This window comes from Amblyomma mixtum, chromosome 6 (assembly GCF_055824585.1).
Source record: "Amblyomma mixtum isolate Tamu chromosome 6, ASM5582458v1, whole genome shotgun sequence".
Lineage (NCBI taxonomy): Eukaryota > Metazoa > Arthropoda > Arachnida > Ixodida > Ixodidae > Amblyomma > Amblyomma mixtum.
In genome coordinates, this window is record NC_143017.1 from 80,668,386 (window position 1) to 80,740,474 (window position 72,089).

Consider the following 72,089-nt stretch of genomic DNA (forward strand, 5'->3'; position numbering starts at 1 on the left):
CTGCACGGGCTAGCTCAAATAAATTCAGGGAATAGTTTCTTTTTTGTTTTGAGCCAGCCCGTGCAGGATTCCATCGCTGTATTGTTTTGACGTGTGTCAACCAGCGCAGAATAACAAAGTTTTCAATTAAAATGCTTGAATATGCCCCGCGCTAAAGTAGGAAACGCAACTATGCCACGTGCTCGTTCTAGCTATGCATTTAATCATTTCATTTCTGTGGCATTTTTTGGCAGCTGCTGTCCTAAACGGAGCCGCGGCTTTTCTTCCTCAACTTGTTGGTCGGAGCTTTCTTATCGGCGCCCGTGAGGAGAGAATTGAAGACAGCCACCAATGATTGAAATCCTGCTGACGGCGCCAGAAGTATGCCTTGATGGAAAGTGGGAAGCCACGGCCATTGACAGAAACGTGAAAATAAAGTGGACAGGTCAAGACTCCATATCCATTTCGTGCTTACTTTACCAAATGACATGCAGATCCCTACAGCAATTACGATTTTCACTTCAATGTGGGATTTTGGGATCAGTTAACTTCTGGCAATCATAAATATAAATCCCGCACCTATCGGCTCCTGCCCAAAACGAAGGCTGTGCTCTCGAACTAGACTCTTCACTGCCCGAATTCTGAAGATCGAGCCCGGCCTTAGCTCGAGATTCAAAGCTTAGGCCCACCCAAATTTGTCCCGCGTGTTCAAGCCCCTCTACTCAGCCTGGGCCCGAATCGCTTAGCTCTACGAGAGGTCCAGCCGGGCGCGGTCCCGGGTCCCACAGCAGCTCAAGAGGTAAATTGCTTACTGGCTCAAAGTGGTCGCCCGTAAAACCACAACACTTAATATAACTTTTTTGGTGAACACAGAAGGAAGGTGATACGACGCGGGCTAACCCCGTCTGCTTTTGAAACAGTGATCTTCTCTCTCAGAAGCTCGGTTTCGGGAAACATAGGAGTACAGTTGCAGTCTTGAGCATTAAACTTTTTGTGACCTCTGGGTTTCGAATGTACATTTTTACTGAGTATTTCGTTTCATAAAGCACATCGTGTAGGGAGTTCAATTCCTGACCACACACGCGCCAGTCTTTGTTTTATGCTGTGTGTCCGCAATTTCGAAGTGCTATAAATATTATGCTCTTTTTTATTAGCAATTCTTATTGCTCAGAATTGCCTTTTCGGGAATCGAAGGCAGACAGTTATGAATTGGCTTGGAACGGACGGCTGCCCTTCGACCAATATAATGAAGCTCTTTCTCTCGAGGTTCTTGTCACCCTTCAAAAGCCCAGTAGTGAGCAGTAACCAGTAACGCAAAACAGGATGTGCAGAGCGGTTTTTCTTAGATCTGACCACTTGTTCTCGTTGATGGCTGAAAATGCCGAAGCATTCGGCGAAGTGTGCTTTAGTAGGCGATCGAACTCGTGCAAACCAACCATGTGTGAGGTGTTACAAATCGTCACTTCGAACGTCGGGTTCGAGCAGCCGTTGCGGAATTTTTGGCTTTTAGACATGATGTTCTGCTACTTTAGGTACTACTCTCAGCTTCTCCTGGTTTTGGGCACTAGACCTTGAAGCTGTACCAAGGTCAAACAAGCACACCCCCGAGACTAACAATGTGCGACTATATACGTCTTGCTGCGCATAGTAATGGTACGCCTATATGGTATAGTCTTAGCTAATGACAGCAACCACGTGACTTATCACCACTTGTTATTTGGCCCTTGACCTTCACCTTTCTCCTGTAAAATTTAACCTTGACTTTTGAGCGTGACCTCTAGAGCTTTGATTCCCATTGCCTGAGGTGAGGTCAAGCAATGACGTAGCATTCTTCGCTATAAGTACGCAGGCTTTGTATTCGCTCGTCTGCTAGGTTCAACCGGGTTGGATATCGGCGATTTTTTTCAGTTCAGTGAACTTCTTGCCTCGCTTATCGCTGCGAGGCGTGAGCGTCCCTTGCTCATTCATAGCACTGTGACTGACGATGCCGCTGCCTAAACTAAGTCTACAACTGTGCTTTCCCTGATTCCGCGTCAAAGAATTAGTACTAATGATTTATTAATAATGTAAAGAAAATATTTTAGTGCCGGCAGTTCTTTATTTTCAAGACGTTCAAGGCAGCAGTCCAAGAAAAGATCATTGTCTGTATTTTTCGCGGGTGAGGAAAATGTGAGTATAGTAGACCGCAATAAAAAAATGGACACTCGTACAGACAATGTGATACGAACAGCCCGCGCAAGCAGTTATAATTTTCCCTTAGTGGTTTGCGGTGCAAGCATTTTCAAATGATGCCTCTCGTTTCCACTGACGTCGAATACGTAGCTTGGCTTGCCGACCTCGCATTACTTCTATCCATATTTACACTTCTGTATTTTGTAAGCTTCCTAACCCGCACAATATCTCCCTGTCGACCGTAAATGAAATAAACTGTATTAACTAGTATCTAATCTCAGTGTCGTCGACATTTGCAAACTTATCCACTCACCAAATTGCACGCGCGCCAGAGATGCATTTACAATACAACGATTATGTAGGTTAAACACTTTGGAAACAATATGTTGGTGAAATTAAGAGGAGATCTGGAAGTAACACGATCCTTAACGTGCTATTAAGGGGCAACTTTCGGGGAGTGCAAGGCATGTTTCTGGGAAAAGCCAACTGGAAGTGCGCCTCTTCGATCCCGGCTCTCAGTTCTCGCCACCCGGGCCCAGCCAAAGGATTCTAGCCGATGCAGTAATCCGACGTCGGAAAGCCAAGCTACGCATTCAACGCCAGTTGCAACGTGAATTCTCGTTTAAAAGTGCTTTAATCACAAAGCACTCAGGCAAAGGTATAATTGCTCGTGCAAGCTGTTCGCATCACAGTGTGTGATCGAGTGCCCATTGTTTAATTGCGCTCTACGATACGCACATTTTCCTCACTCGTCGAAAATAAAATTATTTTTTTTTACTGCAGCCTGGAACTTCTCAAATAAAAAGAACTACGGCCGCTAACATTTTTTCAGTGCAATATTTACAAAAAATTAGTACTACTACTTCTTTTACGTTGAATTGTGAAAGCCCAATTGTAGACCTTAGTAGACAGCTCTCGAGTCGTGGTTTTCCTGACCAGGTTCTCATCAGGTTATTATTGACTACAACTGGGCAAGTAAGCCATGTTAGGCTTAACGCGCATATGGCAAGCTGGCCTTGCGCATTTGAACTGATATCATCATTCTAGAGCCACAGTGCCAGGAAAGAGAGCTTCTCGTAAGAGGAACTCCCGTAAGCATCCAAAATTATCAGATTGCGCCACTAACTCAAAGCATGTCACATCCTGCGGCATAGCCCAGAAAGGTTAGTAAAGGTTTTATTGTCCTTCAAAACACTTTCACGATTGTTTTCAGTGAAGCTGACGTGCTCTTTCCTGGGCAACGTTTTCTTCCTGTAGTGCGCGTAGTGGACTACTCTATCTCGAGATACTCCTTTAACAGAGTGTAAGCAGACGTCCTACCATGGAGACACTTGGGCATTTATGGCTGCTTTTACTATCCTGCCATTCAGACTCATACAACAAACAGAAAAATTCTTTCCCAGAAGTAAAGAACTCTATGAATAGAACTCCAAGAATTCCTTTTACTGGAATTGCTGTGGGATCCGTAGCAGTCCTTAGCTTGTATGAGTTGAAGGCAAGTGTTCCTTTCACATCTAGAAAATTTTAGCACCGGACAAGCCAATATAGTCACACTCAATAATCCACACCGAAACCCCCTTGGCTGTTTACTTTTGACAACTGCTGCACATTAGGCATAACAAGGCCTGTTACTCGAGCTGCGAAACACCAACAGAGAGCCTGGTTTTCCATCCTTGTGTTAAAAGCACATTGGGGGCAACTGCATGCAATTCCTGTGCTTAGTTAAAGTTCCTGTTCTTAGTTAAAATTATTCACTGGCTTTTTGTGACTATGTGTACTTCGACCTTGAAAAAATAAACGCAATAATCTGGAAAAAAGGTAGACTTCAAAATACTCTCGCCATTCGATTCAACCACTCGATGTCATTAACGGGATGAACGAGATGCATTCATTTTCTAGTGAATGTCGATAAAGCGTAGCGAATCATACCGAATCCAAAAAATTGGCATCGAAGTATCCATTAAACTTGCGCAATCGACATCTGCCGGTCATTTTTTGTACATTCCTAGCTTAAAAAAGGCTGCCATTTCTGTTAAAAAGGTCTGTTTGAGCAAAGAAGCGCCTTTTTGTCGACGTAGGCAAACCTCAATTCGTCCTCAGCGTCAGTTTAATAGAATTCATAAGGTGGTTTTTTTTCTGACTCGGTTCGGTGCAATACAATTCTGAATTTAACTTATACGCTGCTTCTCGCATGTATAAGCGAGCATATATAGAGAGCCTCGAAGCTGATTTTTTTCTCCGTGCAATATTGTGTCAGTTGACAGAAATCTTAGAATCTGCAATACTAAGAAATACTTTAATCAAGCCGTTCGCTGGATGTTTTCTTTATTCAAGGTAAATATTTGCAGTTCTGCATTTCGTAATCTTCGTAACCCGCACAATATCTCCCCGTGTAAAGAAAATGAAATAAAGCAAGTAAGTTGTACACAATCTCAGTGTCGCCCATATTTGCAAACTTTGGCGATGATCTACGAGTCCTTGCTTACCGCGTTCCAGGCTATTAGCTCCCGCCACACGGGCCGAGCAAGAGGATCCTAGCCACAATCGATGTGGGTCACGAGTGAAGACAAACGCTCGCAGTTGCATACTCGTCGCGCCGGATTGCAAAGACCGAGGCGACGACGTCATCTGGCTCGCCAGAGAAGAGGGCCAGCGACAGATGATGCAGTAATGCGAGGTCGGCAAGCCAAGCTACGTATTCGACGTCAGTGGAAACGAGAGGCATCATTTGAAAATGTTTGCACCGCAAACCACTAAGGGAAAATTAGAACTGCTCGCGCAGGCTGTTCGCATCACATTGTCTGTACGAGTGTCCATTTTTTTATTGCGGTCTACTATACTCACATTTTCCTCACCCGCGAAAAATACAGACAATGATCTTTTTTTGGACGGCTGCCTTGAACGACTTGAAAATAAAGAACTGCCGGCGCTAAAATATTTTCTTTACATTATTAATAAATCATCAGTACTACTTCTTTGACGCGGAATCAGGGAAAGAACAGTTGTAGACTTAGTTTAGGCAGCGGCATCGTCAGTCACAGTGCTATGAATGAGCAAGGGACGCTCACGCCTCGCAGCGATAAGCGAGGCAAGAAGTTCACTCAACTGAAAAAAATCGCCGATATCCAACCCGGTTGAACCTAGCAGACGAGCGAATACAAAGCCAGCGTACTTATAGCGAAGAATGCTACGTCATTGCTTGACCTCACCTCAGGCAATGGGAATCAAAGCTCTAGAGGTCACGCTCAAAAGTCAAGGTTAAATTTTACAAGAGAAAGGTGAAGGTCAAGGGCCAAATAACAAGTGGTGATAAGTCACGTGGTTGCTGGTCATTAGCTAGGACTATACTATATAGGCGTACCATTACTATGCGCAGCAAGACGTATATAGTCGCACATTGTTAGTCTCGGGGGTGTTCTTGTTTGACCTTGGTACGGCTTCAAGGTCTAGTGCCCAAAACCAGGAGAAGCTGAGAGTAGTACCTAAAGTAGCAGAACATCATGTCTAAAAGCCAAAAATTCCGCGACGGCTGCTCGAACCCGCCGTTCGAAGTGACGATTTGTAACGCCTCACACATGGTTGGTTTGCACGAGTTCGATCGCCTACTAAAGCACACTTCGCCGCATGCTTCGGCATTTTAAGCCATCAACGAGAACACGTGGTCAGATCTAAGAAAAACCGCTCTGCACATCCTGTTTTGCGTTACTGGTTACTGCTCACTACTGGGCGTTTGAAGGTTGACATGAACCTAGAGAGAAAGAGCTTCATTATATTGGTCGAAGGGCAGCCGTCCGTTCCAAGCCAATTCATCACTGTCTGCCTTCGATTCCCGAAAAGACAATTCTGAGCAATGAGAATTGCCAAAAAAAAAGAGCATAATATTTATAGCACTTCGAAATTGCGGACACACAGCATAAAACAAAGACTGGCGCGTGTGTGGTCAGGATTTGAACTCCCTACACGATGTGCTTTAGGAAACGAAATACTCAGTAAAAATGTACATTAGAAACCCAGAGGTAACACAAAGTTTAATGCGCAAGAATGCAACTGTACTCCTGTGTTTTCTGAAACTGAGCTTCCGAGAGAGAAGATCACTGTTTCGGAAGCAGACGGGGTTAGCCCGCGTCGTATCACCTTCCTTCTGTGTTCACCAAACCAGTTATATTAAGTGTTCTGGTTTTACTGCCTTTGCAGGGCACTACCTTATTGTGTAACGGGCGACCACTTAGAGTCAATAAGCAATTTACGTCTTGAGCTGCTGTGGGATCCGGGACCGAGCCCGGCTGGACCTCTCGTAGAGCTAAGCGATTCGGGCCCAGGCTGAGTAGAGGGGCTTGAACACGCGGGACAAAGTTGGGTGGGCCTAAGCTTTGAATCTCGAGCTGAGGCAGGGCTCGATCTTCAGAATTCGAGGAGTGAAGAGTCTAGTTCGAGAGCACAGCCTTCGTTTGGGCCGTAGCCGATAGGTGCGGGATTTAAATTTATGATTGCCAGAAGTTAACTGATCCCAAACTCCCACATTGAAGTGAAAATCGTAGTTGCTGTAGGGATGTGCATGTCATTTGGTAAAGTAGGCACGAAATGGATATGGAGTCTTGACCTGTCCACTTTATTTTCTCGTTTCTGCCAATTGCCGTGGCGTCTCACTTTCCATCAAAGGGAACTTCTGGCGCGATCAGCAGGATTTCAATCATTGGTGGCTGTCTTCAAATCTCTCCTCACGGGCGCCGCTAAGAATGTCCCGACCAACAAGTCTGTAGTCTATACCCGCAGCTCCGCTTAGGACAGCAGCTGCCAAAAAATGCCACAGAAATGAAATGATTAAATTCATAGCTAGAACGAGCACGTGGCATAATTGCGTTTCCTACTTTAGTGTGGGGCTAAATCAAGCATTTTAATTGAAAACTTTGTTATTCTGCGCTGGCTGACACACGTCAAAACAATACAGCGATGGAATCCTGCACGGGCTTGCTCAAAAAAAAACAACAACTATTCCCTGAGTTTATTCGAGCTAGCCCGTGCAGGATTCCATCGCTGTATTGTTTTGACGTGTATCAACCAGCGCAGAATAACAAAGTTTTCAATTAAAATGCTTGATTTAGCCAACGCTAAAGTAGAAAACGCAATTATGTTGAAACACTTTTTTAAAACAGCTAGCAAAGGGAATTTTCAAGCGGCGGAACCAATATAAATCCTGTCACAACGCTTCAAACATGCATGACCAGATGCTAAAGAGGCAGACGATTTGTCTTTATCATCAAAATTTGTTGACGCTTGAAACCTCAAGGATTTTTTTTCATTGTTTTTCTTTGGCTGATTCGTACTTTCGCCTTCAGCGAGAAGCGTATAAAAAGCGGCGCTTCACATGCAAGTTCACATCCTCCCGGACCGCCCTGCAGTCGCCTTAGCTTCTGTGCAACGGTACGTATTCCACTTCGTCGTAAATGTAGAGTCTGCATTTAATATGGTATGCTTCCGCTGGATTAAACTTCTCGCTGCAAGCCTTGTTAAATCTTTCATGTTCCCGAGAAGCTAAAGGGGTTTGTTATATTCGACTAAGATGACCCCCGTTCATTGCCGTATCAAAGCGCCATTGGAAGCTACTTTTTCGTTGTCCTGACGGTCTGCCGGATTTTATCTTTTCGTATCGGGATAAATAATTAGCATGCTATTAACGGATTACCTAAAATGCACATCTCCTGGACAACCCATCAAATCTAAGTAACGCGTTGAACATTAGACGCGAGGCTAAAAAGCCATGCTGCTTTTAGCTTCTATCCTCAAATATGAAGCTGTTAGGATTAAGGGCAGCAATCATGAGAAGATTGATTTCCATTGTCTGCCTCCTTTAGCTAGTTTTTACGCGTTTTCTAGTTTTTCTGTTAGTGGTCAGATATGATAACGACGAGTGCGTAAAGATAGCCGACAAACATGACCTGTTAGAGGGGGTTTTAAGGTACGCCATAACGAGAGTCGGGTGAGTTCACATCTCCTGGCGGCATTTTTGTTACGAGTGTTCCACGCACCGCTTTCTGGCGTTTAAGTTTATACAAAAGGTGTATCTTGGTCGTCATTTGGTGTTTATTCGCTTTGCCCTTATTATATATATTTCTCCACTTACCAGTGGCCGCGTACAGCTATCACTTCGTGAGTCATGCAGGGATCAAGTCAACGAAAAAATATACATTCAGTTTTGAATGTGACGAGTGGATTATGCCACAGTAGCTTCTTCTATGAATAATGCATTTATTTGGTTTCTTTATTCTCTCAGCCTTATTTCATCTCTTTTAGCATTGAAGCCTGTTGATGACTATTCCATGCTTAGAGAAATTCAAACACTTCTCGGCTACTCAAGAGAAAATTGCGGCTTAAATTTTTCGCTCTGCCTTCTTCTGCAGACGGCGCTATTTGAACGACATTTTTGTTCAAAACAGAGCACAAAGTACTCAAATGTTTAATGTTGGCTTCTTACAGCTCTCGAGAAACATGGCAAACCTGTCAACTCTCATCGTCTTCGGGGCTGCTTTTATAGGTACGACCTTTTAGTTGCGAGCAGAAACGCACACACACTGTTTTAAATAATCACATGATCATACAAAATTTTGCCATAGAAGGAAGAATTTTCTCCATGAGGCAGAACTCGGGCAGAGATAGCCTACGACGGATACCAGAATATTAAAGCTGTGCATAAGCGGACGCAGCTAAGATAGCGTCGTCCCTCCGCAGCCAGAAAGCCTTCTTTGCCGATCTGTTGGTTCTTAAGTCCGGATTACCTCCAATTTTGGTTAAGTCTTTATGAAAAAATCGTTTTCTTTTGCGCGGTAGACCGAACAGGACGAACCGCTGCACATCAGGTTCCTGCAAAAAGGCAGGAGATGCTGAAATTCAAATGTGGCCAGTGATATTTTCTGGGAAGTTTTTAGTTGCTACGCGGGCTTTAAATTAGTCCTAATACGAGTTATTTTTCAAGGAATGAAGTAACCCCATCAGCATATAAGATCTACAAACAGAGCGGAAGATTTGTGAGCCAGTTGCAAAGAAAGAGTATTCTCATCAGGTAATCCAACAAAAATTCAGGAAGATGGTTCTCATCATGCTAGAGAAATATGAAGTTGACGTCAGCCATTACTGCGCACTGCTCGTCCCAAAAATAAACAGCGCAACTTGAATACTTCTTGTTTTACAAAAGTGCATTTACCACGAGTTGTGTATCGTTTTCTCGACCAAAGTGTCGTATATTACCACATGAACGTTCCAGTGGTGAATTAAATCTTTTCATTTCTGTGGCATTTTTTTTCGCAGCTGCTGTCCTCAGCGGAGCCGCAGCTTTTCCCCCTGGAATTGTTGGTCGGAGCATTCTTACCGGCGCCCGTGAAGAGAGAATTGAAGACAACCATGAATGAGGGAAATCCTGCTGACGGCGCCAGAAGTTTCCTTTGATGGAAAGTGAGACGCCACGGCAATTGGCAGAAACGAGAAAATAAAGTGAAACATAGTTTCGTGAAACATAGGAGTACAGTTGCATTCTTACGCATTAAACTTTGTGTTACGTCTGGTTTTTAATGGACATTTTTACTGAGTATTTCGTTTCTTAATGCACATCGTGTAGTGGGTTCAATTCCTGGCTACACAGGCACCAGTCTTACAAAGAAGAAAAGTAAAATTGTGCCCTTGTTTCATGCTGTGTGTCCAAAATTTCGGAGTGCTATAAAAACTATGCTTCCCTTTATTGGCGATTCTCGTCGCTCAGAAATGTCTTTTCGGGAATCGAAGGCAGACAGTTATGAATTGGCTTGGAACGGACTGCTGCCCTTCGTCCAATATAAGAAGGGTCTTTCTCTCGATGTTCTCGTCTAATTGAAACGCCCAGTCGTGGGCGCTAATACAGGACAGGAGGTGCAGAGCGGTTTTCTTAGATCTGACCACGTGTTCTCGTCGATGGCTGAAATCGCCGAAGCATGCCGTGCAGTGTGCTTTAGAAGGCGGACGGACTCGTGGAAACCTGCCATGTGGGAGGCGTTACAACGCGTCACTTCGAACGCCGTGTTAGAGCAGTCATTGCGGAATTTTTCGCTTCTAGAGATGAAGCTCTCCTACTCTAGGTACTGCTCTCAGCTTCTCCTGGATTTGCGCACTAGATATTGAAGCCGTACCAAGGTCAAACCAAGCACACCCACTTGACTAACAATGTGCGAATATATACGTCTTGCTGCGCATAGTAATTGTATGCCTTTATGGTATAGTCATAGCTAATGAACAGCAACCACGTGACCTATCACCAGTTGCTACATGGGCCTTCACCTTCACCTTTCCGCTATAAAACTTAACCTTGTCTTTTGAGCGTGAGCTCTAGAGCTGTGATTGTCATTGCCTGAGGAGAAGTCGTGCAGTGACATAGCATTCTTCACTATATTTATGTTGGCTTTGTATTCTGTCGTCTGCTAGGTTAAGCCGGGTTGGAGCTCGGCGATTTTTTTATGTTCAGTGAACTTCTTACCTTTCATTGCTTATCGCAGCGAGGCGTGAGCGTCCCTTGCTGACTCAATGCACTGTGACTGACGATGCCGCTGCCTAAACTGGGGCTACAACTGTGCTTTCCCTGACTCCGCGTCAAAGAAGAAGTAGTAGTAATCATTCATTAATAATGCAAAGAAAATATTTTTGCGCCGGCAGTTCTTTATTTTCAAGACGTTCTAGACAGCAGTCTAAAAAAAGATCATTGCCGGTATTTTCCGCGGGTGAGGAAAATGTGACTACAGTAGACCGCTGTAAAACAATGGACCCTCGATCAGACAGTGTGATGCCAACTGCATGCGCGAGCCGTTATTATTTTCCCTTAGTGTTTAGCGATGCAAGCATTTTCAAATGATACTTCTCGTTGCCACTGGCACCGAATACGTAGTTTGGCTTGCCGACATCGCATTACTGCATCAACTCTCGCTAGCCTTCTCCTCTGGCGAGCCAGAAGACGTCGTCGCCTCTGTCTTTGCAGTCCGGCGCGACGAGGGGTCGACTGCGAGCTTTTGTCTTCAAACGTGGCCCACATCGTTTGTGGCCCGGGGTGCGGGACCTAACAGCCGAGAACGCGGTGAACAAGGACTCGTAGATAATCGGCAAAGTTTGCAAATGTCGGTGGCACTGAGATTGTGTACAACTTACTTGTTTTATTTCATTTTCATTTGACAGAGATATTGTGCGGATTAGGAAGATTACGTTATGCACAAGTGCAAATATTTACCTTGAATAAAGAAAACATCCAGCTAACCCATTGATTAAAGTATTTCTGTTTAGAGGAGATTGCAGTATTTCTCTTAGCTGACACAATATCGCGCTGAAAAAAAAATAGCTTCGAAGTTCTCTATATATGCTAGCTTATACACGCGAAAAGCAGCCTATCAGTTAAATTCAGAATTTTATTCCACCGATGCAAGTCAGAAAAAGAACCTGCGTATGCATTCTATTAAACTGACGCTGAGGACGAATTGAGGTTTGTCTACGTCGACAAGGAGGCGCTTCTTTGCTCAAACAGACCTTTTTAACAGAAATGGCAGCCTTTTTTAAGCTAGGAAAGAACAAAAAATCACAGGCAGGTGTCGATTTCGCAAGTTTACTGGATACTTCGAAGCCGATTCTTTGGCTTCGAAATGAGTCGCTACGCTTCATCGACAATCACTAGAAAATGAATGTATCCCGTTCATCCCGTTAATGGCGTCGAGCGCTTTTATCAAATAGTGGGAGTATTTTGAACTGTAGCTTTCTTCCTCTTCCCTTCGGAATGTGCTCTACCCTTCGGAACACTGGGCTCCTTACTGAGCGAAGCTCTGCGGGTCAGGCCTTTCGCGGGATTGCCCGCTGAAGCCACACGCTCTCGATTTGTGGCTTTCCTGACCAGGTTCTCATCAGGTTACTATTTTCTACAACTTGGCAAGTAAGCCATGTTAGGCTTAACGCCCATATGGCAAGCTGGCCTCGCGCATTTTAACTGATATCATCATTCTAGAGCCACAGTGCCAGCAAAGAGAGCTCCTCGCAAGAGGAACTCCAGTAAGCATCCAAAATTATGCGATTGTGCCACTAGCTCAAGCATGTCACAGACTGCGGCAGAGCCCAGAAAGGTCAGTAAAGATTTCATTGTGCTCCAAAATACTTTCACGAATGTTTTCAGTGAAGCTAACTTGCTCTTTAATGGGCAACATTTTCTGCGTGTAGTGCTTGTAGTGGACTACTCTGTCTCGAAATACTCCTTTAACAGAGTGTAAGCTGACGCCCTACCATGGAGACACTTGGGACTTTATGGCTACTTTTACTCTCGTGCCATTCAGACTCATACAGCAAACACAAGAATTCTTTCCCAGAAGTAAAGAACTTTATGAATAGAACTCCATGAATTCCTTTTACTGGAATTGCTGTGGGATCCGTAGCAGTCCTTAGCTTGTAAGAGTTGAAGGTAAGTGTTCCTCTCACACCCAGAAAATTTTTAGCAAAGGGCAAGCGTATATAGCAGCACTCAATTACCTACACCGAAACCCTCTTGGCTGTTTACTTTTGACAACTGCTGGACATCACACTATAAGAGGCATGTTACTCGTGTTGCGAAACACCAACAGAGAGCCTGGTTTTCCATCCTTGTGTTAAAGGCACATTGAGGACAACTCTATGTAATTACTGTTCTTAGTTTAAGTTATTCACTGGCTGTTTGTGGCTATGCTATAATGAAATAGATGGCTTACTGACGCATAACCTTGTTTTTTTCCTCATATGATATGCTTCCATAATCTCACGTGTTAATCGGGACGGGTGTTTTTAGAGGATATCACAGTAAGGCAATGAAGGAAAACAAGATTGGCAGTCTCGAACATGGTCAACTAGATCATTAGATTTGTTAGCTTCCAGATTATTTGCATGCTCTTTCAAACGTGTATTGATGCAACGCCCCGTCTGCCCGATATATATTTGTCCGCATGACATTGGGATTTTGTATACTACCTCTTCTGCGCATGGCACATACATTGTTTCGTGCTTAACCGCACAAGTTGTTTCAGATTTTTTTGGTTGCTCAGCCTTTTTTTCCAAAACAGCACAAACCCTTTTAAGTTTCTTGGGTGCGGAAAAAACCACCCCTACGCCATACCGTTTTGCCACATTTTTAAGATTATGTGACAGGCGATGTACATAAGGGAGAATGGCAAACTTTTTTCTTTCCTTCTCTTTGCCCGGACTAGGCACCAAATATGGATTCTTAAGCTTTCTGGCTACCTCTCTGGATATCCGGATGGTGTTATGTTATTGGGCTGTAACAAGGTAGCCAGAAAGCTTAACAATCCATATTGGGTGCCTAGTCCGGGAAAAGAGAAGGAAAGAAAAAGTTTGCCATTCTCCCTTATGTACATCGCCTGTCACATAATCTTAAAAATGTGGCAAAACGGTATGGCGTAGGGATGGTTTTTTCCGCACCCAAGAAACTTAAAAGGGTTTGTGCTGTTTTGGAAAAAAAGGCAGAGCAACGAAAAAAATCTGAAACAACTTGTGGGGTTAAGCACAAAACAATGTATGTGTCATGCGCAGAAGGGGTAGTATACAAAATCCCAATGTCATGCGGAAAAATATATATCGGGCAGACGGGGCGTTGCATCAATACACGTATGAAAGAGCATGCAAATAATCTGGAAGCTAACAAAGCTAAATAATCTAGTTGACCATGTTCGAGACTGCCAATCTTGTTTTTCTTCATTACCTTACTGTGATATCCTCTACAAACACCCGTCCCGATTAACACGTGAGATTATGGAAGCATATCATATGAGGAAAAAACAAGGTTATGCGTCAGTAAGCAATCTATTTCATTATATGAAAGTGAGGTTGCATACCTCGATGCCACGTAGAAACATGGGTTGTGTTTACTAGCTGATAAGTTGGCCACTTTTTCTATAAAATGTACTACTTTCCTTGAATAAAATTTCAGTTGCGAAACAGCGCTTGTCCTTTGTTTTCTTCTACTTTGTCTGCGTCGTTTGCGCTGTTGGCATTCAATTGAAGACGTATATAGTCGCACACTGTTAGTATAGGGGGTGTGCTTGGCTTGACCTTGGTACGGCTTTATTGTCTAGTGCGCAAATCCAGGAGAAGCTGAGAGCAGTACCTAGAGTAGCAGAGCTTGATCTCTAGAAGCGAAAAATTCCGCAATGGCTGCTCCAACACGGCGTTCGAAGTGACGCGTTGTAACGCCTCACACATGGTTGGTTTGCACGAGTCCGTCCGCCTTCTAAAGCACACTGCACGGCATGCTTCGGCGATTTCAGCCATCAACGAGAACACGTTGTCAGATCTAAGAAAACCGCTCGGCACCTCCTGTTTTGTGTTAGCGCCCACGACTCGGCGTTTGAAGGTAGGCAAGAACCTCGAGAGAAAGGCCTTCATTATACTGGGCGAAGGGCAGTCGTCCGTTCCAAGCGAATTCATAACTGTCTGCCTTCGATTGCCGAAAAGACATTACTGAGCGATGAAATTCCCCAATAAAGCGGAGCATAGTTTTTATAGCACTTTGAAATTTTGGACGCACATCATGAAACAAGGGCACAATTTTACTTTTCTTCTTTGTAAGACTGGTGCCTGTCTGGTCAGGAATTGAACCCACTACACGATGTACATTAGGAAACGAAATACTCAGTAAAAATGTACATTAAAAATTCCAGAGGTAACACAAAGTTTAATGCGCAAGAATGCAACTCTACTCCAATGTTTCCCGAAACTGGGGCTTCTGAGAGAGACGATTATTGTGTCAAAAGCAGACGGCGTTAGCTCGCGTGATATCAATTTCATTCTGTGTTCACGAAACCACTTACTTTAAGTGTTGTGGTTCCACCGCCTTTGCAGGCTATTTCCTTAATTGTGTAACGGGAGATATCATTGAGTTAGTAATCAATTTACTTCTTGAGCTGCTGTGGGACCCGGGATTGAACCCGGCTGGAGCTCTCTTCGAGCTAAGGGGTCCGGGCCCAGGCTACGGAGAGGGGCTTGAACACGCGGGACAAAGATGGGTGGGTTTATGCTATTTATCTCGAGCTGAGGCCGGGCTCAATCTTCAAAATTCGGGCTACGACGGGTCAAGTTCGGGAGCAGAGCGTTTTTTTGTGCCGTAGCCTATGGGTGTGGAATTTATTCTATAATTGGAAGAAGTTAACTGATCCCAAACCTATACATTCCAATGAAAATCGTAGTTGCTGTAGGAATGTGCATGTCATTTGGTCAAGTAGGCACGAAATAAATCTGGAGTCTTGAAGAGTCCACTTTATTTTCTCGTTTCTGCCAATGGCCGTGGCGTCTTACTTTCCATCAAAGGGAAATTCTGGCGCCGTCAACAGGACTTCCCTCATTCATGGCTGTCTTCAATTCTCTCCTCGGGGGCGTCGCCAGCAATGTCCCGGCCAAAAAGTCTGTAGTCTATACCCGCAGCTCCGCTTAGGACAGCAGCTGCGAAAAGAAATGCCACAGAAATGAAATGATTTAATTCATAACTGGAACGTGCATGTGGCGTTGTCCGAAACTTCGGTCGATAAAACGATACACAACGCGTGGTAAGTACAGATTTGAAAAACAAGAAGCATTGAAGTTGCGCTGTCTATTTTTTAGACGCGCAGTGTGGAGTAATGGCTAACGTCAAGTTCATATTTCTGTAGCTTGATGAGGACCATCTTCCTGAATTTTTGTTCCATTACCCGATGAGCAAATTCTTTCTTTGCAACTGGCTCACAATCCTTCTGCTCAATTTGTAGATCTTATATGCTGATGGAGCTATTAATTCCTTGAGGAATACCTTGTATTAAGACTAATTTAAAGTCCACGTAGCAAGTAAAAACTTCCCAGCAAATGTGACTGGCCGCATTGTATTTTCAGCATGTCCTGCATTTGCAAGAACATGATGTGCAGCGGTTCGTCCTCTTCGGCCTTTCGCGCAAAAGAAAACGATTTTTTTCATACCCACACAACGACTTCATAACGACTTAAGAAAACACAGATCCGCAGAGAAGGCTTTCTGGCTGCGGAGAGGCGACGCTATCTGAGCTGCTTCCGGTTATGCACAGCTGCAACATTCTGGTATCCATCGTTGGGTATCTTTGCCGAGTTCGGCCTCATTGAGAAAATTCTTCCTTCTACGGCAAAATCTCGTCTGATCATGTGATTATTTAAAACAGTGTGTGTGCGTTTCTGCTCGCAACTAAAAGTTCGTACCTATAAAAGCAGCCCCGAAGACGATGAGAGTTGACAGGTTTGCCATGTTTCTCGAGAGCTGTAAGAAGTCAACATTAAACATTTCAGTAATTTGTCCTCTGTTGCGAATGAAAATGTGGTTCAAACAGCGACGTCTGCAGAAGAAGGAAGAAAGAAAAATATAACCCGCACTTTTCTATTCACTACCCGCGAAGAGTTAAAATTTCTCCCAGCATATAATAGTCATCAAATGGCTTCAGCGTTAAAAGGGAAGAAATAAGGCTGAGGGAATAAAGAAACCAAATAAATGCATTACTCGGAGAAGAAGCTTCTGTGGGAGAATCCACTCATCACATTCAAAACTGAATGTATTTTTTTTCGTTGACTTGATACCCTGCATGACTCACGAAGTGATAGCTGTACGCGGCCACTGGTAAGAGGAGAACTATAAGGGCAATGTGAACAAACACCCAGTGACGACCAAGGAACACTTTTTGTATCAACTTAAACGCCAGAAAGCGTTGCGTGGAGGACTCGTAACAAAAATACCACCAGATGTGAACTCACCCGACCCTTATTATGGCGTACCTTATATCCCCCACTAACAGGTCTTGTTTGGCGGCTATCTTTTCGGATTCGTCGTTATCATATCTGACCACTAACAGAAAGTTATAAAACGCGCAAAAGCTAAAGGAGGCAGACAATGAACATCAATGTTCACATGATTGCTGCCCTTAGTCCCAATAGCTTTATATTTGAGGAGAGAAACTGAAAGCAGCGTGGCTTTGGAGCCTCGAGTCTAATGTTCAGAGTTTCATAGGTTCTCGAACAGATGTGCATTTTAGGTAATCCGTTAATAGCATCCTAATTATTTATCGTGGTTACAAAGAATTAAGTCCGGCAGACCGTGAGGACAGGGAAAGAGTACCTTCCAATGGCGCTTTGATACTGCAGTGAACGGGGGTCTTATTAGTCGACTATAAGGGACCCCTTTAGCTTCTCGGGAACATGAAAGTTTTAACAAGGCATGCAAGGAGAAGTTTAATCGAGCGGAAACATACTATAATAAATAAAGACTCTACTTATACGATGAAGTGGAATACGTACCGTTGCACTGAAGCTGAGGCGACTGAAGAGAGGTCCGGGAGGATGTGAACTTGCACGTGAAGCGCCGCTTTTTAAACGCTTCTCGCTGAAGGCGAAAGTGCGAATCAGCCAAAAAAAAACAATGAAAAAAAATGCTTGAGGTTTCATTCATCAACAAATTGGGATGATAAAAACAAATAGTCAGCCTTTTAGCAACTGGTCATTCATGTTTGAAACGCTGTGACAGGCTTTAAATTGATTCCGCCGTTTGAAAAATCCCCTTTGCTAGCTGTCATTAAAAAGGTGCTTTCTACATAATACCGTGTCCTACTTTAGCGTGCGGCGAAATGAAGCATTTTAATCGAAAACTTTCTTTTTCCGCGCCGCTTGACACATGTCAAATCAATACAGCGATGGAGTCCTGCCCGGGCTGGCTCCGAAACCGAACAAACTTTTCCCTGAATTTATCTGGTGAAATGACTGATACGCTTGCTATGCATTGTTAAATATGAATATCCCGTCCATCATAATTCTGCACACCTGCTTAATATACATCGCGTTCTCCGTGAAGCCACTATGAAGAAAATATTGACAATGTTCAGCTCAGCAGAGTTTTGATAAAAAAGAAACAACGTTTGAGAATTTTGAGTATTTCTTGTGTTTGTCTATATCTGTTATTTTTCTGCTGAATTCTTAAATTGAAACACTACCTCTTTATACGCATAATTAAAATTGCGGCAAAGCGTCGCCGGAATTAACGGTTTCCAATGATTTGATGGCAAAGAGGAAGAATCTGAACAGCTTGATTTCAGGATGTATTCCAGGCTTCCGCCTTCGGGCTCTGCTATAAAACTTTCGCGTGGCACGAGAGAAAGACGGAGAAACATTACGAACAAAATACGCGTGCTTTATAGCACAGGGTGGATCAACGAGCACATCAAAATAAACACACACGCAGAACGCAAGCGTCGGAAAAAATCAAAAGCCACAAGTGACCAAAATGCCCACTCTAGCCATCGGTACATGTCCCTAATCCGTTCCGCATCGATGTGCTCCAGAAAAGTCGTTTGGCAAGGAGCCTAGCCTTGTGTTGCAGTGGTTGATTCAATCCCATGTGCTATGTCGTATAAAATTCCAGGGGTCCGTGTATGCAGTGCAAGGCAGAAAATGCGCCTTTCCAGCTATGGCCAAAAGCGCAAACGGCTTCTACAGATTTGTGCGCAGCTGGTCGTGCCTTCTCGCACCCGCTTCACTTAAAGCACATTATCTACTATATTACAATCTCGTTGCCTTGCCAGCCACTCCCACTGCGGGAGTTAATGGCATCCTTGTCGAAATCAAAAGGAAGAGATTGGCTTGTCCAGAACACGTGCAATGTCTGTAAAGCGATGGCAGGATAACCGCTGGTCCTTAAAAGTAACGGAGTGGTGAGACGTGGGAGAGGCCTCTTCCCTACAGTGGACGTAATCAGGCTGATGATGATGACGCTTTACCATTAAGAGTGAAACAAGATTAGGGTGGCAATTCGCTGCATGCACGCTCGATTCCTGTTAAAGCAGAATGAATGAAAACCAGAGCTGCAGTCGCTGCAGTAGACATTCAACATTACTGTGATGCCAGTTAGTGTTTTTCCCCATTTTGCCTTGCATTTTTTTTAGCATGACTACACGTGGCCAATGCAATAGCACTATGCGACACTAATTACCACCAAAGAATCGATTAAGTCTTGTTAGGGTTCCTTAAGAACGACCGAGCCCCCCCCCCCCCCCCCCCCCAATATTTTAGCTGCTCTGACACAGAAGCAACGCGTAAGAGTGGAGGGTTCGAAAGTTAAGCTGCGGCAGACTGCTCTAAAGTAAAGAAGAAAGCTTGTTCGTCTTGCTATTCTCAATATGAGAGTTTCTAAGAGTTTAGAACACGATATGCATTAGGAGACCGGAAGAGGGTGGAGTGGATGAGAAAAGAAACGCAGATTAATGACACCCAGTCGAAATCAGGAATAAATGAAATTGGGCAGGGCATGAAATGCGAAGAGAAGATAACAGCTGGGCGTTAGGAGATCGAACCCCCGACCTCCCGTAGCCGAGGCGAACACTCAAGCACGATTGGATTCCATGTGAAGGTAAGTGTAGTATTTTTTATGGAGAAACCATGGAGCAATTCAGCAAACAAAATTAGACACGTCATCCCAAGAAGTCGCATGTTGCTCACGTGTCGAGAATGGGCACTCACAGGAAATACTTGTCCAGACAACCTAACGTGAACTACGCGCGGAAAACGTGCTTAGATCACAGGAATCGGCGACACGTCCCATATGTCAAAGAAAATCACAAAGTTCTTCCGCGCAGTACATAAGAGCGCCTCACGGTTTCAAAAATAAAAAGCTCATTTTCACACCTCAATACTTAACGGGACTACTTCAATGCCGCCAAGTAGTTCACACGTTCACGGTGCTTCGTAGCCCACTTACATCATACAACTGGCGGTACGTAATACAGACAGGTTGATCAATGCTTGACTTCATTCTCGATAAAACAGTCTGCAGCAGCACATCTTTCGAGCCCTCCACTCTTAGGCCTCGCTTCGGTGTTAGAGCAGCCAAAGTACTGATGCCGGCCTCGGTCGTTCTTAAGCAACGTCCACAAGACTTAGTAGATTCTTTGGTAGTAATTAATGTCGCATGGTGCATTTTCATTGGCCATGTTTTGTCATGCTAAAAAATGAAGGGCAAAAAGGGGACAAACACTAACTGGCCTCACAGTAATGTTTAATGTCTACTGCAGCGACTGCAGCTCTGGTCTTCATTCATACTGCTTTAACAGCAACCGAATGTGCATGCACCGAATTCCCACCCTAATCATATTTCACTCCTAATGGTAAAGCGCCATCATCATCAGCCTGTGTACGTCCGCTGCAGGGCACAGGCCTCTCCCATGTCTCTCCAATCCGTTAGCTTGAAGGACCAGCGGTTCTCCCGCGCTCGCATTACATACATTGCACGCGTTCTGGACAAGGCCATTTCTTCTCCTTGATTTCGACTAGGATGTCATTGACTCCCGCAGTGGGAGTGGCTGGGAAGGCAACGAGATTGGAATGTAGTAGATAATGTGCTTTAAGTGAAGCGGGTGCGAGAAGGCGCGACCAGCTGCGCACAAATCTGTGGAAGCCGTTCGCACTTTTGGCCAAAGCTGGAAAGGCGCACTTTCTGCTTTGCACTGGATCCGCTGACCCACGGAATTTTATACGACATAGCACATGGGACTGAAACAACCACTGAAACAAGACGGCCATGCTCCTTGCCAAACAACTTTTCTGGAGCTGGTCGATGTAGAACGCATTGGGGAGACGTATCGATGACTAGAGTGGGCATTTTGGTCACTGGTGGGTGGGGAATTTTCGCGACAATTTCATTCTGCATGTGTGCTGATTTTGGTGTGTTCTTTGATATAGCCTGTGCCATAAAACACGCGTCTTCATGTTCGTAAAGCTTCCTCATCTCCTTCTCCTCCCACGCTGAAATTTTATAGCAGAGCCCGAAGGTCGAAGCCTTGGAATCATTCTGTTCAGGTTCTTCCTTTTTACCATCAAATCATTGGAAACCTTAAAAGCTGCGAGGGTCAGCCGCATTTGAAATTCGACGTTTAGAGAAGTAGTGTTTCAGTTTAAGAAATTAGCAGAAAAAATGAGAAATATAATTTACCGTAGTAAATATTAAAAAAAAAAACGTTCTAGAATGAAATGATAACGGACTGTTATGAAAATTTCGTTGAGCTGGACGTTGTGATTAATTTCTTTATGGTGGCTTTAAACAGAGTGCGATGTATATTAACCAAGTTTTCAGGAATGTGATCGAGTTGATATTAAGATTTAACAATGGATAACAAGCCTATCAGTAATTTGACGAGATAAATTCAGGCAATAGTTTCTTTGGTTTTTGATCCAACCCGGGCAGGACTCCATCACATCAATGACTTGACGTGTGTCAAGCAGCGCAGGATTACAAAGTTTTCAATTAAATGGCTGATTTCGCCCCGCGCTAAAGTAGGAAAGCAATTATGTTGAAACACTTTTTTATTACAGCTAGAAAAGGGGACTTTTCAAACGGCGGAATCAATTTAAAATCTGTCACAGCGTTTCAAAAGTGCATTGCCAGTTGCTAAAAGGCAGACGATTTCTTTTTATATTCCAATTTGCCGATGATTAAAACCTCATGGATGTGTTTGCATTGTTTTTGTTTGTCTGATTCGTACATTCGCCTTCAGCAAGAAGTGTATAAAAAGCGGCGCTTCACATGCAAGATCACAACCTCCCGGATCACCCTGCAGTCGCCTAAGCTTCAGTGCACCGGTATGTATTCCACTTCATCGCAAAACTAGAGTATACATTTATTGTAATATGTTTCCGCTGGATTAAACAGCTGTCTCCATGTCTTCCCGAGAAGCTAAAGGGCTTCATTATATTTGTCTAAGATGACCCCTGTACTCTGCCGTACCAAAGCGCCATTTATAGCCATAGTTCCGTGTCCTCACGGTTTGCCTTGCTTAAGCTTTTGGTACCGCCTTGAATAATCAGAACGCTATTAACGCATTACTTAAAATGCACATACTCGTATCTTCGAGAACCTATCAAATCTAATTAACGCGCTGGACATTAGACGCGAGGTTCCAAACCCTCCAAGCTTCTCTCCTCAAATATAAAGCTTTTGGGATTAAGGGCAGCAATCATGTGAACATTGATGTTTTTTTTCTTTGTGGCCAGATAAAATAACGACGAATGCGAAAAGATAGCCGACAATGAAGAGCTGTTAGTAGGGCTTTTAAGGCACGCCATAACGAGGGTCGGGTAGGTTTACATCTCCTGGCGGTATTTTTGTTCCGAGTTCTCCACGCAACGCTTTCTGGCGTTTAAGTTTATACAAAATCTCTTTCTTGGTCTTCATTGTGTGTTTGTTCGCTTTGCATTTAGTATATACTTCTCCACTTACTAGTGGCTACCTACAGCTATCAATTCGAGAGTAATTAAGGGTACCAGCTCAACGACAAAATATAGATTCAGTTTTGAATGTGGTGAGTGGATTATAGCACAGAAGCTTTTTCTATAAGTGAAGCATCTATTTGGTTCATTGCTGCATTATTACAGCGCAACGACGGCACAGAAGCAGAGGGGGACACAACAGCGCTGTACTGTCAACTAAATTTTATTCGAGTCCAGTGGGGTTTTTATACCACCTGGTGATCAGAACAGGAAAAAACACAAGAATAGCTGCAGGCACGCGCAAGGGTACAAGTACGGCGGTTAACCGGGACGTGTCAGATTTCACATTCTAGATATTTGATCTCTTTCTGGGACAACGCCACTGATGGTGCGCTTATGCACTCGTCCTGCAATCTTATAATCATACACGCTTCTATTATTTCTCTTGTTAATGCGTCTGCATTGCCCGTACATAGGTTCATATTTATCGTCGCTGTCATCTTCTGCGCTGCAGTCCCTGCAAAGTTTGGCTAAGTGGCCTGAGGTAGCAAAACTTGCGACATTGTCACTGTGCTCCTTTAGCCAGTTTGTTGAGACAGCGGCCAGTCTGCCCGATGTATGTTTTCCCACAGGACATGGGCAGTGAATACATCTCATCTTCTTGACACGGGACAAAATGCTCCCCGTGTTTAACTCTACACCTGCGCGTTTCGTCGGTCATGCAGTAAACTTTTTTTTCCACAACCTGGAAAGTTTTTCTGGCGCTAAACATACTACGTCAGCCCCTGCCCGACTTCCAACTTGCCGGAGGTTGTGCGACACCTGATGGAGATAACGCAAAACAACAACCTTTCTTCTTTCCCTTTGCCTAACCGGTTCGCTAGTGTGGCGAGGTCTCAGGTTTTTCAGCTGCTTTTCTGCCACTGACACTAGGACATCGGACGGATAACCAGCCATCGCAAGGCGATCAACTTGTTTCGCAAAGCTTTGTCCCATACTATGCAGGCAACACTTCTTAAAAGAATTATTAAAAAAAATGAATAATGGCCCTTTTTACATCTTTGGAATAAGCTGATGCTGATGGCAGGATGGGTTTTTTTGCTCGAGGCTCGTACGACCAACACACATGGGACGGAGTGAAATGAAGGGCGAGATCTAAGAACCTTATAGAATCGTTAAGTGGGGTTTCATGTGTTAAAACCAGTGGTTCAAGACACTCTGTGAACACTGAATGAATCTTTAGGAACTGCTGCTCAAAACTGAGGTTGTCGTTCTGTACCAATACAAAGTAATCGTCAACAAATCTAAAAATGCGGCAAACACCGAACCCTTCTAGACGATCTTGCAGTGTTTTGTCACGCATGGCCAAAAACATATCGCTAGGAATCGAGGATAGGCACGAACCAATACATATCCCGTCTTTCTGAGTCTACATATCCCCATTCCATTCTACAAAAGTCGAACTAAGATAAAATGATAACAATTTTAGGAAGGCATCGGCGGAAATTCCGCACGCGCTTTGGAAGGCTATAAAACCATGCTTTTCGATGTGCTTATTCACAGCTGACAAGATTTCCGCCTGGCCAATCTTGTAATACAAATCTTTTATGTCGACTAAAAATCTGCAGTTTTTTTATCGTGATCCCATCATTTTAGGAAAGTGATTTTCGTCATAATTTTTTATTCTAAAAGGGTAATTGATCGTTAAAACGTTGAGTTTCCGTTGCAAGTATCTTGCGACATGCTGCAGCCATGTCCCTGCCTCTGAAACTATTGCACGAAATGGCCAGTTGGGTTTATGGGTCTTTGCAGAGAGAAAAAAAAATTGGTTTCTTTATTCTCTCCGCCTTATTTCGTCTCTTTAACGTTAAGCGTGTTGATGACTATTTCATGCTTGGGAAAATGTAAAGTCTTCGCGGGTACTGAATAGAAAAATTGCGGCTGATATTTTTCGTTCTGCATTCTCGTAAAGACGCCGCTGTTTGAACGACATTTTTATTCTCAACACAGGAAAAATTACTGAAATGCTTTCCGTTGACTTCTTGCAGCTCTCGAGAAACATGGGAAACCTGTCAACTCTCATCGTCTTCGGGGCTGCTTTTATCGGTACGAACTTTTAGTTGCGCGCTGAAACGCAGCCACAGAGCTTTAAAAACTCATATGATCGTGCGAAATATTGCAATAGAAGGAAGAATGGCCACCATGAGGCGCAACTCGGCATAGATCCCCAACGACAGATACCACAATATTGGAGCAGCGTATACCAGGAAGCAACTAACATTGCGTCGTCCCTCCGCAGCCAGCAAGCCTTCTTTGCCGATCTGAGTGTTTTTATGTCAGCATTACCCCCCATTTTGTTATGCTCGTATGAAAAAAATCGTATTCTATTGCGGGTATGGGAGGCCAGGGTGAACCGCAGCGCATCATGTTCCTGCCTAGGCAGGAGATGCTGAAAATAAAATATGGCCAGTGAGATTTGCTGAGAAGTCTTCACTTACTACGTCGGCTTTAACTGAGTTTCGATACGAGGTATTTTTTAAGTGTTTGAGTAGCTCTATAACCATATAACATCTACGAATACAGCAGAAGGATAGTGAGGCGGTTGCAAAGAAAGCATATTCACAAACTGAAATTCAACAAAAATTCAGGAAGATTGTTCTCATCAAGTTAGAGAGATCTGATCTTGACGTTAGCCATAACTGCACACTGCATGTCTTAAAAATATGCCCTGCAACTTCGATGCTTTTTTTTCAGTTGTGTACTTAGCACGCGTTGTGTATCGTTTTCTCGACCCAAGTGTCGGATATCTCCACAAGCACGTTTCAATGATTCAGCTGTGATTTAAAAACATTCATTTCTGTGCCACTATTTCGCAGCGGCTGTTCTAAGTGGAGCTGCGGGTATAGACTACAGACTTTTTGGCCGGGACATTGCTGGCGACGCCCCCGAGGAGAGAATTGAAGACAGCCATGAATGAGGGAAGTCCTGTTGACGGCGCCGGAAGTATGCCTTGATGGAAAGTGGGCAGCCACGGCCATTGGCAGAAACGAGAAAATAAAGTGGACAGATCAAGACTGAATACGCATTTCGTGCATACTCGACCAAGTGATATGCACATCCCTACAGCAACTATGATTTTCTCTTGAATGTGTGGGTCTGAGATCAGTTAACTTCTTGCAGTTAAAAATATGAATCCCGCAACCTTCGACTACGGCCCAAAGAAACTGTGATTCCGAACAAGATCCTTCATTGCCCGAAATCTGAACTCCGAGCCCGGACTCAGCTCGAGATTCGAAACTTAGGCCCACCCAGCTAAGTCCCACGTCTTCAAGACCGGGCCGGGCAGCGTATTGCCAAACCATATCCCGTAGACGCACTCGAGCAGACGACGCCCAAGAGTGCGATCACGTGACTTCACGCCACTTCCGTCGGCTGAAGCAGCGCTGGCGGCGCCTAGCGTTTGCAAAGCGACTCTAGAGAAGTTTCGGTTTTGGTTTCATGCAGGGACTCGATTCACGCGCACTGCCTCGGCCCTCGTCGCATTTTTTGTTTTTGTCGTTGCGCGAGGGTGCGCCCAGCTTTTTTTTTTTCCTCTTTGCGTGCAACGCGGCGCTTTGCACTCGATTCAAACGCACTGCCTGGGTTCTCGTCGCGTTTTTTTTTTGTTCTCTTTACGCAGGCGTGGGCGCGACGTCATTGCACAGCTTTTTTCTCTTTTTGCGTGCAGCTCGAGCGAGCTCAGGCTCAGCACAGAGGAAAACCACATCCGCTGGTGTCCGTGCAACGTATACCAGTGGATGCAGTGATACGTACAGGTGCCGTCAAAAGTAAATGGAAGGCAATATTAACGAAAAATTTAATAATTACGCCCCCCCCCTTAATTCATGCATCCTTGAATACATATGTGCAGACTAATTGTGGTTGCGCGAATTGCACTGTCCACCAACAAACATGGACCATTATGCTTTAGATTTAAAGAAATTAATTTTTTTGACAAAGTCGCCTTCCATTTACTTTTAACGGCGACTGTACATACCTTTTCTTTTCCGCAGGCTTTCTAGGGGGCATGAGGTCGGCGCCGATAGTCAAGCGAGATGTTGTCAACTCTCTTTGATGAATATAAACGCTGTTAAAGTAGTTAGCTTGTTTTTTCCGGGCATCACGCGTCTGATATTTGCTCCTATAGCGCCCGTTGTGCAGCATGTGCTACTATTTAGTTTTTTGCTGCCTTCAGCCAGCGCCTGAACTCTGTAGTGCTTTAGCACAATGAAAATGAACGTGTAACCCTGTTTTTATAACATGCACGTGTTGAACCCTTTTTCTGGAAACATGCACCAACTAGCCACCTGTTGGAGACGGGGGGGTCCTGGAGTTGACTGAATCGTTCAGCCCCGCAGGTCCCAGCTCCGAAGAACGATGTCGAACTCCGATATGGAGGAAACTGTACATAAGGTTTATTTTACATATTTACAGACGAGATGGGAGTGTGGTGGTTACAAAACAACACCCCCTTAAATGCCCTTGGTATTCCCGAGATCTCTGACTAGGGAATAAAGTTCGGAAAACGTTCTCCAGTCAGGTGGACAGTTGTGGGCGCTGGCGGTACCACCCACGTCAAGGGGCGGTGCTGAACTCTCCCGCAGCTCGGTCGATGGGAAAGGGGAAAGCCAGCAGACCTCGAACACTGTCGTGTCGAATTGGCAGGTGCAGCACCTCCGTGGGAAAGGAAGGCCACGCCGTTTCCCAGCCGGTGGACAGGGGGAAAGACACGTCATCGAAGGCTGTCGTGTCGATTCAGCACTGTGTTGAGATCGGTGCCCCCTGGGAAAGTAAGTGCGCTGCGTTTCCCAGCAGGTGAATGAGGGGCCTTGTACGCCCCCGCCTGATGTCCGAAACGCAGGACCTCAGTCAATGTAGCAGTCGCCTTTCAAGTAAAATCAACAGCGTGACCTTTCACGGCGTCACTCGGTCCGGCGACCCGTGGGCAGACTTGGCCACCTGACGCCGCCGCCGTCACCGCTGTTCCCCGCCGCACCTTTGTTGCATGACTCACGTCTTACTGGAATTCCTCCCAGGCCTGTGTTCGCCGATCTTAACATACCCAACAAGTATCACTAAGGTAATAATAGTTGAGAAGCTAGCTGCACAAGACTTCATTTTCGAAGAATGCCTGACATGCAGTGCGAAAAGAAACGACTGAACGCACGAATGGGCTGAAAACTGGAAAGCGTTAAGTTTAGTACGCATATGTCGATCAAATGATATGTCGCCAGTCGGATTATGCAAGCAGTAGAATGTTCTGCAGTCTTGCGCACTGTTTTCCAGAGAAATTCGCAACTACACGCCTACCAGGTGGACTTCACCACATAATGCATGCACCCTTGTAGGGTAGATTCACCGCATGGCAGCAGTGTCGTGAGGAAAGTGGGCACGTCAGAATGACAAGACCATGACTCATTTTATCACCAGGAAATGTTAAGCAAATCAGTGTACTACGTGGTATCTTATTTCATGATTGCCCCGACAAAAGGCCCCGACGAAAGGGGGAAGGGGCACTGCTCGGCTTCTTGCGAACTTCTGGCCTGCATGACAGGCTGTGACTTCAACGAACGCTGACTTTCCCTGTGACTTCAATTTTCTGTTACCCTCCTTTCTCTTTCTTTTTATTCCCTCACCCCCTTCCCCCCGTGTAGGGTAGCAAACCGATTATTCTTTGGTTAACCTCCCTGCCTTTCCTCTTCTACCTCCTCCTCCTACGCATTTCGCACTGCCCTCCACCCGCGCACTGCACTTTCGTGGCCGTTTTCTAGGTACAGTCTTTGTCAAAAGTAACCACGGTGGTGCTGGTGGCAACAATGGCTGGTGCTGTGCCAATAGCGGTGCTACTTCACAATGAGCAGAGCACAGAAGGCTACATGGCTGCATTTCAACTTCTAAAAGACACTCATCCTTTCTGCTTCGGAGGTCAGGCCGTAAGTAGGAAAAACAATAACACTGCCTTTAATTTGTGCATTGCAGAAGCTAACTTCAAGAAAATATGCCTTCATGTTTCCTTCTCCATTACTTCATCACCATAAAATGTGGTTGTCTGCCAAGCATTGCAAGAGGTTGTAGGTCAGTGTTAGAGATGCAATTCTAGGCTGCCATATTGTTCACGAAAGCACCCCATAATGAAAAATGTAAGAGCGATATTTCAACACTGTGCTAGACAAAACCCATAACTTCGCCATATGCACTCAGTGAGGGTGCAGTTACGGCTCAAGTTTGAGTGAAGAATAGAGGGGAACAGAATGTTGCAGTTTACTAACATGTCTGCGGCACGAAAGGGAATGATATCAGTTCCTGTAAAATTGCAATGGTCATACAAACATGCGAACAGCCATTTCTCTAAAGGTAAAAAAATTGTTGTACAGACTAGAAAGAAAGCATACGTAACTTTTTGGGCCTACAGTATAAAAGCAAAAATGCTGAAATGTTCACATTACTGGCTACTTGCGTTCTTCAGAGCACGCTCAATTCTCTCCATATTAAAATTCCTTATGACGGTTACCTTGCACTTATTGATTAGCTATTCCGTATTGATTCTATTTCGTACCTGTGGTTAGAGGCTTTCATGCTTCAGCGTTTCTGAATCAAATATTCCGTCTCCTCAGAGAGCTTGGCAGTAAGCAGTCTACCATCCTACCTTCTACTTCTACTGAACACTACGTAATGATAGATGTGAGACTATCGTCCAATGCCTGAACATTAAGGTCGTCGCCCTTGGTTACAGCCGAATAGCTGTTCTGCAGTGAGACCTTTACTTTCCCTCTTACCGCTAACGCGTTAATGGGCTTCCGTCTCACTGTTTTTTCCCATCCCTTCAAGCATAGGCTAAATCGAGACCTTACCATCCTGTGGCCGCTACAACGCACCTTTCTGAGAACTTCCACAGCCTGCACGATACCAGGATGAGCGCACAGTATGAAGTCTATTTCATTTCAGAAGGAATATGATCCATAAATTATTCCTCTCTGCAAACTCTACTCATAACTCCCCCCCTGCTGTTCCTAGAGCCTATACCATAGTCGCCTACTGCCTGGTCTCCTTTCCTACCTTGGCATTGAAGTCAGCTATCAGTACACTGCAGTGTGTTTTTATTTCGTTCTCTGCAGATTCCTCGTTTTCATAGCAGCTTTCAGTGATCTGGTCATCATGGCTAAATGCGGGTGCATACGTTTGTACCACCTTCAGTTAGCACTTAAGGTTATTTATGATAGCTGCCACCCTCTTGTTAATAATATAAATTCCTCTATGTTGCCAGCTATATTCTGACTGATAAGGAACTCCACACCTAGTTCTGCTATCTCCACTAATCCACGATAGCATAGTATGTGCCCTCTTTTAGGACTGTATATGCCTCATCTGTCCTAACCTCGCTATGCCCCACGACATCTCATTTAATGCCTGCTAGTTCCTCAAAAAGCTTTGCAAGACTAGCCTCACTGGATAAGGCTAGAGTTAACAGTCACCAGGTTCAGTTTCCAGCGGCGGTCTGTCCAGAGCAAGAGATTCTTGGCACCCTCTGTTGTGTCACAGGCCTGGCTGCTGCCTTGGTAAGTTGCTGAGCTGCCGCTGGAGACAGGGATAACTAGTGTATTAATACAGGAGGTTTTGACCAAGTACTACACCAGGGCGGCCAAATCCTGCTCTGGTGAGGAAGTGCACTGTCGGTTCTGGTCACCGATATCGGACCTAACCCCAGGCCTGGTTATGCAGTTCCATCGACAAGCAGATTGGGTTATTTCTACTTAACAGCAAGCTAGCCATGGCATCTATGCCATGGATACTGACCTTTTTCTTTATTTTTTTTTTGGTTTCAACCGAAAAGTCCAACCCCTACTAGTAAGCCAGGGTCCAGAGTATGCATACGCTGTCGCTTCTGCATAGTGATATTATTTCAACTGCTTTAAACTGCGGCAGAATTTTCTTGTCTGTGATCCTCATTACAACAGTCCTCTGAAAGCAGCGGATATCCGCCAGGATTCACACTATGTGCAAATGTTTGGCAACAGATGATGTAAAGTCAGATTTCTAGAAGAAAGCTAGCCACAATATTGTTAATCAAAAAACAAAGATCCAAGGATGAATCCTTGCAGGTCACGTGAAGAACAAACACTAAAAGCTATCAATTGTTCTTGGCTTGATAGGCGTGCTGAAATCGGCTATTGTTATCGCTGCAGGCACCACACGTATTTATGACAGACAACTCCAGTGCAGAGAAGGCTGCACTGCAGGAAACATGGCCTCCAGCCAGGCAGCTTCTGTGCCATTTTCATGTGGCCCAGGCAGAGTGGCGCTGGCTGACAGCTGCCCACAACCATGTTGGCAAGGACCAGAGACGGCAACTAATGTCAACATTCCAGGAGCAAGTTTTGTCCAAATGTAGTTCTTTTTTAAAGAGGGGGACTGTGCGAAATTACAGGCACAGCGTAAATGTGCATATGTGTATGTGAAAGGCACTGGCACATTTCTCACTAAAGGATTCCAAACTCCAACTACAGGTCATGTATGCTGACACAGAAGAGAAGCTGGAAGCTGCGAAAGCCAGGCTTGGGTCTGAATCCCACCAGGGCTACATAGAACGGGTGAAGGCATTCCTCAAAAGGGAAGAGGAGTGGGTGCTCCTTTTTCGTGCAAACATCACCACACGGGGGCACAACACAAATAATTTCTCTGAGGCCACCATCCGTATCCTAAAAGACATCGTGCTCAGCAGAGCAGAGGCCTTCAACGCCGTTGCACTAGTGGATGCAGTGGCCGTGGTGTGGGAGAGATACTTCGAGAGCCGCATCCTCCGCCATGCTAACAGCCGTGTTGCCAGTCATCACCTGGCTTACAAATGGCTCCTTTCCCGGATGCCATCAGGAGCTGCTGACACCATACGACTAACAGGACACAACCTCTATGCAGTGCCCAGTGCCACACGCCAAGACACAATATATGAAGTGCCAGCAGATTTTGGAATGTGCAGCTGCGCAGCAAAAAAACAAGGTGCTTTTTGCAAGCACCAGGCGCTTGTCCATGAAACTTTTGGGGGATTGTTTCCCAATGCTCCGCCCCTGAACACAGGAGACCGGCATCAATTGGGCAAGCTGGCCTTAGGCAACAAGTGCCCCCCTCGGGATTTCTTTATGCCCTTCCTTGAAGGAGAGCAGCCTCAAGAAGAGCCCGACCAGGCAAGCTGCAGTTACGAAAACCCACAGGCTTGTGAAGCAAGCCACATGCAAGACGACTGCCAGCCCTCCACATCAAGACAGCTGTCACCTACTGCGCAAGACTGTGATCAACCCCAGCTTGCCCAGGTGCATATTCCCTGTAAATTTCCTTCTCATCCTAAATCCTTCTTTCCTCAGCAATGCCAGTGCAGGTAAAGACAACGAACATTTTTTCTGGTTGATCTTTGCAAACTTGTAGAAAAGGCACTTTTTAGAGTTCATGCTGAAAGTAACACTAGTGTAGAAATACAAATTCTAGAATTCTGTGCGATACATATTACCTTGCCGATGTTAGTTGCACATTCAAGTCTGCAGCTTTCCATTCAGATGAAAGGCTATACCAGGCAAGAATGAATAAATGAGCCACAGTTTTGTCTGTAAATGCTGGGAACATTTGCAACGGACCTATATATCAAGAATGTTAAACTCAGATTGTTCTACTGACCAGGTCTTTACCGCATATGCATGAAGAGGTATGCCTTGCTACAGTGAAGTTTCATGTCCAGCAAATGAATATTCTGATTCAGCTCAGAGCTTACTACAAGGATAGCAATAGGGTGCCACGGTCATAATTGGCTACTTGTAACAATTTCAGACAAGTTTAGTTTAGTTTATGAGGATTTAATGTCCCGAATCAACTCAGGCTATGAGGGACGTCGTAGTGAAGGGCTCCGGAAATTTCGACCACCTGGGGTTCTTTAATGTGCACTGACATCGCACAGCACACGGGCTTCTTAGAATTTCGCCTCCATCGAAATTTGACTGCCGCAGCTGGAATTGAACCAACGTCTTTCGGGTCAGCAGCCAAACACCATAACCATTGAGCCACCGCGGCGGCTAATTTCAAAGAAGTGTGCATGCAAATAATGAGAATGCTAATATATAAAAAGAAAGAAAACCAACATGGCAATCCTCAGCTGCTGTAGCCCAGCCTGCAACTAGAACTTCCATCACAGGGTAGATGATAGCTACAGAGCTTTGAACATTCGAAACGCTCAAAGTGGACAGAATCTAGTCATTCAGTTCCACAACCTTTCATGCAGGAAAGAGAAGATGTGTACCGGAGCTTGGAGTCCCAGCTGCGCCGCCTGCATGCCATGAATGAGCACAACCCTGCATATCTAGAAATCCTGCGGTGTCTTGGGCATGAGCTGGACCGCGTGCCCAATGGAAATGACGCAGCTGGGCTTATGCTTGCCTTCAAGGCAACTGCAGCAGCACGGAGGCACCGGGGACGTCAAATCCGGGTGCAGCCTACAAGTATTGCGAGACGCCGGCCGGGGTTGACAAGGGGCTCCAAAAGGGTGCCAGCTGGACGCCCACCAGGTCAACCCTGTTCCAAGAGGCCAAAAAAAAAGGCCCCACTCCCTTCGGAGTAATGTGCTAGAAAATGTCCGAAGTGCAAAATTGCACTGAGGACATTTCTCGAGAAGATCAAATGCAACATGTCTATTCTTGATAACACACTTGATTTTGAGGGGCGTGTCATGTACCGCACGCAACACTGTGCACTTGCTTGTGATGTCAGGTTTGTGCTGCGAGCTGGACACGCATGCATTTTAAGAAGGAATTTTGCACCACACGATTGATGCTCATGAATAATTCAGTAAAAGTACGGTGCATAGTGCCCCTGACAGTGGCCTTATCCTGAAGTCTTCCTATTCCAAAATCTGATGCGAGTTCTCATGTGTGCTGTTCTCATAATTCTTGATTTTTTGGTTTGGTATGGTTTATTAGGGTTTAAAGTTCCAAAGCGACTCGGGCTATGAGGGACGCCGTAGTGAAATTCCGACCACCTGGGGGTTCTTTAACGTGCACTGACATCGCATCTCGGGCCTGTAGAATTTCATCTCCATCCAAAATTCGGCCACCGCGGCCGGGATCGCACCCGCGTCTTTTGGGTCAGCAGCCGAGCACCATAACCACTGAGCCACCGCGGTGGGGCCTTGATTTTTTGATCGTCTTTTAACAGTCCGGCAGACTGCTGCAAACTGCACTGTTTGGTCATAGCTATGCTCTTTTCTGCTTGAAAAGAGTAGCATAGCTCTCTAACACTCCAAAGGTGACCACAGCTCTGAGTCTGCAATTCTGCTGGGTGTTCTTGTGCATGTTTGTCTTTCCTTGGCATTTTTCCTGACTCTATGGTGCACTCCAATGCATCACAGGCTTTTGTACACTGCAACATATCTTTGGTTTTTTGCACTGCTTTGCCAGTTTCTTTTTAAAGACACACGGTGTTTTCAAGATCCTTAAGACAGCCTTCAGCGACCACCTCTCTGATTTAACCACTTCCCCGCTGGCCATGACACAATCAAGCAGCAGGTCTTCCGTTACAGTGCTGAAGTTGCACTGCTTAACTTGCAACCTTGCAGCTGCCAGTCTAAACTTTTCACCTTTCCCCTCCTTCATACTGTAAAATTTTACTGCCCATCGCATGACCAAGTTTTGTTGAACACTGTAAGGTGAACTTTGCTTTGAGGCTTTCTTCTACATTTTGTGCGTTGCCTCAGCTTTAAGCCTGCTCGGAAACACAAACACGGCTATTTGCCCTTCAAGTGGGATCTATGACAGCTGCACGGCTCTATATCATATGTACAATCGAAGCCACTGTTACCACATTTTCCTGTAGTTGACAGATTGAGAGGATTTGGCTGTGTAACTACGATTGCTTTTGCGTAAAATGTTTACTTGGTGTTTCTTGTGCACTTGCTAAATGGCAGAGGTGCTGCCTCACTAAGTGTAGGAGCAGTGTGCATAAACAACTCTCCAAAACTGCTAATTCCTCCATATGGTTTCATCGAGGGGTCTCACTAAGAGTAGTTTTGTATCTTATGAGCAATGATGTTAGTCAACTGTGTGTGGCATTTGCTGATGACTTTAAAAAGCTGTTTTGAAATGTTCGATCACTATCTGTCCGGACTATTCTGGAATTTCTACAATGCGTTCTGGCGAATTTCTGGGCGTTCCACAATGTTTCACCTAATTCAGATGCTTTTGAAGTAGCTGTGAAATAATTTGTGATTGGAGTTAGTCAAGGTCATTCCAAGAAACATAAAAAGTTATCATGAAAGCATCTCACTGTGGGAAGCCAGCACTTATTTATTTTGTTCACTGTTCACTGTTGTCTTCAATTCCACCATTCCATGTGAGCATATTAAAAAGTGTCCCGGACTTAATTTAAACACTCTTGTCTCATCTTATGATGACACCTGCGCAACACATGAATCACATACCTATGAAATCATCAAATACCAAAAAAAAAAAACGTGCCACCGTCTCCGCTTAAAAGGAGTGCCTAACGTAGGGCCGACATGACGACCGCAAATTCACCACAGTGCTCTCAAACGGCTGGCGTGGCTACTTGTTACAGATTGCACAAAACAGCCCACTGATCTCGGAATCAAGTTTCACAATCCCGAGCCTCTCGCTTAGTGAACACACAAACCGATAGTTCAGAGCGGTTGCTGTTGTGAACAGCGCGTCACAATAAAGGGTGCGGTCGCAAAACGAAAGCATGTTTTCACACTATAAGGTCCGTTACAGCTACTTCGTTAAACTGCATGTAATAAATGCGCTTCCACTTGGCCAGCCTTCACAAAACAAGTTTGTAAACAAGTTCCATGTACACCATTTGACAACGCTAGTCCCCAAGGCTGGAGGGTGTTTCGCGATCGCAAGTGCTCTGTGAAATGTTTATGCAGTAAACTTTCGCAGCCGTGACTTCACATAACTGCTTGCTGTAACTCAGCCAGCATTACGCCCCGGCTTTCGCAACAGTGCCACTGTGGTCCCTAAAAATACTTGCAACCCTAGTATCACCTCGAACGGCAAGCAACCGAGCAAATGTTCCAATATTACACACTACTAGCTAATTGACAAACTGCAAGAAAAGGCGTACCCAGCATCCAACGGCACTGCTTGCATAGATCCTTGACATCACATATTTAGAACGGCATTTGTTTGCAAACCAATGTCTTCTGGCAGGCTGGCTGGTGCACTTTGTTCATTTTTAAACTGTGAAAAACAACGAGGACCGAATAAGGTAAGGAGGACATACGCTCACAGCGCAGAAAAAACTCTGGTCCACTTGTCACCACCGAGCTCAAAAAACGCCATCTTTGCAAACAAATAAACATAGTGACGTCACTTCCGGCGACTGTAGCGCTGCCTAGTGTTCGTGAACTGTCGTGGAAGTTTTGGTTTCGCTTCACGCGGGACTAGGAGGTATGTCGTGTCTGGTCGTGTGTTTGTGTGTATGTGCGCGTGCGTGCGTGATCACGTGATAAAACGAAGGACGAAGACAAGTCGCAGCTTTCTTTTACAACCTCTGTGTCGATCGTCGACGTTCAACTTTTTTTTTTCTCAAGCAGCTCTGCGCATTGTTAGCTACCTAATCGGCAAAGTGCGTGTCTTGGCAGCACGAGCTCCGGCGGTGGAAAGATACCAAAATTTCCACCTTTTGCTGGTCGCATAAGCAACAATATAAATCCGATGTGGACAACGACGCGCTGTTTTGCGCGAGCTCAAAATCAAGGGAAACTACACCTGCGGGTGCCTGTGCTGTGCAGACCTGCCTGCAATAACATATGTCGTACTTAGATTTGTTTTCCAGGGCTTTCCATGGGGCATGAGGTCGGTGAAGATAGTTAATGAAGTGATGTTGTCAACTCTCTCTGATGATTTGAAACACTGTACAACGTATTTTAAATTACTTTCTTTTTCTAGGCATCACACAGCTGAAATGTTCGCTTCTCGCGCCTGTTGTGCAGCACGTACTGCTACTGCTTTGCCTGAACTCTGTGGTGCTTTCATGCACTGGAAAAGAACGTTTAACTCTGTACTTATGATTAGTATATGTTGAGTGTGGAAAGTAAGAGTTGAGAAAGCAAGCTGCACAGGACCCATCCATATTCAAAGACCAGGAAGCCTGTCAGGCATGAGAAACGAAATGACTGAGCACACGAATAGCAGATAATGAGAGCATTAAATTTCGTTCAGTGTGCATATGTCGCTCAAATGATATGTCGCCAGCAGAACCATGTAGGTAGTGGAACATTTTGCAGCCTTGCGCAGCCTTCTGCAGGAAAATTTGCGACTATGTATACACGCCTGCCAAATGGACATCACCACATAACAGCAATGTCAGGATGGTCATTTGGGCCCTTCCTGAACCCATCTCGCTCTTCCAAAGGGCTCCTCAACTTTCAGGGGCCCTCCTAGGGTGCAAGAAATATTTTATTGTTATTCCTTTTTATGGATAAAGTTTACTCCTTCCTTCCTCTTTTAGGGTGATTTACCACATGGTAGCAGTGCCGTGAGGAAAATGGGCGCGCTGGATAGACAAGACGATGACTATTTCACATTATAACCAGGAAACGTTACCAAGAATCAGTAAATTAATGCACTAGCTGCCATCTTATTTACTGGTTTTGACATATTAAGTATAGCTGTGCATGGACTTTTCTTGAACAAATTTGCTAACCTGCTTGAGTTCCTCTTGAGGTTGTGGAGTGCAGCATGTATCTTTGCGTATTAGTGTCACCCATACATCATGTTCACGACATTCAGGGATAGAAGAAATGTTGCACTAGTATAACCCTTGTATATGAACTTCATAAGTTATAAAAGAGCACTTGGCTGATTGAAAATGCTTGCAATCATATGCACGCATAACCACACTGCCACAATTCTTCAGAAAATTGTTACGTATCACGCATGGAGGTGCACTTCCCAAACCTTATTCACTCCCGAATTCCAATATGTGCTCAGGGCAATAAACTGAAAAGAATGAGGTATACAAATTAGTGGGGAGTACCTCGGCAACCTCTAGTTTGCTAATGACATTACCTTGTTGAGTAACTTTGGAGACTTGCGGCAAATATTTGAGGAGCTCATGAGGCACTGCAGACAGATAGGTTTGAAAATTACAACATGTATAAAGTAACTGTACTAAAGGTAAGGTAGTGGCTGGTAAATAATTTCCTCAAAAGTGGGAAAACACTCGAAGCAGCCCTTGTGTGCAATTACATGGCCAAGTATTCATTGGGGACACGAATAATGAAGGATTAGATAATAAATAAGAATAAGCTAAAGCATATCTGGTAGATATTCCGACATGATGAACAGTAGCTTGTTAATATCAGAAAATACCATTCTGTCAGAGCTCACTTAAGAAGTGCAGACTTTAAAATAATCAAAGTATCTGGAATTGAAACTGTGAATACTGGAACAAGTGGTGGGAAAAAGATCAATAAATGTAATTTTAACAGGTAGGGAAAAAGAAACCTAGATCAGTGGTCATATATTAAACTTAAGGAAAAGAAGTGGAGTAGGGCACATCATGCAATGTGTACAACAGATAACCAGCTTCCAGTTTGAGCCAAAGAATGTATATCAAGAAAGGGCGAATATAGTAACAGCCAGCAGAGGTTAGCTACAGCCATGATATAAGGAAATTCACACAAGACAGGGGTAACTGGAGAACACTGGGAGAGTGGGTTTAATCCAGCTGGAGATGATCACACATCCATTACAGGCCAAGCACAGTCATGAGCAACCCAGTGCCCCTTATCATTTCAGATAACGTTACTAAGAGCAATGTAGTAAAACCTCGTTGATGCGTTTTTTTTCTAATTACGGGGAAAACTCTATTATCCGGGAAAACGCATGATCCAAACCGCCTAATTCTGAGATATATACCTGTTGAATAAGGTAAAAAACATGTACTGACAATTTCACTTTATAAAAATGTCGATTGCCATTTCTTGGCACAAGAGCTGAACAGACCCTATTCCAGTGCTCGCTGAGTTCAGTCCGCGTTCGTGCTGTCTTTAACACAGAAGGAAATTCTCAACACATCAGCTCCGTCGTCGGCAATGACGAAAGTAACCAAAATCTGTTCCGTGTCATTGTTGGATGCTTCTCCCGTTTGCACCTAAGTACCGTGGGGAAGCCACCCGATTGTCGAAGTGTTTTTGCTTTTTAAGCTGCGTTTCCCAGACCCGGAAAAAAACTTCTCCTTGCCCTTATGCACCGCGATGAAACTTCAGCGCTTCTGCTCTTCACATCACGCACTCGCAGGAAAGGCCATCGCGAATGCTAATGCGTCGTTTTTATTTTTTGTTTTGTTTTTGATGGTGGTGCTTCGCCTCATAGCAAGTAGGCACTGCAAAGACGTCACCACTCCGCAAAAAAAAAAAATGTTTGCACATGAGCGGTTGGTCAATATACGAATTATACGACCACATATTGTCGAAATTCTAAACGTAGTAGCCAGGAAATCGAGTTTTCCTGGAATGTATACATTTGTAAATAATAATAATAATAATGTGTTTAAGAAAAATAGTGTAACTCAATGGGACATTTTAATGTCTGCGATTTTCTTCCTTTCTTTTATTGATGTCCATTTTTACAAAATGGAGGAGGCCAAGGTAAAAGCTGCGACAGTGCAGCTTGAGAGGCCCTCGACCCCCTTTACACGTGGCAGCGCGGAGAAGCACAACACGCAAAACATAACATACACAGGTAACCTGTGTACGAACCCAGAAACCGTATAAACCATGAACGTATCAACGAGGTTTTGCGGTTGATGTCAACAGCACTGACCTAGGCTTGCTTATACACTGAGGGCATTTTCTCGCGTGCATCAATTTTATGGATAGGAAGGCCAAGGTATACTATGCAATACTCCTTTGAGACTTCAGCTGTGTATTTAAAAGAAAGCAATTTGTGAAGACATAGTGCTGTAACTGCAATGAAAATTCAGAAATATTTACGGTTCTGGCCATATTCAAAGGACTCAGTGCAGCAAATGGATAGAAGATTGAAAAAGGTGCAATTAATCTGATGCTTAGCGTGATGCTGTAAATCTAAACTGTGTCTCTAAAAGAAAGGGCTGTTGCTGACAATGTACAACTGAGCTAATGGAAGAAAATGCACGTTTTGATATGAAGAGCTGTGCTACAGACATCTTTTTATCATATATTATTGCGTATAGGCTTTCAAAAGCTGATAACGTAAACAAAATCAGTTAATTACACTAACAACTGGCAAGGTTATGAGCACACAAATAATGAAACTAACACCAGGGGAGAAGAAAGCAGAAGTTGGAACATTACATTAACATTCAGTACCCGACAGATTTGCGTACCTCATTCTTTTCATTCTATTGCTCTTAACACGTACTGAAATGCTGCAGTGATTAAGATTTAAGAGGTACGTGTCTCCCTACGTGATTAGTATTTTAGTTTTCTAAAGCAAGAATGGGTAGACTGAGATCAAGTACAAAAAGGTGGCCTCTCCTACACCAATGCTGTATTGTGTGCAGGAGATAAGAGAGAGAGAGAGAAATACTTAAACAGGTTAAATCAAGGCCTTATACGTGCTCTAAGAGCCAACTGGGCAACTTGGCCGCCAAGGCCAGCCATGCCGACCAGCAGGAAGGAGGGGCTTGGGGCGGTGCAGAGAACGGATGGACATCTCCTTTTCACTTGCGCTTAGAAGCTTGACACAAGAGAGGTGATACAAGGAACATAAGACTTCAACAACTGAGCATTTATTCCACACATAGTGAAATTTAAGGAACCAATGAAGAAACGATCTTTTGAAACTGCTGCAAAATAGTTTGGACCTGAGTTTGGTCATGGCCATTCTAAGAAGCACAAGTAGGAAGTTATCAGCTTATTATGAAAGCACCTCATTGTTGGAAGCCAGCACATTTTTTGCTCAATCTGAAATGCACCATCCCATGTAAGCATACTAAAAATATATGCCTGCACAATAAAGTATGCATCTTTGTTCCTTCTTAAGGTATGACGCCACACTTGAAGGAAAAATGTTTTTGATGGGAAAATATTTATTTTGGTATTTTCCAATATTACGCATCCCAGGTTACTGTCATTAGCACGTAATCAGCTTAAAAAAACTTTTTAAATATGACTTACTCTGAAACGTGCTAAATTTTCCTCTCATGTCAACAGAGATAACTCGTAAAGTAAGTAATGTACAGTCTGCATCACCCTCATGTCGAGCACTAAACCAGTGGCCAGCAGGCAATAAAAATTCATACTAGACAGCAACCCATGACACCTGGCCAAAGCTGTAGTGCCCACATTGCTTGTGGGTCTGCGAGGCTCTACTGACATGGAATCATTTCCTCTATAATCTAGCAGGTACGACGAGGTGTCACTTTATTTGCAGAGAAGTGTGCCGGCTGAGCGCTCTACACAAGGGTGAGGCAGGCTGTACACCATAATGATTTGGCACTAATGAAGGTCTACCTGTTAGATGAGAAGTGAACTACAATAGTCTGTGATGGATATGCAGGCAATCATTAGAACAACTGAAAGCATACATGAAAAACTGCCTTTCTGCAAGCATGGATAATTTATCATGGCGCCTGACCAGCACACCGATCACATGCCTATGGATTTACGAAATACACAAAAGATAAACTAGCATCTTCTCTGCTTAAAGGTTGTGCCTAGCGTCGGGCCGGCATCCCCGACTGCCCACTCGGCACAGTGTTCTTATTACCCCTCACTTTGAGAAATAGCGGTTTGGCAATCCAAATTTATGCTATCGCACCAAGAACACCGTTACCACCAGTCCGGAAAAACGGCTACAGTAAGTGCACTTTCATTGGGCCACACTCGTCAAAACAAGTTTGACGCAAGTTCTGAGAAGTCTAGCCTTGGGGACAAAACGCGCACACCGTTGTTGCTCAAAAGAGCACCGCGAGCGCAAGTGCGCTGGTGAAAAGTGAGTTAGTTAGTTTAGTGAGCAAAACTTCTGCAGACGCGACTTCACACAACCGACTGCCGAAACCACTTCTGCGTTAAGGCCAGCTTCCGCAAGAGCTATATATCGCGAACCAACGCTGTCACGAACGGCAAGCATCGATAGAAAATTACACACGGGCAGAGGGGCAGGCTGCGAGACCGACGATGCGTTTTCCAGCGTAGAACAGCGGCACGGCGCGGCTTGCATAGCTCCTTGGAATCTACGCACTTTAAGCATTCGGAGCCAAGTATCCACGATCCAACGAGGCGGCTTGCATAAAACTGCGTAAAACCGCTCGCGTGAAACTGCAACCCGCACGTAGGGTCCCTACCGCACGCATACGCAAGGCGCCATTTTTTTTATGACGGCGGAAGTTGCGTAGGGTCACGTGATAGCACTCCTGGGCGTCGTCTGCTCGAATGCGTGTACAGGCTATGTTTTGGCAATACGCGGCCGGGCACGGCCCCGGTGCAGTGTCGCTCTACGCCTCGGCCCGGACCACTTAGCTCGACGCGAGGCCCAGCCGGGCTCGGTCTCGGGTCCCTCAGCAGCTCTAGAGGTAAACTGCTTACTGAATCAAAAGTGGTCTCCCTTTACACAAGTAAGGAAATGGCCTGCAAAAGCAGTGGTACCACAATGCTTAAAATAACCTGTTTGGTGAACACAAAAGGAAGATGATATGACGCAGGATAAGCCCGCCTGCTTGTGAAACAGTGATCTCTCTCAGAAGCCCCAGTTCCGGGAAACATATGAGTACAGTTGCATTCTTGGGCATTAAACTTTGTGTTACCTGTAGGTTTTTAATGTACATATTTGCTGAGTGTTTCCTGCCCTAATGCGGATGGTGCAGTGGGTTCAATTCCTTATCACACAACAAGACTCCAAAAGTTCGAAACTCTAAAGCTTCTAAACGCCCAATTTCAGGAAATACAAAAAGGCTCCAGTCTCACACAAAAGAAAAGCAAAATTGTCTCCTTATTTCATGCTTTGTGTTGCAAATCACGATGTGCTATAAACACTATGCTCAATTTCATTGGCGATTCTCATCGCTCAGAAATGTCTTTGCGGGAATCGAAGGGAGAGAGTTATGAATTCGCTCGGAACAGATGGCTGCCCTCCGACCAATGTAATGAAGGCCTTTCTTTTGAGGTTCTTGTCAAGCTTCTAACGCCCTAACCTGAGCGGTAACACGAAACAACAGGTGTGGAGCGTTTTCACTCATATCTGACCCCGTGTTCTCTTTGTTGGCTGAAATCGCCGAAGCATGCGGTGGATTGTGCTGTAGTAGGCGAACGGACTCGTGCAAACCAGCCATGAGTGAGGCGTTACAACGCGCCACGTCGAACGCCGCATTGAAGCCGCCATTGCAGAATTTTGCGCTTTTAGAGTGAAAGCTCTGCTACGCTAGGTACAACTCTTAGCTTCTGTTGGCTTTGCGTGTTAGGCTTTGACGCTGTACCAAGTTCAAACCAACCACACACCGGAGGCTAGCAATGTGCGACTATATACGTCTTGCTGCGAATAGAAATGGTACGCCTGTATGGTATACTCTTAGCTAATAGCCAGCAACTACGTGACGGATAACCAGTGGTTACTTGAGCCTTCACCTTGACTTTCTACTATGAAATTTATCCTTGACTTTTGAGCTTGACCACTAGAGCTGTTATCCTCATCGCCTGACGCCGCGTCATGCAATGACGCAGCAATCTGGTCACACCATTCTTCGCTATAGTTACCCTTGGCTTTGTATCCACTCGTCTGCTAGGTTAAGCCGTTTTGGACGTCAGCGAATTTTTTCCTTTCAGTAAACTTCTTGCCTTTCATCGCTTATCGCGGTGAGGCGTGCGCGTACATTGCTTGCTCATAGCACTGTGACTGAATATGCCGCTCCCTGAACTAGGTCTACAAATGTGGTTTTCCTGATTCCGCGCAAAGAAGTAGTAGTACTAATGGTTTATTAAAAACGCACAGAAAGAATTTTAGCGCCGGCAGTTCTTTAGTTTCGACGTTCCAGGCTGCAGTCCAAAAAAAATTATTGTCTGTATTTTGCGCGGGGGAGCAAAATATGACTATAGTAGACCGCAATAAAACAATGGGCACTCGATCAGACAATTTGATGCGAAGTGCGTGCGCGAGCTGTCACAATCGTACATAAGTGCTTAGTGATGAAAGAACTTTCAAATGATACTTCTCGTTGCCACTGGCGTCGGATTCGTAGTTTTGCTTCCGAGCTCTCATTACTGCTTGATTTCTGCCTGGTCCTCTCTTCTGATGAGAAAGACGACATCGTCGCCTACGTTGTCCTCGCTGTCCGAGCATATATATATATATATATATATATATATATATATACAAATATAATATACAAATATAAATATAATATATATATATCTCGTACAAATAAAAAATAAAATAATTAAAAATATTGAGGATAAGCTGTACACCGTTGGAATATTTCTAGATTTTCGCAAAGCCTTCGATTCCATCAAACATCATATTTTGCTAAGAAAACTGGAAATATGTGGAATTAGGGGCATAGCACTTCAACTCATGCGCAGTTACCTTGAGTCGCGTTTTCAGTTCGTATGCCTACATGGCTACAAATCAAACCCAAGGACTGTAAAATATGGTGTACCGCAAGGATCTATATTAGGCCCTTTGCTCTTCTTGATCTATATAAACGATATAGTTAACATTCCTCAAACTGATGACATAGTATTATATGCAGACGATACGAATGTATTCTTCTCTGGAACAAATCTTAATGAACTTGAAAACACTGCTAACACGTGGCTATTAAATCTTAGTGTATGGCTAAACTTAAATAGTCTTGAACTCAACGAGAAAAAAACTAAATTTATGCTTTTTTGTGCAAAAAACAAACCAATAGATTACGATTTTAAGCTTCGCTACGGCTCTTGCTACCTTGAACGTGTCAGCTCCCATTCCTTTCTAGGAGTTAAATTCCATCACAACCTAGGCTGGAGCGACCACATAGACCACACCCGTGTCAAGATAGCGAGAGCTATTGGTATGCTTTCCCGGCTTCGAGATCTTATACCTTGCTCGCTGAAAAGACAGTTGTATTTCTCTCTTATCCATTCTCGCATCAGTTATTGTCTTCTTATCTGGGGTACTTGTAACAAAACTGACTTAGAAAAAATATCAGCCCTGCAGTCGCGTGCAGCTCGGTTACTTTTACCTGCAGGAAACAACACAAATAGTTGCTCGGCAAATACACAGTCTCGAATGATCCCTGTGAAAATCATGTATGAACTCAAAATATGTGTGTTTATTTATAACGAAATAAAAACAAATTACATTAATTTTTTTAACACGTACCTAAACAGATCTACTGGTTACAGCTTGCGTCAAACTTCTGTTGTGGTAAATAGGCCTCGTACTAACTACGGAACACAATCAATTGAGCATCAGATCATGTTGATGTGTAATTCTCATCCGTTTGTAATAGATGCAGCTAAAAATAGTTCCACGCACAGGGGTTTTAAACGCATCTGTTCGTCTTTCTTTTTGTCTAACGTTGTGTCCTAACAAAATGCTTACTTCTGGTTCCGTTTGATGTAACCCTGCTGGGGGGGGAGTTCTGTGGTGCGGTGGCCTCATAGATTGTTCATAGTAGGATGTCGTGCGGTCTGTGTTGCATATCGTGCGGTCTGTATGATATGCCATACAATTCGTATGATATGTCGTGCGGATGGAGTGGTGTGTCGTGCAGATTGTGTGGTGTTCTGTGGTGGATGGTCTGTGGGGTTGTTGCGTCGTAGAGCTTTTTTTTTTCAGCAGGGAATGCTGTATCGGTTCGAACAACCGTAATGTATTGCTTTACTGTACCATTTTTGTATATGATTTAGTGTGTATTATTATTTTATTATCTGTATATATTTACAAGAACTGTTTATGATGCGTCTGTTTTGTAAGCGATGGCAAAGACAGCCTTTTGTTGTTGTACAATGCAATACCGCTCCTGCTGCTGTACCCAGGCGAGGACAAGACCCAGTCAGGAGGTTTAGTACCTCCTTTTGTCTTGCCTCGTGGGCAATACCTGTATGTTGCCCGAAGGAGAAAATAAAAAAAAAAAAAAAATATATGTATATATATAGGTTGCGAAAGCGTGAAGTACTAGACTGCTTATAAGAATATATAGCGAAGTATACGCTTCGTTAAAGGAAACATATTTATTCAACTCGACGTTTCGATCGGAAGACCGATCTTCTTCTGGAGTGATTTTACATTGTGAATGCATCCCCTTTTATAGGGGCGGGCACAGAACAGGTAAGTGGGAAACACAAAGCACATAGCAGAAAAATACGCATAAAAAATTACGCATAAAAAATTATTAGAGGCAGTGCGACCCACACACCCATACACCAAAAAAAAGAGTGCGAGGAACAGGTACTCAGTCAGAAAATACAATGTCCAGATGCGGCCTCTGCTTTGTTAAGCACCACAGGCTTGCTTATTGACAGTGGTGTCCAGCTGGGAGGTGCTCGACAGGTGCGTGGCCATGCAACAACTTTCGTAGAAGAATGCGAAAACTTGTTCCTTCTCCTGGCTGCGAGAGCAAAAAAAAAAAAAATGTGACCCTCCAACAGAGGGAGCAGACAAGCGAAAAAAAAGAAGAAAAAAAAGGAAAATGAAGAGAGCAAGGAAGAACCCTCGAAAAAAAAGTGAAATAGGTAAAAGAAAACCTTTAAAGTAGTGCTTTTTCTTCGCACCCAGCTATAGTGCACCCAACCCTGGTTGAGGAGAAGTATTGGAAGGAATGTAAAAAAAGAAAAAAATATAAGAAAAAATATATAAAAAATATATAAAAAAATGTGAGCGTACATAGTAAAATTAAAAAGGAAAAAAAATAAAAAAAAAATTGTGCGGCATTCGCGTGACCACAAGGTGAGCACACCCGGGGGGGAAAACGGCACAGGTGTGGCACAGGTGTGGCATGCAGAAAGGGGTATGACCTCAGACGACTTAGTCAGTGTTGCTTTGTTTAATTTCGTAGGTCCCTGACCTCGGAAGAGAGGTGAGGGTGCTTTAAGTTTCATTAATGCCATTTTGCACTGTGTTAAATTTAAAAATAAAATATGATTCTCGTTGCTCGCGCTCACGAGTGTTTTTGAAGCCACTCTGTAGTATTGTTACTTTAAGTTTGTCAAACTCGTGACTTTTCTCGCGGAGGTGTTTCGAAAGAGGGAGGTTGGGGAGGGATTGGGTATGTGAGCGGTGGTTATTAAATCTGAAACGGAAGGAATTGTCTGTTTGGCCTATGTATTGCATTCGGCAGTCGCCACACTCGAGCATGTAAACCACGTTGCTGGAATCGCAATTCAGGTCTTCCCGGATAGAATGCTTGAAATTTGAATGGGTGCTTTTAGCCAGTGTCGTGGTTTCCATGTGTTTGCAGACTTGACATCGGCTTTTTTTGCATGGTGTGCAACCTACAGCTCTCGGTTTATTGACTGTTGAATGGACAACATGGTTTTGCAGATTTTTTGGTCTCCTGTATGTTACTTGGGGGACCGTTGTGAAAATATTTGAAAGACGGTCACTCTGTTCTATGATGTTAAAGTGTTTTTTTAGGATGTTGTTAATATTCGGGGGATTATTTGTGAAGGTTAGTATAAGATATATATATATATATATATATATATATATATATATATATATATATATATATATATACATATATATACATATATAGGTTGCGAAAGCATGAAGTACTTGACTGCTTAGAAGAATATATAGCGAAGTATAAGCTTCGTTAAAGGAAACATATTTATTATACTCGACGTTTTGATCCGAAGATCGATCTTCTTCAGGAGTGATTTTACATTGTTAATGCATCCCCTTTTATAGGGGTGGGCACAGAACAGGTAAGTGGGGAACACAAAGCACATAGCAGAAAAATACACATAGAAAATTATTTGAGGCAGTGCGACCCACACACAAAAAAAGAGAGAGAGTGAGAGTACGAGGAACAGGTACTCAGTAAGAAAATACAACTCCCAGACGCGGCCTCTGCTTTGTTAAGCACCACAGGCTTGCTTATTGACAGGCGTGTCCAGCTCGGAAGTGCTCGACATGTGCGTAGCCGTGGAACATTTTTCGTAAAAAAATGCGAAATCTTGTTCCTTCTCCTGGCCGCGAGGGCAAGAAAAAAAAATAAATCTTACCCTCCAACAGAGAGAGCAGACAAGAGAAAAAAAGAAAACGAGAAAATAAAAAGAGCAAGGAAACCTCCGAAAAAAAAGCGAAATAGGTAAAAGAAAGGCAGTGACTACAGTGAGGGGGCCCGTCACTTTAAAATCTAGGCTACAGAGAGGGGGCCCGCCACTTTAAAATCTAGGCTACAGTGAGGGGGCCCGCCGCTTTAAAATCTAGGCTACAGTGAGGGGGCCCGCCACTTTAAAATCTAGGCTACGGTGAGGGGGCCCGTCACTTTAAATTGTAGGCTACAGTGAGGGAAATAACAAATTGTTGTAAACATGACGTTTAAGTTTGCTTGCAGTTACACGTAATTATATATTTTTATAATTTTGTTTGCTTCCTCCGTCACCTGGAGGCGCTGCCACCGCTAGCGATGCGCTACGCCATGCGCCCGTGCGACGCTGCTTCATTTCAGTTATAGGAAGGTTGCAGACATCACGCACGTGTTTCACGCATCGCGCTACTCCCAGGTATTGTTCGGTTCGTGTGTGCATTGCGGCATGGAAAACCTCGCCGTTCTGCCGAATGGCCCGTTTGACGTGGGGGCTACGTTTTCGTCATTACAAGACCTGCAGGCTGCCATCCACCAGTACGAAGACGATAATTGCGTCCAGTTTTGGGTGAAATCGTCGCGAACGGTATCAGCAGCGAGAAAGAAAGGCTTGACAAGAGAGGTGGACCCGGCTCTCAAGTTTGCCGAGATTGAGTATGTTTGCACTAATGGTGGTCGGAAGTTTTCTTCCCGATCAACAGGTGCACGACGAAATCAAAAGTGAGTTTCTTGCCAAATGAGCTGTAAACGTAGACTTCGTTGACGCGTGACATTTTTTCGTTCGCAATTTCCCTTATTACAGGACGTCGAAGATAGGCTGCCAAGCCAGAATAAAGTTACTGGCCTCCCAGGACGGTCACGCCCTTCAAGTGAAAGCAGTTGAGACAGCGCATAACTATGTTGTCAGCAAGGTCAGTAGTGCGATATTGTACATTCTTGTATTGCCAGGGCGTGTAACAAACGAACATAACTGGAACAATTTTAAGTGTTGTAGCACACCTGCAAAGTCGCAGGTGTGCTACGAAGTAAATTATGAAGTAAATAAGGGGCCTCAGTTTGTACTGCTTTCATTACAGGGATGCTATGAGCAGCTGCCACGGCAGCGTAAACTAACCGGGCAGCTGCTCGATGACACAGAAAAAGTCCTTTCCCTTGGAGCAAACAAGAAGCTTCTGCAAAGTAGCCTGCGGAACTGTGGAAAGATTGTGCTCCTTCGTGATCTGGTAATGTGCAGGCAGCAGCAGCCAACAAGGAAATTCGTGCAAGTGGAGCTCTGGAGTCTATAGCAGCTATTGCTAGGCAAGCTGGAGGCACCCTCGACATTTTGGCCAGGTAGGAAAAGAACGAGCTCATTGGGCTGTTTTACCAGGATGAATACATGAGAAAAGCATTTCAAAACTACCCTGAAATAGTATTTGTGGATGCCATTCACAAAACTAATGACAGGCGGTTGCCACTCTACTTCCTATGTGTGGAGGATTCAAATGGGCACACAGAGGTTGCCGTGTTCTTTCTGTGTGTGTCTGAAGACGAGGAAACGGTGCGGTCACTCTTCCACAGATTTGTTGTGAATTCTGGTAGTGAGAACATGGTCAGAACATCTGCAGTGATGTCTGACAAAGACTTCACTGAGAAAAGGTACTTCGGGAAATATTCCCCAATGCAAATTTCTATATTTGCCTCTTTCACGTTCTCCGTACCTTTAGGAGAGAGATAACGCCACAGAAAATGTCTATAACACCAGCTCTTCGGAATGCAATCCTCGAAAAGCTAGAAGCGATGTGCTATGCAAGGACGAATGAGCAGTATTCACAACTGCTGCAGAGCATTGAAGATATGGAATGCCCTTTGGTGATGGCGTATTTCCTGAAGAACTGCCACCCGGTCAGGCACGAGTGGGTGTCGGGAATGCAAGGGTCACTGACCTTAGGCAACAGGACAAACAATAGGGTGGAATCTATCAACCAGAAAGTAATGCAAGTTGTTTCAAAATACGAAAGTTTGCCCCGGCTTTTCAGTGATCTCATGGCACTGTTAACCAGCCTTCGTATTGAAAGGGACCAGCGTGCTGTTGAGTCTTTGTTGAAAGCACCTGCAATCCTAAACTTGTCTGAAGACGAGAGCAAGTTTGCACAGGTTGTCACACCATATTGCTTTAAGAGGCTGCGTGAACAACTGAGAGCATCTGAGAACATGAACGAGGTTTCCCCTTCAGTGTCAGCAAGTAGTGACTATTGCACATGCCCCACATATAGTGCTCTTCGAATTCCCTGCAAACATATGTTCCACATGCGAAGATTGGAAGGCCTGTCAGCATTTTCAATGGCTGGTATCGCTGAACGCTGGACAAAGGCATACTATGCTAAGATTTGCAGAGTTGCAGCACCGTCTGAAGATTCACCTGGGACTTCAACTGTCTATGGCGTGCAAAGCAGTCGAAGGCCAAAAATATTGTCAGAGATTCAGAAATACAGGAAACGCAGTGAAGCATTGCAGCAATTGGAATCACGGATTGCTGAGCAGCCAATGTCTAGGTTCGAAGCTTTGATGACAGCTGTAAAGCAGTTCATCACAGCTGTAGAAAATGGGTCAGCAGTTGTCATTATTGAATGCCCAGAACAAGAAGAGGCATTAAGTTCAGTTCCCTCTAAATTAACCGACCACGACACCCCTGCTGCAGCTCCTTCACTTTCAGCTCCTTTTCTTTCAGGTGGACAGCAGCAGCCACCGCCTCAAAGCAGCGCACGTGTAGCTCCTTCACTTGAGGGTAAGCCATTTGCATGTACCCTCATCTTTTTGTTAGTTCTACACAGTTTTACACGTGCTCATTTTCCTTCAGGTGCACTCGAAGATGTTATTCTGCCCACAAGAATAAAACATCGTGGTCGACCAAAGGGGAGAGGTCAGACAGTTGTTGGCCTTCCAAAGAAGAGAAGGTGCCCGAGACCGACACCATTTTTAATGAAGGCACCCCTTCAACGTGCGACGATGCTGCTGCAGTGGTTTGTTGAAGTAGATGTAGCAGAAAAAGCTCTCAGTGGACACAAGATTGGTGAAGCAGACATTGAAGTTGTCCCTGAGAAAGTTCCTTCAGCAGTTATGAATGACAGAATCGAGATTAATGAAATCTTTAACTATTTCACCAATGATGGCTGGGCTGCGCTCACTGCGACATTAACTCAGAAGCGCAATCTTGGTTTATGGACATGTAGTGCATGTCGGCAAAAGGTCTGTAATGATGCCATTGGTTGTGACGCGTGCTTGGGGTGGCTGCACTTTAAATGTGCATCTGTGACATCTGCACCTACAAATAATGTGTGGTTTTGTCGAAACTGTTATGTCTGAAAGTTGTATGTGAAAACATGCGGGCATTTCCTGGACATATCTATGTAGCTCATTTTTGTCGTATGATCAGTGCAACAGAATTTAATGGCTTAATTGTATTTCAAAGTTATTCTTTATTTCATACATAGCAGTGAACACTGTGACACCCTGAAGGGCAAAAATAAAAGTAAAAATAGCGTGCAGTTGGTATGAGACCATTTTTGTATTCATTTGTTAGCAAACCTTCTGCATGAGTCCTTTGGGAGTCTGCATCTGTCGTAAGCTAAGAAAAGCATAGCACAAATAGGACAAACTTAAAAAAGCACAGCCGAGCAGGACTGTAGCAAAATGCTAACAAAGTGACATTCTGGAGGAGATTTCTCGAGCAGCAGGCTTCTGCTAAACAGGTGAAACCATTTCAGACATGTAGAATATTCAGCGAGAGCGACCACGGTTGACAAGCGGCTGATTCAATAGAATTCAGGTGCCAAGACTATTGGATCTGTTACTAATGATAGCGTTTGTGGTGGTGGTGACAAGGTTTGTAACGAGAGTTGTTACAGAATGCAAATAACCCCCCTTTGGTAGCATGCAAGTACTATTTGTGTAGTGTTTTCACTGCTTTCCCGGCGCCGGAGTATTCTTTCAGCTACCAGTATTGTCTGAACCTGTATACTATGCGTGCAAATATTGAAGTCCACAGGGCCTCGATGGTGGGCGATACTAGTAGCTGTGTAGTACATGCAGGGGCAGTCATATTAATTAGAGCGAGCATTATGCATAGGCTAGCAAGGTGATGCAGCTTTCTTGTTAGCATTCATCTTGCGTGTAGTAGTTCCTCGCGTGCTATGGTCGCTTTTACTGTGCGCTATCATTGCTTGTCTGAACAGATTGTGCTTCATTTGTTTCAAATCTTTTTCTTTCCAATTTGTCAAAACTGCGCATGCTGTCGTTGCTTGACTGTACAAATTGTGCATAATTGTGCTCTAATAATTTATTGGACCATGTCTTGTTACGACCAACTTGACACCATTGCTGTGCTGTTGTACTTGTTATGTGCCACTTATAAGAACGTCTGTGCCTTCGGCTTTAATGCGGTATGCTGCCACTTACACATATGCAAATCCAGTCCATGGAAATAAAAATTCGTTCCACTGCCCGGAATTACGTGAAACTTTTTGTCGTGCATGTTTCTGTCAGATTGTATACAATCTTATGCGCTAAACCTATTTAGCCATGATGCAGGAAAGCCTGACTGTCAGTAAGTAGACTAAAATTGTTGCAAAGCAGTCGCCCAAAAAGCACGAGTAGGTCTGAATCGCACCCAGTATCAAGGCAAGTTGGCAGGAATTCTACAGGACAGTGTCTTCCAATACCATGACTGCTCATAATGAAGTTCAGCCATTGGAAATGTAAAGCTGCCATTTACATCGCGTGGTTGGACACCGGCCTTCAGCTATTTCACTTGCAACATGTCGAAGGCTAATCACTGCCTTCCTTGAAGCTGAGTAGCCACTGCAAAGGCCATGCTGATGACACATATACAGGACTAGTGCAGTTAAAGGAGGGGCTGCTTTCATTGAAAAGCCATGGTGCAAAGGGGAATGTATGGATTACATACGTACCAGTGGAGGTACTAGTCTTTTCTGCTGTGCATCCTTTACAGTTCAAATTCATCCATAGTATAGTTACTCAGTTAATGATACACTCTATACACCCTCCGCTATTATGCCTGTTTCATTTATTGAGCTGCTACTGCCCCAGGGAAGTGCCACACTTTGCAACCACCCTCCGCTATTATGTCTGTTTCATTTAATGAGCTGCCACTGCCCCAAGGAAGTGCCACACTTTGCAGCCGAACACCTGGCTCGATCCCGAATTTAATAACACCATGTGTGCTAACGCTGCATGGAGGCTTTAAACCCCACTACCTTCTTCCTAAAACAGGACGCTTCTTTCCTCATGTCTGGCAATTCTGTCTGAGCTATGACCTTGACGCCCATCGCAGTGGCGAGATGTCGGATCAGACAGAATGGACATCGGCCAAAAAGCAATGAACTGGCAACGGTACAAACATCTCGGTAGAACAACGCCAAAATAAGACAAAATTACTATATAGTGCGCCAATTAGCGCAACGGCTACAAAGCAATCAGCGCTCATACAAAGATTTGGTTTTGTGGAGTTTAACGTCCCAAAGCGATTCAGGCTGTGAGAGACGCCGTAGTGGAGGGCTCCGGAATTTCGACCACCTGGGGTTCTTTAGTGCCCCGACATCGTAATACAATTCGCTTCCATCGAAATGCAACTGCCGCGGCCGGGTTCGAACCCGCGCCTTTCGCGGTCAGCGAACCCGTGTATTTCGGGTCAGCAGCTGAGCACCATAACCACTAAGCCACCGCGGCAGGCTCACGCAAAGAACAAGGCAAGGGGGACTGCGTTGAGCCGTTGACAACATACAGTGCAAGCAGCGTCTCGCGTCACTACAGTCGTTGGGTCCCCTCACTGTAGCGCAGATTTTAAAGTGACGGGCCCCCTCACTGTAGCCTAGATTTTAAAGTGACGGGCCCCCTCACTGTAGCCTGGATTTTAAAGTGACGGGCCCCCTCACTGTAGCCTAGATTTTAAAGTGACGGGCCCCCTCACTGTAGTCACTGCCTAAAAGAAAACCTTTAAAGTAGTGCTTTTTTCACCCAGCAATAATGCAACCACGCCCGGTTGAGCAGAAGTATTGGAAGGAATGTAAAAAAATGTAAGCTTACATAGTAAAATAAAAAGGAAAAAAATAAAAAAATATATGTGGCATTCGCGGGACCAAAACGTGAGCACACCCTTGGGGGGGGGGGGGGGGAGGAACGCCACAGATGTGGCATGCAGAAAGGGGTATGACCTCAGACGACATAGTCAGTGGCGCTTTGTTTAATTTCGTAGGCCTCTGACCTCGGAAGAGAGGTGAGGGTGCCGTAAGTTTCATTAATGCCATTTTGCACTGTGTTAAATTTAAAAATAAAATATGATTCCCGTTGCTCGCGCTCACGAGTGTTTTTGAAGCCACTCTGTAGTATTGTTACTTTAAGTTTGTCAAACTCGTGGCCTTTCTCGCGGAGGTGTTTCGAAAGAGGGAGGTTGGGGAGGGATTGGGTATGTGAGCGGTGGTTATTAAATCTGAATCGGAAGGAATTGTCTGTTTGGCCTATGTATTCCATTCGACAGTCGCCACACTCGAGCATGTAAACCACGTTGCTGGAATCGCAATTTACGTCTTCTCGGATACAATGTTTGAAATTTGAATGGTTGCTTTTAGCCAGTGCCGTGGTTTCCATGTGTTTGCAGACTTGGCATCGGCTTTTTTTGCATGGTGTGCAACCTACAGCTCTCGGTTAATTGACTGTCGAATGGACAACATGGTTTTGCAGATTTTTTGGTCTTCTATATGTTCAAAAGCGTAGCTTTTTGGGCTTGTTGGTGCATGATCATGATATTATATCGCTATGTTCTATATGTTACTTGGGGATCGTTGTGAATATTTTTGAAAGCCGGTTACTTGGTTCTATGATATTAAAGTGTTTTTTTAGGATGTTATTAATGTTCGGGAGATTATTTGTGAAGGTGAGTTTGAGATTACCGCGCTGTGATGTTGGCTGAGATTCCTTAATGACATGATTAATATTAGTTGCTTCTGGTAGAAGCAACTAATATTAATCATGTCATTAAAGAATCTTCACATGGAAACCACGGCACTGGTTAAAAGCAACCATTCAAATTTCAAACATTCTATCCGATAAGGAATCAAACACATGGAAACCACGGCACTGGCTAAAAGCAACCATTGAAATTTCAAACATTCTATCCGAGAAGACGTAAATTGCGATTCCAGCAACGTGGTTTACATGATCGAGTGTGGCGACTGTCGAATGCAATACATAGGCCAAACAGACAATTCCTTCCGATTCAGAATTAATAACCACCGCTCACATACCCAATCCCTCCCCAACCTCCCTCTTTCGAAACACCTCCGCGAGAAAGGCCACGAGTTTGACAAACTTAAAGTAACAATACTACAGAGTGGCTTCAAAAACACTCTTGAGCGCGAGCAACGAGAATCATATTTTATTTTTAAATTTAACAAAGTGCAAAATGGCATTAATGAAACTTACGGCACCCTCACCTCTCTTCCGAGGTCAGAGGCCTACGAAATTAAACAAAGCGCCACTGACTAAGTCGTCTGAGGTCATACCCCTTTCTGCATGCCACACCTGTGCCACACGTGTGCAGCCCCCCCCCCCCCCCCCCACGGGTGTGCTCACCTTGTGGTCCCGCGAATGCCACACAATTTCTCTTTTCTTTTTTTCCTTTTTAATTTTACTATATAAGCTTACATTTTTTTACATTTCTTCCAATACTTGCCCTCAACCGAGCGTGGGTGCATTATTGCTGGGTGAAAAAAGCACTACTTTAAAGGTTTTCTTTTACCTATTTCACTCTTTTTTTCCCGAGGTTTCCGTGCTCTTTTCATTTTCTCGTTTTCTTTTTTTCTCTTGTCTGCCCTCTCTGTTGGAGGGTCAGATTTTTTTTAATTTTTTTCTTGCCCTCGCGGCCAGGAGAAGGAACAAGTTTTCGCATTTTTTTACGAAAGATATTGCACGGCCACGCACCTGTCGAGCACCTCCGAGCTGGACACGCCTGTCAATAAGCAAGCCTGTGGTGCTTAACAAAGCAGAGGCCGCATCTGGGCGTTGTATTTTCTTACTGAGTACCTGTTCCTCGCACTCTCTCTTTTTTGTGTGTGGGTCGCACTGCCTCTAATAATTTTTTATGCGTATTTTTCTGCTATGTGCTTTGTGTTCCCCACTTACCTGTTCTGTGCCCACCCCTATAAAAGGGGATGCATTAACAATCTAAAATCACTCCTGAAGATGATCGGTCTTCCGATCGAAACGTCCAGTAGAATAAATATGTTTCCTTTAACGAAGCGTATACTTTCTCTCTCTCTCTCTCTCTCTCTCTCTCTCTATATATATATATATATATATATATATATATATATATATATATAAGCATATTTCTACAGTGTGTGATATACTTATCATATATATCACACATATAAACATCTAGTTCCCATACTGTTTATTCAAGCTACATACTCGTTGCATTTTAAATGCATTCCTTAAGCGTATAATTAGATCAGCGGCCAAGTTCAAAAATGTCGATGACACTGAGATTAGATGCGACTTACTTGTTTTATTTCATTTAGATTCGACTGGGAGATATTGTGCGGATTCAGAGGTTTACGAAATTCAAAAGTGCGAACAGTTTATTTTCAATAAAAAACATTCCGCTCACCGCTTACTTAAAGTATTTCGGTTTAGTGCAGATTCCAGTATTTCTGTTAAATCACACAATATCGCACGGAGGAAAAAAATTTGCTTTCAGGTTATCTATATTTGATCACTTATACAGTCAAGAAGCAGCCTATGACTGAAATTCAGAATTTGATTCCACTGAACGAAAACGAAAAATTAACCAGCTTCTGTATTTTATTAAACTAACACTGAGGTTGAATTGTGGCTTGCCTGTGTCGACAAGGAGACGCTTCTTTGCTCAAACAGACGGTTTTAGCAGAAACTGCAGCCTTTTATAAGCTGCAAAAATTATTTATTGCAGCTGATTGATTATTATAAGATAAAGTCAGCAGAAAATGAAAAACATAACAAGATTTAATTCACGACGTTTCGGCTGGAGGACCAGCCTTTTTCGAGTGTATTCCCGTATTTGAAACAAGCAGCTTTTATAGCATCCGCGAGATACAGAAAAAAGTGTAAAACAAAAATGCAAGCAGCTGTGAGGGAAGAGGTTAAAAAAAAAAGAAGTTGGTAACAACTTGAAAAGGCGGCAGGTGTTCGGAATGAGGTAACGACAAAAAAGTCGATGACCAGCGCGAAGCTCTACAGCGCACAGCTGCCACAGGGTTGTGACCAAAAAAAAAAAAACTTTACTGCACAAGACCTTACAAAATGGCACTCATGGCGCATATATATATATTGTAACGGAAAATAGGGCGACAGGACGCTAACCGGCAGAATACCGCAAGCAGGCAGCCAGCCAGCGCGAGACACTTCAACGTCTTCGAAGACACATCAGCGCCACCTGAGAACACTAGGTGGCATTATATGCGCTCGGACAGCGAAGACAACCTAGGCGACGATGTCGTCTATCTCATCAGAAGAGAGGACCAGGCAGAGATCAAGCAGTAATGAGAGCTCGGAAGCAAAACTACGAATCCGACGCCAGTGGCAACGAGAAGTATCATTTGAAAGTTCTTTCATCACTAAGCACTTCTGTACGATTGTGACAGCTCGCGCACGCACTTCGCATCAAATTGCCTGATCGAGTGCCCATTGTTTTATTGCGGTCTACTATAGTCACATTTTGCTCCCCCGCGCAAAATACAGACAATAATTTTTTTTGGACTGCAGCCCGGAACGTCGAAACTAAAGAACTGCCGGCGCAAAAATTCTTTCTGTGCGTTTTTAATAAACCATTAGTACTACTACTTCTTTGCGCGGAATCGGGAAAAGCACATTTGTAGACCTAGTTCAGGGAGCGGCATATTCAGTCACAGTGCTATGAGCAAGCAATGTACGCGCACGCCTCACCACGATAAGCGATGAAAGGCAAGAAGTTTACTGAAAGGAAAAAATTCGCTGGCGTCCAAAACGGCTGAACCTAGCAGACGAGTGAATACAAAGCCAGCGGTAACTATAGCGAAGAATGGTGTGACCAGATTGCTGCGTCATTGCATGACTCTGCGTCAGGCGATGAGGATAACAGCTCTAGTGGTCAAGCTCAAAAGTCAAGGATAAATTTCATAGTAGAAAGTCAAGGTCAAGGGTCAAATAACCACTTGTTATCCGTCACGTAGTTGCTGGCTATTAGCTAAGAGTATACCATACAGGCGTACCATTACTATGCGCAGCAAGACGTATATAGTCGCACATTGTTAGCCTCCGGGGTGTGGTTGGTTTGAACTTGGTACAGCGTCAAAGACTAGCACGCAAAGCCAGGAGAAGCTAAGAGTTGTACCTAGCGTAGCAGAAATTTCACTCTAAAAGCGCAAAATTCTGCAATGGCGGCTTCAATGCGGCGTTCGACGTGGCGCGTTGTAACGCCTCACTCATGGCTGGTTTGCACGAGTCCGTTCGCCTACTACAGCACAATCCACCGCATGCTTCGGCGATTTCAGCCAACAAAGAGAACACGGGGTCAGATATGAGTGAAAACGCTCCACACCTGTTGTTTCGTGTTACCGCTCAGGGTAGGGCGTTAGAAGCTTGACAAGAACCTCGAAAGAAAGGCCTTCGTTATATTGGTCGGAGGGCAGCCGTCTGTTTCAAGCCAATTCACAACTCTCTCCCTTCGATTCCCGCAAAGACATTTCTGATCGATCAGAATCGCCAATGAAATGGAGCATAGTATTTATAGCACTTCGTGATTTGCGACACAGAGCATGAAATAAGGAGACAATTTTGCTTTTCATTTGTGTGAGACTGGAGCCTTTTTGTAGTTCCTGAAATGGGGAGTTTAGGAGTTTTATAGTTTCGGACTTTTGGAGTGTTGGTGTGTGACCAGGAATTCAACCCACTGCACCATGCGCATTAGGGCAGGAAACACTCAGAAAAAATGTACATTAAAAAATTACAGGTAACAAAAAGTTTAGGGCGCAAGAATGCAACTGTACTCATATGTTTCCCGGAACTGGGGCTTCTGAGAGAGATCACTGTTTCACAAGCAGACGCGCTTATTCCGCGTCATATCATCTTCCTTTTGTGTTCACCAAACAGGTTATTTTAAGCATTGTGGTAGCACTGCTTTTGCAGGCCATTTCCTTACTTGTGTAAAGGGAGACCACTTTTGATTCAGTAAGCAGTTTACCTCTAGAGCTGCTGAGGGATCCGAGACCGAGCCCGGCTGGGCCTCGCGTCGAGCTAAGTGGTCCGGGCCGAGGCGTAGAGCGACGCTGCACCGGGGCCGTGCCCGGCCCGGTCTTGAAGACGTGGGACTTAGCTGGGTGGGCCTAAGTTTCGAATCTCGAGCTGAGTCCGGGCTCGGTGTTCAGATTTCGGGCAATGAAGGATCTAGTTCGGGATCACAGTTTTTGTGGGCCGTAGTCGAAGGTTGCGGAATTCATATTTATAATTGCAAGAAGTTAACTGATCTCAGACCCGCACATTCAAGAGAAAATCATAGTTGCTGTAGGGGTGTGCATATCACTTGGTCGAGTATGCACGAAATGCGTATTCAGCCTTGACCTGTCCACTTTATTTTCTCGCTTCTGCCAATGGCCGTGGCTTCCCACTTTCCATCAAGGCATACTTCAGGCGCCGACACAAGGACTTCCCTCATTCATGGCTGTCTTCAATTCTCTCCTCGGGGGCGTCGCCAGCAATGTCCCGGCCAAAAAGTCTGTAGTCTATACCCGCAGCTCCGCTTAGAACAGCCGCTGCGAAATAATGGCAATCAAGTGAACGTTTTTCAATTACAGCTGAATCATTGAAACGTGCTTGTGGACATATCCGACACATGGGTCGAGAAAACGATACACAACGAGTGCAAAGTACACAACTGGAAAAAAAAAGCATAGAAGTTGGAGGGCATATTTTTAAAACGTGCAGTGTGCAGTAATGGCTAACGTCCAGATCACATCTCTCTAACTTGATGAGAACAATCTTTCTGAATTTTTGTTGAATTTCAGTTTGTGAATATGCTTTCTTTGCAACCGCCTCACAATCCTTCTGCTGTATTCGTAGATGTTATATGGTTATAGAGCTACTCGAACACTTAAAAAATACCTCGTATCGAAACTGAGTTAAAGCCGACGTAGTAAGGAAAAACTCCTCAGGAAATCTCACTGGCCATATATTATTTTCAGCATCTCCTGCCTAGGCAGGAACTTGATGCGCAGCGGTTCACCCCGGCCTCCCATACTCGCAACAGAATGCGATTTTTTTCACACCAGCATAACAAAACGGGGGGTAATGCGGACATAACAACACTCAAATCGGCAAAGAAGGCTTGCTAGCTACGGAGGGACGACGCAATGTTAGCTGCTTCCTGGTATACGCTGCTTGAATATTCTGGTATCTGTCATTGGGGATCTATGCCGAGTTGCTCCTCTTGGGGGCCATTCTTCCTTCTCTGGCAATATTTCGCACGATCATATGAGTTTTTAAAACACTGTGTGTGCGTTTCTGCGCACAACTAAAAGTTCGTACCGATGAAAGCAGCCCCGAAGACGATGAGAGTTGACAGGTTTCCCATGTTTCTCGAAAGCTGTAAGAAGTCAACGGAAAGCATTTCAGCAATTTTTCCTCTGTTGAAAATAAAAATGTCGTTCAAATAGCGACGTCTGCAGGAGAAGGCCGAAAGAAAATTATCAGCCGCAATTTTTCTATTCAGTACCCGCGAAGAGTTTAAATTTTCCCAAGCATGAAATAGTCATCAAATCGCCTAACGTTAAAAGGGATGAAATAAGGCTGAGAGAATAATGAAACCATTTTTTTTTCTCTCTGGAAAGACCCATAAACTCAACTGGCCGTTTCGTGCAATAGTTTCAGAGGCAGGGACATGGCAGAAGCATGTCGCAAGATACTTGCAACAGAAACTCGTTTTAACGATCGATGGCGCTTTTAGAGTAAAAAATTCTGATGAAGTAATCACCTTCCTAAAAGGATGGGATCACGAGAAAAAACTGCAGAGATTTTCAGTCGACGTAAAAGAGTTGTATTACACAATTCCCCAGGCGGAAATGTTGTCAGCTGTGAATAAGCACATCTTCCAAAACGAGTGCGAAATTTCCGCCGATGCCTTCCTAGAATTGTTATCATTTTATCTTAGTGCGCCTTTTGTAGAATGGAATGGGGATATGTACACTCAGAAAGACGGGATATGTACTGGTGCGTGCCTAGCCCCGATTCTTAGCGATGTGTTTTTGGCCTTGCGTGACAAAACGCTGCAAGATCGTTTAGAAGGGTTCGGTGTGCGCCGCATTACGGCAGAGTACAGGGTTCATCTTAGACAAATATAATGAAGCCCTTTAGCTTCTCGGGAACGTGAAAAATTTAACAAGACATGGAGACAGCTGTTTAATCCAGCGGAAACATATTACAATAAATGTATACTCTAGTTTTGCGATGAAGTGGAATACATACCGGTGCACTGAAGCTTAGGCGACTGCAGGGTGATCCGGGAGGTTGTGATCTTGCATGTGAAGCGCCGCTTTTTATACACTTCTCGCTGAAGGCGAATGTACGAATCAGACAAACAAAAACAATGCAAACACATCCATGAGGTTTTAATCATCGGCAAATTGGAATATAAAAAGAAATCGTCTGCCTTTTAGCAACTGGCAATGCACTTTTGAAACGCTGTGACAGGTTTTAAATTGATTCCGCCGTTTGAAAAGTGCCCTTTCCTAGCTGCAATAAAAAAGTGTTTCAGCATAATTGCTTTCCTACTTTAGCGCGGGGCGAAATCAGCCATTTAATTGAAAACTTTGTAATCCTGCGCTGCTTGACACACGTCAAGTCATTGATGTGATGGAGTCCTGCCTGGGGTGGATCAAAAACCAAAGAAACTATTCCCTGAATTTATCTCGTCAAATTACTGATAGGCTAGTTATCCATTGTTAAATCTGAATATCAACAGGATCACATTCCTGAAACCTTGGTTAATATACATCGCACTCTGTTTAAAGCCACTATAAAGAAAATAATGACAACATCCAGCTCAACGAAATTTTCATGACAGTCCGTTATCATTTCATTCCAGAACGTTATTTTTTAATATTTCCTACAGTAAATTATATTTCTCATTTTTTCTGGTAATTTATAAAACTGAAACACTACTTCTCTAGTCGTCGAATTTCAAATGCGGCTGACCCTCGCAATGATTTAAGGTTTCCAATGATTTGTTGGTAAAAAGGAAGAACCTGAACAGAATGATTCCAAGGCTTCGACCTTCGGGATCTGCTATAAAATTTCAGCGTGGGAGGAAAAGCAGATGAGGAAGCTTTACGAACATGAAGACGCGTGTTTTATAGCACAGGCTGTATCAAAGAACACAACAAAATCAGCACTCATGCAGAACAAAATTGTCGCAAAAATTCCCCAGCCACCAGTGACCAAAATGCCCACTCTAGTCACCGATACCTATCCCCAATGCGTTCCGCATCGGTGTGCTCCAGAAAAGTTGTTTGGCAAGGAGCATGGCCGTCACGTTGCAGTGGTTGCTTCAGTCCAATGTGCTATGTCGTATAAAATTCCGTGGGTCAGCGGATCCAGTGCAAAGCAGAAAGTGCGCCTTTCCAGCTTTGGCCAAAAGTGCGAACGGCTTCCACAGATTTGTGCGCAGCTGGTCGCGCCTTCTCGCATCCGCTTCACTTAAAGCACATTATCTACTACATTCCAATCTCGTTGCCTTGCCAGCCAATCCTACTGTGGGAGCTAATGACATTCTAGTCGAAATTTAGAGGAAGAAATGGGCTTGTCCAGAACACGTGCAAAGTATGTAATGCGAGGGCGGGATAACCGCTGGTCCTTGAAGGTAACGGATTGGGTGGGAGACATGGGAGAGGCCTCTGCCCTGCAGTCGACGTAGTCAGGCTGATGATGATGGCGGTTTACCATTAAGAGTGAAATAAGATTAGTGTGGCAAAATCGGTTACTTTTAAGGACCAATTTCCTCTAAGGTCCTTAAAGGAACTCCGTTACTTTTAAGGACCAGCGGTTATCCTGCCTTCGCATTACAGACATTGCACGTGTTCTGGACAAGCCCATAGCTTCCTTTTGATTTCGACTAGCATGTCAATAACTCCCGCAGTGGGAGTGGCTGGCAAGGCAACGAGATTTTAATATAGTTGATAATGTGCTTTAAGTGAAGCGGCTTCTTGCTTCTTGCCACACGACTTTTCTGGAGCACATCGATGCGGAACGCCTTAGGGAGATGTACCGATGACTATAGTGGGCATTTTGGTCATTTGTGGCTTTTAATTTTTTCCGACAGTTGCGTTCTGCGTGTGTGTTTATTTTGCTGTGCTGGTTGATCCACCCTGTGCTATAAAACACGCGTTATCTGTTCGTAATGCTTCTCCGTCTGCCTCTCCTGCCACGCCAATGTTTTATAGCAGAGCCCGAAGGTGGAAGCCTGGAATACATCCTGAAATCACGCTGTTCAGGTTCTTCCTCTTTACCATCAAATCATCATAAACCGTTAATTCCGGCGAGGCTCTGCCGCAGTTGTAATTATGCGTATAGAGAGGTAGTGTTTCAATTTAAGAATTGAGCAGAAAAATAACACATATAAATAAACATAAGAAATATTCAAAATTATCAAACGTTCTAGAATGAAATAACAACATATTGTTATCACAACTCTGCTGAGCTGAGCGTTGCCATTGTTTTCTTCATAGTGGCTTCACGGAGGATGCGATGTATAATAAGGAGGTGTGCAGGATTATGATGGACGTGATATCCATATTTAACAATAGATAGCAAGCGTATCAGTCGTTTCACCAGATAAATTCAGGGAAAAGTTTGTTTGGTTTCTGAGCCAGCCCGGGCAGGACTCCATCGCTGTATTGATTTGACATGTGTCAAGCGGCGCGGAAAATGAAAGTTTTCGATTAAAATCCTTAAATTCGCCCCACGCTAAAGTGGGACACGGTATTATGTAGCAAGCCATTTTTTAATTACAGCTAGCAAAGGGGGTTTTTCAAACGGCGGAATCAATTTAAAGCCTGTCACAGCGTTTCAAAAATGAATGACCAGTTGCTAAAAGGCAGACTATTTGTTTTTATCATCCCAATTTGTTGATGAATGAAAGCTCATGGATGTGTTTGCATTGTTTTTCTTTGGTTGAGCCGTACATTCGCCTTCAGCGAGAAGCGTATAAAAAGCAGCGCTTCACATGCAAGTTCACATCCTCCCGGACCGCCCTGCAGTCGCCTCAGCTTCAGTGCAACGGTACGTATTCCACTTCATCGTATAGGTAGAGTCTTCATTTAGTATAGTATGTCTCCGCTCGATTAAATCTCTCCCTGCATGCTTTGTGAAAACCTTCATGTTCTCGAGAAGCTAAAGGGTTTGTTATATTCGACTAAGATGACCCCTGTTCCCTGCCGTATCAAAGCGGCAGTGCAAGCTAGATTTTCCGTCTCCTCACGCCCTGCCTTGCTTAAGCTTTTGGTAACGCGATAAAGAATCAGAATGCCATTACCGCATTACTTAAAATGCACATCTTTTTGAGAACCAATGAAATCTATGTAACACTCTGAACATTAGACGCGAGGCTCCAAAGCCACGCTGCTTTTAGCTTCTCTCCTCAAATATAAAGCTATTGGGACTAAGGGCAGAAATCATGCGAACATTGATGTTCATTCTCTGCCTCCTTTAGCTTTTATGCGTGTTATAACTTTTCAGTTAGTGGTCAGATACGATAACGACGAATCCGAAAAGATAGCCGCCAAACAAGACTTGTTAGTGGGGGTTATAAGGTACGGCATAATAAGGTTCGGGTGAGTTCACATCTCCTGGGGTTATTTTTTTTACGAGTCCTCCACACAACGCTTTCTGGCGTTAAAGTTGATACAAAAGTGTTCCTTGGTCGTCATTGGGTGTTTGTTCACATTGCCCTTATAGTTCTCCACTTACCAGTGACCGCGTACAGCTATCACTTCCCGAGTCACGCAGGGTATCAAGTCAACGAAAAAATATACATTCAGTTTTGAGTGTGATGAGTGGATTCTCCCACAGAAGCTTCTTCTCCGAGTAATGCATTTATTTGGTTTCTTTATTCTCTCAGCGTTATTTCTTCCCTTTTAACGCTGAAGCCTGTTGATGACTATTGCATGCTGGGAGAAATCTAAACTCCTCGCGGGTAGTGAATAGAAAAGTGCGGCTTATATTTTTCGTTCTGCCTTCTTCTCCAGACGTCGCTGTTTGAACCACATTTTCATTCGCAACCGAGGAAAAATTACTGAAATGATTAATGTTGACTTCTTACAGCTCTCAAGGAACATGGCAAACCTGTCAACTCTCATCGTCTTCGGGGCTGCTTTTATCGGTACGAAGTTTTAGTTGCGCGCAGAAACGCACACACAGTGCTTTAAAAACTCATATGATCGTGCGAAATATTGCGATAGAAGGAAGAATGGCCACCATGAGGCGCAACTCCGCATAGATCCCCAACGACAGATACCAGAATATTGAAGGAGCGTATACCAGGAAGCAGCTAACATTGCGTCGTCCCTCCGCAGCTAGCAAGCCTTCTTTGCCGATCTGAGTGTTATGTCCGCATTACCCCCTGTTCTGTTATGCTCGTATGAAAAAAATCGTATTCTGTTGCGGGTATGGGAGACCAGTAGGAACCGCTGCGCATCAAGTTCCTGCCTAGGCAGGAGATGCTGAAAATAAAATATGGCCAGTGAGATCTGCTGAGAAGTTTTTACTTACTACGTCGGCTTTAACTGAGTTTCGATACGAGGTATTTTTTAAGTGTTTGAGTAGCTCTATAACCATATAAGGCCTACGAATACTGCAGAAGGACTGTGAGGCGGTTGCAAACAAAGCATATTCACAAACTGAAATTCAACAAAAATTCAGGAAAATTCGTCTCATCAAGTAAGAGAGATGTGATCTTGACGTTAGCCATTACTGCACACTGCACGTCTTAAAAATATGCCCTGCAACTTCGATGCTTTTTTTTTTTCAGTTGTGTACTTAGCACGCGTTGTGTATCGTTTTCTCGACCCAAGTGTCGGATATCTCCACAAGCACGTTTCAAGGATTCAGCTGTGATTTAAAAACGTTCATTTCTCTACCGTTATTTCGCAGCGGCTGTTCTAAGCGGAGCTGCGGGTATAGACTACAGACTTTTTGGCCGGGACATTGCTGGCGACGCCCCCGAGGAGAGAATTGAAGACAGTCATGAATGAGGGAAATCTTGTTGACGGCGCCAGAAGTTCCCTTTGATGGAAAGTGAGACGCCACGACCATTGGCAGAAACGAGAAAATAAAGTGGACAGTTCAAGACTCTATATCCATTTCGTGCCTACTTGACCAAATGACATGCACATCCCTACAGCAACTACGATTTTCATTTGAATGTATAGGTTTGCAACTTCTAGCAATCATTAATATAAATCCCGCACCCATCGGCTACGGCAAAAAAAAAGGCTCTGCTCCCGAACTTGACCCGTCGTTGCCCGAATTTTGAAGATCGAGCCCGGCCTCAGCTCGAGATAAATAGCATAAGCCCACCCAACTTTGTCCCCGTTTCAAGCCCCTCTCCGTAGCCTGGGCCCAGACCACTTAGCTCGACGAGAGGTCCAGCCACGTTCAATCCCGGGTGGCACAGCAGATGAAGAGGTAAATTGCTTACTAACTCAAAGATGTCTCCCGTTACACAATTCAGGAAGTAGCCTGCAAAGGCGGTGGAACCAGAACACTTAAAGTAATTGGTTTCGTGAACACAGAAGGAAACTGATATGACGCGGGCTAACGCCGTCTGCTTTTGAAACAGTGATCTTCTCTGTCAGAAGCCCCAGTTTCGGGAAACATAGGAGTACAGTTGCATTCTTGCGCATTAATCTTTGTGTTAATTCTGAAATTTTTAATGTACATTTTTACTGAGTATTTCGTTTCCTAATGTACATAGTGTGGTAGGTTCAATTCCTGACCACACAGGCACCAGTCTTACAAAAAAGAAAAGCAAAATTGTGCCCTTGTTTCATGCTGTGTGTCCGAAACTTCGGAGTGCTGTAGAAACTATGCTCCCCTTTATTGGGGAATTTCATCGCTAAGAAATGTCTTTTCGGGAATCGAAGGCAGACAGTTATGAATTGCCTTGGAACGGACAGCTGCCCTTCGACCAATATAATGAAGATCTTGCTCTCGAAGTTCTTGCCTACATTCAAACGCTGAGTCGTGGGCGCTAACACAAAACAGGAGGCGCGGAGCGGTTTTTCTTATATCTGACCACGTGTTCTCGTCGATGGCTCAAATTGCCGAAGCATGCGGTGCAGTGTGCTTTAGTAGGCGGACGGACTCCTGCAAACCAACCATGTGTGAGGGGTTAAAACGCGTCACTTCGAACGGCGCGTTGGAGGAGCCATTGCGGAATTTTTCGCTTTTAGAGATGATGCTCTGCTACTTTAGGTACTACTCTGAACTTCTGGTTTTGCGCACTAGACCTTGAAGCCGTACCAAGGTCAAACCAAGCACACCTCCGAGACTAACAATGTGCGACTATATAAATCCTGCTGCGAATAATTATGGTATGCCTATATGGTATAGTCTTAGCTAATGGCCTGCAAACACGTGACGTATCACCAGTTGTAATTTGGCCCTTGACCTTTCTGCTATAAAATTTAACCTTGACTTTTGAGCGTGACCTCTAGAGCTGTGATTCTCATTGCCTGAGGTGGCGTCAAGCAATGACGTAGCATTCTTTGCTATAATTATGCTGGCTTTGTATTCGCTCGTCTGCTAGGTTCAGCTGGGTTGCAGCTGGGCGATTCTTTTCTGTTCAGTGAACTTCTTGCCTTTCATCGCTTATCGCAGCGAGGCGTGAGCGTCCCTTGCTTATTCATAGCACTGTGACTGACGATACCGCTGCCTAAACTAGGTCTACTACTGTGCTTTCCCTGATTTCGTCTCAAAGAAGTGGTACTAATGATTTATTAATTATGCAAAGATAATATTTTAGCGCCGGCAGTTTTTTATTTTCATGACGTTCAAGGCAGCGGTGCAAAAAATATCATTGCCATTATTTTCCGCGGGTGAAGAAAATGTGAATATAGTAGACCGCTATAAAACAAAGGACACTCGGTCAGACAATTTGATGCGAGCAGCGTGCGCGAGCCGTTATAATTTTCCCTTAGTGCTTAGCGATGCAAACATTCTCGAATGATACTTCTCGTTGCCACTGGCACCGAATACGTAGTTTGGCTTGCCGACCTCGCATTACTGCATCATCTCTCGCTATCCCTCTCCTCTGACGAGCTAGACGACGTCGTCGCCTCTGTCTTTGCACTCCGGCGCGACGAGGATACCAATGCGCGTCTGTCTCTTCGCTGGAGGCCCACATCGTTTCTGGCTAAAATCATTTTGCTCGGGCCGGGTGGTGGGAGATAACAGCCGGGAACGCGGTGAGCAAGGACTCGTAGATCATAAGCAAAGTTTGCAAAGGTAGGTGACACTGAGATTCTGTAGAACTTACTTGTTTCATTTCATTTTCTTTTGACAGGGTGGTATTGTGCGGGCTAGGAAGATTAGGAAATGTACAAGCGCAAATGTTTACCTTGAATAAAGAGAACACCCAGCGAACAGATTGATTAAAGTAATTTTCTTTAGAGCAAATTCCAAGATGTTTGTTAACTGACACAATATTGCACAGAAAAAAAATTAACTTCGAGGTTCTCCATATATGCTCGGTTGTACACGCGAGAAGCAGCCTATGAGTTAAATTCAGAATTTTATTCTACCGAACCAAGTCAGAAAAACAACCAGCTTATGCTTGCTATTAAACTGACGCTGAGGACAAATTGAGGTTTGCCTACGCCGGCAAGAAGGAGCTTCTTTGCTCAAACAGACCTTTTTAACAGAAATGGCAACGCTTCATCGACATTCACTAGAAAATGAATGCATCCCGTTCATCCCGTTAATGACATCGAGCGCTTGAATCGAATAGCGGAAGTATTTTGAAGTCTAGCTTTCTTCCATATTATTCCATTTATTTTTTCAAGGGCGAAGTAAACATAGCCACAAAGAGCCAATGAATAACTTTAACTCAGAACAGGAATTGCATGCAGTTGTCCTCAATGAGCCTTTAATACAAGAATGGAAAACCAGGCCCTCTGTTGGTGTTACCAGCTCGAGTAACAGGCCTTGTGTAGTCTGATGTGCAGCAGTTGTCAAAAGTAAACAGCCAAGGGGGTTTCGTTGTAAGTCTGAATGACAGGTTAGTAAAGGAGCCATAAAGTCCCAAGTGTATTCACGGTAGGACGTCCGCTAACGCTCTCTTAAAGGATGAGAGAAGCCAACAGCCACAGAAACCAAGGGGCATAGGGGATTTTTAATTTTGTTATTTATTTTGTGGTGTTGATCAATTTTATAATATTACTGAATATGTTATCGCTTAAAGATAGTTGATTAGAAAAGCAGAAGAAAGAACAACCACATGCCTCCGGTGGGATCCGAACCCACGACCTCCGAATTACGCGTCCGGTGCTCTACCACTGAGCTACGGCGACGGCTGTCAAATCTTCTGCTTTCGGGGGTATTTATGTTTATGTTTATGTTTGCTTGGGAGTGTTCACCAGCGCCACCCTCGTTCTTAAGCGGCGGACATAGCACGTCCTGAGTTACCGCTGATGTGACGTAGAACGTCATCGAACGGCGAGGGTGGAAGCTGTGTGAGAACCCTCTTATGCTTCCTTAGGCATCAAGGCTGCCAGAACCGAGGCCCTCGAGGCCCTCGGAGGTCGTGGGTTCGGATCCCACCGGCGGCATGTGGTTATTTTTCTCCTGCTTTTCTAATCAATTAGCTTTAAGCGATAACATATTCAGTAATATTATAAAATTGATCAACACCACAAAATAAATCAATTAATTAAAAATCCCCTGTGCCCCTTGGTTTCTGTGGCCGTTCGCTTCTTTCATATTTATAACGAGCCCCTCATTCCCCTTTCCTTGTCTGCTTACTCTCCTAAAGGAGTATTTCGAGACAGTAGTCCACTACACACACTACATGCAGAAAATGTTTCCCAGGAAAGAGCACTTTAGCTTCACTGGAAACATTCGTGAAAGTGTTTTGAAGCACGATTTAATGTTTACTGACCTTTCTGGGCTCTGCCGCAGTATTTGATATGCTTTCAGCTAGTGGCACAATATCATAATTTTAGATGCTTCGTGGAGTTCCTTTTGCCAGGAGCTCTCTTTGCTGCCACTGCGCCTCCAGAATGATGATATCACTTCCATTGCGCAAGGCCAGCTTGTCCCATGTGCATTAAGCCTAACTTATTTTTCTTCTGAGAGATATTTTCTCAAGCTTTTCACGGCAGGCAGTACGACGGCTGTGTAAAGGGTGAACACAAATTATCGCAAGTGTCTACGCCGAGGCATTGTCGAACGACTGCAGAATTTCCCCGCATAAACTGGATCCTGAAATTAGAATACCACAGCTGCGCTGCAAGGCCCAGTTCACTGTGACTTGCATTAGGAGAAGGTCACGTTGGTATGTCAGACCAGTCTTGCTCGGACCGATGTGGTGCGCACAAGAGAACGCACCAAACCGATTTGGTGCACCTCAAAGTTAACCTTATACCAGCCGTGGCGGCCGCATTGCACTGCGAGCTGGCCGGAATAGAACTCATATCGGTACACTGAAGCCGTGCCATCAATGAGAGATTATATTAGACCATAAAAAAGTTAAAACCACTCAATATATTCGTGATGCTCTAACAATGATGACACACCAGCAACATCAATGCTAAAGCAGTCGTGTCGTGATGGCTGTCAGACACGCCACAGAAAAGAAGGCGTCACCTATAGCCATCTACACTTTATCATAGAACATAGCGACGGCTTTAGTTTTTGGGGAACCTAATCAAGTTAAAAAATTTTGTTCAATTACTTCTGTCAACTTACATTGGATTTCATGTACGATTTCATGTACATTCGATTTGATGTACGTGCTAAACGAATGCTTAGCACGGGCTGCATTCAAGAAAAGCCTGGAAATCACCTGGAGCCAGACGTCTGTTCCTGTCTGCAGGCTGAGCTTTAGAAGTTACCTTTGTACAAGAGCTGCCGAGCTTCGTTACCTCGACTTTCGTGACCGCTTTGTGAGTGATCTGTATGATTTTTTCGCCTAAGACCACATTCAAGTAGTTTCTCTCTCCTCCACCCCTCAAATATACCAGGGACAATATTACGATTTCATTCAGTCTATTCTTTCTTGGCTTTCTTCATTTATAAAGGGCTGTTATGGCGCAGCCATAATTGCTCTAGGCTGTCAGCTGGCGGGCGTCCTCAGGGGCATAAAAACTAAATAAATGAAAAGGATGGTTGTATGGCACCGGTCTGGATCACTTTCCAGCGGCCAGAAAAATTTGTATGCCATTTAAAGCATCCAATCTCGGTTAGTTCGGTATGAATGAAAACCAGATCGAGGCAGCTGTTTCTAATGAACAATTCTCGATAATACACTGCAGTCACTTTAGATCTGCCGTCAAATATTCCTGTGATCTCAAGAGCTCATTTTGTTCGATCCCGGCCGCGGCGATCGAATTTCGATGGAGGCGAAATTCTGGTGGCCCGTGTGCTGTGAGATGTCAGTCCACGTTAAAGAACCCCAGGTGGTAGAAATTTCCGGAGCCCTTCAATACGGCTTCTCTCATAGCCTGAGCTGCTTTGGGAGTTAAACCTTATGAAGAAAACCAGAAGCTTGAAAATAGTTAGTAATATGGGGTTTTATGGCGCATAAGCAACTATGGCTACCATGCGCCAGACACAAGGTTAGATGATATGTCAAGTGTACAGAGGTTACATTGTAATAGATTTAAAACATTGGCTTTCTTTAGAAACTTACAAACAAGTGAAAACTCGACAAGTGTTTGCTCGCCTAAAAGCAATGCGGGATGAAGAAGCTTGAAAATACATCGTTAGGAATGGCTGCATGGGGGGACCTCAAACTTATTATAATTATATTTTTTAATGAAAGTGGCCACTAACGACTAAAAGAAGCTATTATCCGCATCAGAGTTTGAAACTTTTTGTAAAACATGCTCTTTCTTTTTTCATCAAGTACGCTCTTCTGCTTCGATTTACTACTTCGATTTGCTTCAGCAGGCGGTACTCATTGGTAGAACTTCAGTTGCCTTGTCATTTCCACAATGCACGTTTCTTGCTGCTAATGGGATTCAATCTCATTAGAAGCAGCGTGAAAGGCACAAAAAACTGATATTACAGATATGTAT

General features: G+C 44.2%; 3 long non-coding RNA genes and 1 pseudogene across 4 annotated transcripts in view; 2 read left to right on the top strand and 2 right to left on the bottom strand.

Moving 5' to 3' along the window:
• LOC149339516 (uncharacterized) overlaps window positions 1-16,443 on the bottom strand; it is an 18,906-nt gene extending 2,463 nt beyond the window's left edge. The window contains exon 1 of the long non-coding RNA XR_016283807.1: window positions 16,381-16,443. This is a non-coding gene — a long non-coding RNA (uncharacterized LOC149339516). The remainder of the gene's footprint in view (window positions 1-16,380) is intronic.
• On the top strand, window positions 7,442-9,709 carry LOC149339517 (uncharacterized). Its single transcript, XR_016283805.1, has 3 exons — window positions 7,442-7,572; window positions 8,626-8,683; window positions 9,454-9,709. It is a non-coding gene; the product is annotated as an uncharacterized LOC149339517 (long non-coding RNA).
• A 10,408-nt stretch (window positions 16,444-26,851) lies between the features above and the next one.
• On the bottom strand, window positions 26,852-41,881 carry LOC149339518 (uncharacterized). 2 transcript variants are annotated; one of them, XR_016283529.1, is made up of 3 exons: window positions 41,592-41,846; window positions 29,931-35,690; window positions 26,852-27,257 (listed from the first exon to the last, which is right to left on the bottom strand). It is a non-coding gene; the product is annotated as an uncharacterized LOC149339518 (long non-coding RNA). The 2 variants fall into 2 exon arrangements; XR_016283528.1 differs by lacking the exon at window positions 26,852-27,257 and having other exon boundaries at window positions 28,704-35,690; window positions 41,592-41,881.
• Window positions 30,630-33,312, top strand: LOC149339519 (uncharacterized; annotated as a pseudogene).
• Window positions 41,882-72,089: the final 30,208 nt, after the last annotated feature.